This window comes from Toxorhynchites rutilus, chromosome 2, assembly GCF_029784135.1.
Source record: "Toxorhynchites rutilus septentrionalis strain SRP chromosome 2, ASM2978413v1, whole genome shotgun sequence".
Lineage (NCBI taxonomy): Eukaryota > Metazoa > Arthropoda > Insecta > Diptera > Culicidae > Toxorhynchites > Toxorhynchites rutilus.
In genome coordinates, this window is record NC_073745.1 from 190519328 (window position 1) to 190591416 (window position 72089).

Here is a 72089-nt window from a genome sequence, read left to right on the forward strand (position 1 = left end):
ACACGATTTTACTTGCGAACGGAGTAACGGATTTGAACAGTCAGTATCAGGTTTGATGCGGCTTAGTCTGCATCAGGTTTATAGACCAAAAATAAAATTATATAGCACGAATATAGATCACGTACAGAAAAATAATTTCTGTGGGGCCTAGAGTATTCGAAATTATTTAAATGAACATATCAATGGCAATTATGGGTGGGATGAAATTCGCCGGGTCAGCTAGTAATTAATAGTAACATTTTGTCATCATTTTGTATTTAAATCAGCGTAACAAAATAAGAGACAAAATTCTCAAGTTAGTTATTAGAATAAAAAAAGAATGAGCGGAGGCGATCTGGCGTAATGGTAACATCCATACCTCTCACGCAGAGATTACGAGTTCAATTCTCACTCCCGACATTCTTCCAAAAATTGAAGTAAAAGTGACGAACCAGCCAAATGAGTTGAAAATCACTAATAATACAGATAAAAATAAATACTAGGAAATGGTTAATCTAATTGATGTGACAAATGAATACAAATCTGCCTCTTCATTCAACCTGACTTCAATCCACCACTACTACTCTACCCTGACATGTACATCGTTGCCCGCGTATACAATCATATTTTAACGTCCATATAAAGTGAAACTGCTGGAGCTACTTTATCGTTCTCGAGAATAACGGAAATACTTCAAGAAACTAAACGCCGCGCACAAAGGCTTTGTGCCGCGGGCCGAAATGTGCAGAAACAAGAAAGGACGAATGAACACGAGGTGATCGAAAAGTGGAGGCAGCACTACGATGAACACCTGAACAGAGCGCAGACAGGAGACCACGACGGCGTTGAGGAGGACTACACCGGTACAGTGAACAACGACGGCGTACCACCCCCGACGATGGGTGAAGTTAAGGAGGCCATTAATCAGCTAAAGAACCACAAAGCAGCTGGTAAAGATGGCCTCCTTGTAGCGGAGCTTTTCAAGGGCGATCTTGTAGAGAAAACTTGTAGAGTGTATGCACCGTTTGATAGTCAGGATCTGGGACACAGAACAGCTACCGGAGGAGTGGAAGGACGGGGTAATCTGTCCCATATATAAAAAAGGTGACAAGCTGGATTGTGGGAATTATCGTGCCATTGCAATCCTGAATGGTGCCTACAAAATTCTGTTTCAGATCCTCTTCCGCCGTCTATCGCCAATAGTCCGGATTCATGCCGGATTCATGCCCGGTTGTTCGACGACGGACCAGATTTTTACACTGCGGCAGATCCTCTAAAAGTGCACCACATCTTCGTTGACTTCAAGGCCGCATAAGATACAATCGACCGACGACAGTTGTGGAGGATCATGGACGAACACGGCTTTCCCCGAAAGCTGACAAGACTGATTCAGGCAACGATGAACGGTGTGCAGTGCAGTGTGCGGATCTCAGATGAGCTGTCGAAATCATTTGGGAACTTCAACGAGGCAGGCGATGGACTCTCCTGTCTGCGTCTAAGACTAAATACATACTAGCAGGAGGGACTGATCGCAACAGAGTTCTTCTTGGTAGTAGTGTCGTGATCGACGACGACGAGCTCGTGGTGGTAGAGGAATTTGTCTACCTTGGCTCGTTGTTAACAACTATTTATTTATATTTATTTATTTACAACAATCAACCGGTTGAAAAAACCCTAATGATCCTCTAAAAACTATCTTATTTTAACTTGCTGGAGCTTACGGAGAAGGTGCCTTTTTATTACATCCCTCGTAACATTACAGTCGATGAGTTCGATATGTTGATTGAATACACGAGCCATGCTTGCAACAGGCTCATGGTAAGCATAGTTAGTACGCGCTGCAGGAAGGCGATGAAAATCGTAATTTCGTAAATTTCTTCTTCGGGTGCTGAAGTTGATCTGTCGAAGTAAATCCGGGCAATCGATGTTTCCTTGGATGAGATCAAAAACAAACAGAACTTTTACTGTATTACGTCGTTCGCTAAGTAGATTCAATTCTATGAGATTGCAACGATCCTCGTAGCTAGGGAGATTCTGAGAATCATTCCAGGATACTCGACGTAAAGCGAAACGTAGAAATTTGCGTTGAATGGACTCAACAGCCGTGAAATTCGAAGACGCATATTCAATGGAAGTCGCTATTGGCTCCGCAAATCCTTGAGGTCCAACAAACTCCGACCCCGTACGAAGTGTACCATGTACAAATCCCTAATTTGATCGGTTGTTCTCTGAGCACGAAGCATGGACGATGCTTGAAGAGCGGTTGGTGTTTTCGAACGCCGAGTGCTCAGAACAATATACGGGGGTGTACAGGGAAACGGAGTATGGAGAAGGAGAATGATCCACGAACTGGCACAACTCTACGGCGAACCCAGCATCCAGAAAGTCGCCAAGGCTGGACGAGTGCAATGGGCAGGGCATGTTGCAAGATTGCCGGACAGCAGGCCTGCAAAGATGGTGTTCGCATCGAATCCGGTAGAAACAAGAAGGAGAGGAGCTCAGCGAGCGAGGTGGTTGGACCAAGTGGAGCAGGACTTGGCAAGAATCGGGGCAGCCGGGAGTTGGAGAACTGCAGCCATGGATCGGGTTTATTGGCGAAATGTAGTGAATCAGATCTAATCTCATTGGGATGTAGAGCCATAGTAAATAAATAAATAAATACGTAGTGAAACGAAAACTTGATTTCTGATGCAAAAGAGTAGTCACACTGTTAATGGGTGGCTTCATTGTTTACCCACACACGTCTAACACGTTCAAAAATCAATTTTTCTGTATCTCGTAACGCAAAACTGATGTGCTATTGAGTATAAATTACATAGTTAAATAGCAAAAAGGTAACTCCAGGTAAAGGATAACATTTTTGTAAGTGCTATAGAAGGGAATTCAACTGCATTTTCAAGAATTTTTTTTTTTATCCAAAATATATATTTTATTAAGGCTCATATGGCGTCAGTCTAACGGGGCCGGGAGTTCAATATTTTGACAATGTTTGCTTAGACTATGTTAGTAATATGTAACCGATTACTCGCGGTTGACTCGAGGTTAGTATTACAAGTGTTCTCATAATTGGTATGTCGCAGTCTTCGATGCTCTGTACGTGTGCCCGACACGGGATACTTCCTATTGGGATGCAGCTGACCATTAATCAGCAACGCCCCCCTAGTCTGTACCCCATATCTAGCGTGGCGTCTTTCTCGACTCGAGGAATCCAGGATAGAATGGTCACTAGCCGGCGCAATCATCAGTTCGTGTAGAGTTGTCATGAGCGGTACAACCTTTGGCTCTTGTAGAATGATCAGTGGACTGCACAACCTTTGGCCCGTGTATCTGTAAAGAGTGTGTGTATGTATTGCCGCGACTAAGTAAAAGTTTATCGATCGGATAGGAGGGACATGAAACGGGTACACAACGAAGGAAACATCATTAAACGTTGACATCGGCGTTTCTGAGGAACAGGTATAGATGAAGCAGAAGATCAGGATCACGGCTACCTAAGATATCCCGGACGGGGATCTCCGATTGTCTGCTTGTGCTCTCAGTGCTCTAGAGAGCTGAGAGCGAGCAGCATGGAACCGGATACACGACCAGACCACATGCTCGATGTCGTGGTAGCCATCGCCACAATCACAAAGATTGTTTGCTGCGAGCCCAATGCGATAGAGATGCGCGTTTAGGTTGTAGTGATTGGACATAAGCCGAGATATCACGCGAATGAAATCACGACCTACATTCAATCCCTTAAACCAAGCACTCGTCAAGACCTTAGGGAAATCGTGTGTAACCAGCGACCGAACTCATCTTCACTCCACATGCGCTGCCAACTTACGAGCGTATACTGACGAGGAATGTGGAAAAATTCATTATGAGCAATTTGCCTTTCAAAAAGTATGCCTTCTAAAGCGCCCACCTTAGCTAGCGAGTCCGCTTGCTCATTCCCCGGAATCGAGCAATGAGAGGGAACCCATGCTAAGGTAATCTTGAATAATTTTTCGACCAAAACACTCAATAGTTGTCTTATTCTTGTTAGGAAATAAGATGAGCGTTTATCAACTCTCATTGAGCGGATTGCCTCTATTGAGCTGAGACTGTCTGAAAAAGTAAAATAGTGGTCGATGGGCAATGTTTCAATGATCCCTAATGCGTAATATATCGCACCCAGTTCAGCGACATACACGGAACAAGGATCTTTGAGTTTGAAAGAGGCACTGGAATTTTCATTGAAGATGCCGAAGCCAGTGGACCCGTTTATGAATGAACCGTCAGTAAAGAACATTTTATCAGATCTAACTTTCCCATATTCTGCCGAAAATATCGGCGGAATTGAATCGGAGCGTAGGTGATCTGGGATTCCATGGATTTTTTGTCGCATGGACAGATCAAAAATGACAGAGGAATTGCAGAAGTATGGGAAGCAAACTTGGTTGGAGATGCCTGGTGAAGGGTGCACGTCGTGTGTAGGTACTCACGGTATAAAGCCATAAAACTTGACTGAGGAGTCAGTTGGAGTAGATTTTCGAAGTTATCAATTACCAATGGATTCATGATCTTGCAACGGATGAGAAATCTGTAGGATAATTCTGTGAACCGAAGAGTAAGCGGGGGTACTCCTGCCAAAACTTCGAGACTCATCGTATGTGTCGAATGCAAACACCCCATGGCTATACGCAAGCAACGATATTGTATTCTCTCCAGCTTGAGAATATGAATCCTGGCAGCTGATCGGAAGCAAAAACTGCCATATTCTAACACTGATAATATCGTTGTTTTGTACAACTGAATGAGGTCTCCTGGATGGGCACCCCACCATGTTCCGGTAATTGTTTGGAGAAAATTGATTCTTTGCTGGCATTTCTGTTTCAAATACGCAATGTGTCTCCCCCAGATACACTTAGAATCAAAATATACACCCAGGTATTTGAAAAACATAGAGTGTTGGATCGTTTTGCCGGATAGGTGAAGATGGAATTGGGCGGGTTCGTGCTTCCTAATGTGCAATTTGTTCAGATATATTCAATACAATGTTTCTTCTATATATGGTCCCCTTTGTTCACTTTAAACTACTTCTCACTCCCTATAATGTTTGGTCTTCTTCAGGTTCCGCTTGGATTTTTGGATTGGTCGGAGGAATGAAGTGTTCTGGAGTAGAGTTCTTGTTCTTCTGCACTTTGCTGGTGGCATACCACTCCATGACCTTTGTTCAGTAATGGGTGAAGCAAACGTTTTCCAGAAGCTCGTTCTCATTAGATACCTGGTTGACTGTCCCAGTTGCAAAAAAATGTCGCTTTTCAAGTCTCAGGTGCAGATAGCCTGCCACAGCAGATATTTATTAGAGAACATCGACAGTTTCACCTGTTTTAAAATGTCTCCCGACTGTCCTAAAGCGAGTGAGTAGGAAAGAATTTCAATCTGTGTTTGAAAATCTTTTAGCTCCAATTTATAGAAAATGTTGAAAGGTTATGTCCGATACACGACTGCATAGTTGACGCATGATTACGTAGTGCAGTTGCTTTGCAAGCACACTGAATGCTCAAACTGAGCGATGCGAATGGTTGGCAGAACAAGGAAATAACAAAAAAGCCTATTCGACTATTCTCTTATCTAAGTTTTGATTGAAATACAGGCATTTTCGAGGGAGTGTATCGTTTACGTTGAATCTGAGACGAGACACCTTATTTCTGATGAATATAATGACTTTTGAGTCACCCTTTACTTCAGTAGAGCTGTCGCATGTCAAAATATAAATAAAAACAGAAATTTCTCTCTCGATAGCCATTCGGCCGTAGTTCTGTGCGCATGGTATCTAAGGAATTTCTCGTGAAATTTAGTTTATTCAATCTGATATGTTGGACAAATCATCAGTTTGAATGACTGTTCACATATTTTAGGAGAGATGAACAGATGTTTTGTTTAATCTTAGCAATTAATTAGCATTACGTTTTTGTGTGCATGAGAAAATTTAAATTGAGACTCTAGGTGAATAGGCCAAACTTATTTTATACATGTACCTACTATATCAAATATGATTTGAACAAATTTGGACGAAAAAAAGCATCAGTCTATCCCATTTAGCTTGATATCTGCGAGTGACCACTTTGCCGCCACTAGGTGATTACTTTACGTTCAAGCAAAAAAAAAAAAAGTTCAATTTTTCACCTTTTTTATAATGATGAAAAATGTACTATTTTGAATTTATATATTAAAAGCCGTTTGCTATCTTGAACAACAATGCGATGAACTATAATCTTCTTCAAAAAACGGGAATTGAAGTGGTATGTGGACGCTGGAAATGGGCATATCCCTTAGGGTGACCACTATGGCCCCACTTCCCCTACGGTGGATTGATCTGCCTTTTTATCGCATATTAGGGTTGAACTATTTTTGTCATTCTCTCTTTCTGCTTACCGTGTGCAATTTTCATTGCACTTGTATACTTTATAATTCGCTCCATCAATCAAATGATTGTCAATAAAAAGGGATGAAAAAGGGTTCGAAATGAAGGATAATGTATATTTCACACAACCGAAGCCTTAGATTAAATTGTGTTCCTCGAAAATCCCTGTGGAATTATGAGCTACGACCGTCGATATTATTGACCAGTTTAGGAAGAGAACTGCAGGATCCATGTAGCACATAAACACTATCTACTGCGGAAACTTTATATTTTTATTTCCACGAGGCAATTTCTCTCATCGAAGCGAATCCGGAAGCGATCCGTCTAGAAAAACAACACACTGTTTATCCAATGGGAAAGATTACAATTTTTCACACGATTTACACGAGTCGATTCGCGAACACACCGAGAGGGAGAGCAGCGTGTTGTTTTTCTCGCTTCGTTTATGCTATTGTATTTATCTTTTTTTTCCGCGTGATCCTTGCGCGCCTGGAATGAACCGAAGCTGAATCTCGGAGGCCGAAAGAGGGGTGGTGTGTTGTTGGCGACCGGATTAACGACGTAAAATATATCAAAAGCGAAATTAGAGCGCGCTCAGGACATCCCTCGCGGAGGAAAACAAGTCTGAGGGCACACGACCACTTGCCGCATGTCGCCAAGCGCCGATTGAGATCTTCAACACTTGATATCGTGCCCATTAATATCAAACAAAACTTTTTTTTTTGTTGATGTCACCGTGACAAAACGAAAGTCACTCGGATATAATAAATCGTTTTGCTTCCGGTTTGTTTGCTTTGGAGTGTGTCTGTGGGAATGGCTGTTGTGGCTAGGAATGGGAGTTGGATCATGCATTGATATAAGTACGTTATTGAATGTTTTGTTTAATAAAAATCATAACGCTATATAAATGATCAATGAAAAGAAGTTTGAAATGAATACTTTGAACATTTTTTTGTGATTGTCTTTTTGCTCATTTGATGTTATATGCTGTCCATTTTCTATCGAACAATAAATATGTATCATTCGATAGATTCACCGTTGTAATTTCTGAAACGAGAACGTTTCAAATCGCTCCAAGCAAATATATAGGAGGATTCATTTTTCTTGCGTGCTATTTTCTTGTCACTGTTAGCAACAATATTGCACATCTTCATCTGTACCCCACAATGCCATTAAGATTAATGTCTGCAGAAGCTAACGATGAAGCAGCAAGAAAAAAATTTCGTTATAAATAACTCGAACACGCGCCAATAAAATAAATGATAAAAATTATAGAAATAACCGACGTCATTCGTTATTATTGCCTGCCCAGCTTCGGCCTTCTTTTATTATCTGCGGCTGACTATAGGCAGAGCGGCCCATGACACAAGTCATCTCTCATCTGATGTTCTGATTTCCACGCCATTGCCCTGTCGAATCCCACGTTTCGCAACACCATAACGCATTCATTGGCATCATGCGTGAGTCCCCGGCGTAAATCGTGCACGCGACATCGTTTGGTGTCGACAGCGGCGTCGTCGACAATTCACGAAACAATTGCGAATGGGCGTCGCCTTGGGCTCTTTGTATAGACGGTGTGGAACAATTAATAGACCAGGTTTCGGCTGATGAACCTGCCGCTTTTTACGTTTCCATTGTGTTCTGATTGCGAGGATTTGACGCTTCACTGCAATGCACGGGTTCGAACTGTGGAAGGGTTGACGAAGAATCGAACTGTCAAAATATTGGCCCTAATTTTTCTTGAGATTGAATTATTTAAATGATGAAAACAAATAGAAAATCAATCGAAGCAATTTATTATTAGAACAACCAGAGTAGAGAACGACATATATTGGTGCAAATACATTACCATAATGGATCTTTTCGCCGGGCTATAGCGAAATTTCGTAATTTGCCTAATGGAATCCTTTAATTTCATATGCATTTTTTTTCGGTACCTGATAAAATCCACCTTCGTATGGTCTGGAGGAACTTCCGGCAGTATGTTTCTTTCCGCACGAGACAGATTTTCATTTGATTATTTAAATTTTTAATTTTTTTCAGTTACTGTTTTTGCGGTTGGCTTTCTCCATTTGGCAAACCTTACCTTTTCTGTCCGAGATTGAATGTTTGCTATTTTTTTCGTGCAGATGAATGAGGGAAACATTAGACAACAAATCATGATTATAAATGGGGGAATTATTTTTTTGCCATAAAGTTATTGCAACCGCCGGGAGAATAAATAGCCTTTCTGAAATGTGCACTTCCATCAGTTTCATACATGTCAAAGCTGAAATAAATCACTGTCATAAACTGAGATATCGTGAGCAGTGTGAGAATTATGTGGCACTTCAAGAAAAAAAAGAGTGCCGTGTGGATGTATTCTTAAGTTATTTTAAATATTAGATTTTTGAAATCTATTATTGCTCTTTGCGTCACTGTTTTCTAGGTGTCAAAGTATATCATAATGTATATCTGAAGGAGCGTTCAAATGTTGTCTCAGATGAAATGATTCCGTTTTTCCATTCATTTTTCTTTCATGGTCTACAAATCATTTTTGTTTCATGCCTCGAATGATAGATTGGTAGTGATATCGTCTGTAAGTACAGACACACACATCACGATATGATATGATGTCCATCGCGGTACGCATCGTATCATTTCAGAGTTACAAGAAAGATTTGTTATGCATTATGTATTAACAAGGATATCAAAATATCATTAGCTCAAAGTCGGTTTCATCTACGTTATTCTCTATTTGACGATGCGACTAATGACGAATCGAATTCAGGATGATAAATTGAGCATTTATTTCGTTTCGAGGTTAGATTTGATTGATGGATTGTGATTGTTTTAGTTCATGAATTGTGGATACTACATTGAAAAATTTAGCCTCGTGATTGGAAAATGTGTTCGAATTGCTTGATGTGATTGTTCTGTGATAGCACACATTTAAATAGCAACCAGGCCGGTGAATGATAGACGATTTGAAGTTAAGTTGTTAAAGTTAAGATCATTTAGAAATGGGTCGTTATCGAATACGAGGTTTTTTTCACCATTCTTTCAATCGAAACATTTTTTCAAGATGAAACATTGTATACTCTGTCCAACTTCTATAAGACCAGGTGATGATCTTGCTGCTTTGTGTCATTGTAAATGAACAATGCTTCAATTTATATTCTAGTGTGTAGGTATTCGTGACTACCATACACTGCATGATTTACATATGTGTGTGTGCAAGCACTGAGCGTAAACGAATGTTTTCGTATTTTCAACTGTTAAGTTTCTATAAGGCCAGTTACATTTTCCGTTGTTTCAGTTGTTTTGATCAATTAAATCTGAAAATGCCGAAGGGAAAAGTCCTCACGGAGAGAGAAGAAAGACAAATCGATGCATTTCACCAAGAAAATCTTGATATCAGAGAAATTTCTCGTCGGATTGGACGATTCCATCAAGTAGTGCTCAATTATTTGGCGAATCCTCAAGGATACGATAAGAAGGAGAGAGCTCCACGTAAATCAACCGGGACCGGGATAAGTGATAAGGGATAAGGATAATCGCATGTGTAAATAAAGCAATATTTCAACTACTCAACTGCTCGGGTGACAATTCGTCAAATTTTGGTAAAAACTCCTCACATAAAGAGGGCTTAAAAGGTTAAAACTCCTCATTTTACACCATCTCACATCGGAAGACGTCTGAGTTTTGCCAAAGCTCACATGAAACGACGGTGGGGCATGGTATGTTGTGACGAAGAATGTTTCCAAAAGAATACATTTTGCTATATACCATAACGAAAAGTTCTTCAATGTATAGGTTATTTTCACTGACGAAAAAAAGTTCAATTAGGATGTTCTTGATGGTTTCAACGGGTACTGGCGTGATTTACGGAAGAAGTATTTTTAGTTTTCAGTATTTTTCAACCAGGAATTTTGGTGGAGACTCGTGCATGGTTTGGGCGGGATTCTGTGCAACCGGAAAGTTCAAGATAACTTTCACATCATTCAAGGATTACATACATGTTCTGGAATCCTCTCTCCTAAGTGGATATCGTCACAAAAAAATCACATTTCAGCAAAACAATGCTACTTTGCATACCAGCAAGTAAACTAAGCAATGGATTAAGGACCAAAACATTAATTTTTTGGAGTGGCCGGCTCGTTCTCCAGACTTGAATCCTGTTGAAAATCTTAGGGGTTTACACTGAAGGAAAAGTTTACACCACGATTGAAGAGCTCAAGGTCGCAATTTCGGATAAATGGAAAAATATCGAGAAATCTGTTCAGCAGAATTTGGTAAATAGTATTCCAACACGAATTTTCAAGGTTATTAGTCGAAATGACAAGGTTACTAATTATTGACATGTAAATCAGCCGATCGTTTTGAATTTTTCTTTGATAATACTTATGAATCTTGAAGTGGTCTTGAACTGGACAGCTGAAATTATCATATTTAAGCACAATAAATGATCAAACAACTCTTTTGAACGAAATTGACGTTAAATATACTTTATTCTAAGTATTCAACAATGTATGAATGATCTTGTTGAAATTCTCACTGTTTGTGTTGCAACGAAATAGAATCAGGGTGGTCTTATAGAAGCTGGACAGAGTGTATTTCATAAAAATAACTGAAACAAATCGTTCATCGTTACTACGAAGGAAATCTCTCATATTATTGTTAATACACTTGATGCATTTTGTTTGCACTTTGCGGCAGCCGTGAGAATTTCCTCGAACTTTTCAATCCCTCGCGCCACAGTACTTTCAAAATAGTTTAGCATATTGGCCTGCTCCCAATTTAATGATGATTGATTTTTTACCCGGACCTTAGGCAATTATTTGGAAACGTCAATGAAATTTGTTCGTCTGTCGCTGTGAAAAAGATTACAGTACTTCGACGAGCAATGAAATTATTCAATGCCACATTACAAAAACTCATGCTGAATAAACTCAGGGTGTCGACTCAAAATCCGAAAAAAATGTCTGATATTCCCTGATTTTCCCGTAATGTTTCAGGAAATTTTCAGATAGAGACAAGTAAATTTTCTTCCAGTTTTATAGTTGTAGCTAACAAAACATTTAATTAGCTAGAACAATGAAATTTATGAACGTCTGTCGATATTTTCCAACAAATGGATTGTTTGTGATTTTTTTTGATGCCAAACGATTGAGAAGTGTTATAAAAGATAAGAAAATGGATTAATTAATACAGTTTAGAGTTATCTCGATCCTTAAACACTAGTACAGAACGAGGCATTTTAATTTTGGTTTATATCAATTTCATGTTGATGAAACTGTTACGATCTTAACGAAACATTTTTTTGTTGTAATCTTCGTGCAATCCTTCTGTGCGTTTCATCTCGAGAGATTTCGATTCTGTTCATCGTAGGCCTTTTCAGTTTGATTCATTTGACACAAAAGCTTCTTTCTTCCAGAAGGTATAGCAGGCAAGTCGCCGAGCTCATATTTGTAATACCAATGCCAAACATCATCATAAAGTTCACTTTATCACGTTGGACCTTCTCAGCTTACTGGCTGTCATGAAAAATTCTTCTTAATACAAACATATATTTTTCATTAGTACGAAGTGATTTGTAATACATGACTGTTTCTATACAATACAGGATCTCAGCTTTTGTAGTATAGTTTTAAAGCATGAATTTATCGATTATTTTCGATGAATGGCAAAAGGAAGGGACTTAGTTGAAGTTGAACTGCAGGTACTAATTGCATAAGGAAAAAAAATGTTGCAACACAACTTGGAGGTAGCTAGTTCGAGCTCTTGGTGTGAATACGGAACAGCACGCGTACGTACTATGACGAAAGCTCCGAAAGCAGCTAAATGCCCGCCGTACTTAGTAGGGTAGGGAGAGGCAAGTTGGTTATTTTTGAATTCATTTTTTTTATAATTTGTAGTACGAAGTTTTGCGTTAGAATGTTATGTACCACGAAGAAGCTTACCTTTTACCCTTTCAACGAAAAATAACCAGATAATCATTTATTTTACATTTTTCTTTTATTTAACGTCATTATATTTCAGAATGAATTGACCAACTAACCCCACACATGGGGTAAGTTGGTCAATGTATAGGGCATGCCTATAATATAATAGTCATGTTCTATTTTTTATCAAATAATAAGCGTTTTTCCATTAGAGGCTTTCTTTATTAATTAATTAAATCAAAACAAAAACAGTTAACAAATATCACGTTGTCAAGTAAAAAAACAAATTATTGAAAATTACAAATTCTCATCTTTTTTCTATCAGAAAACTACATAAAAGTCTTCAAAAGACTGGCTCGGTTAAAAATTGTAGCTTCCGGCTTTTTAATCGATAGCATGGAATTCCGTTATTGGAAAATAGTCAGGCAATCTTTTCCAGCCATTTCGGTTCTCTTCCATGTAGCTGGCATCAGATTTTGAGTTTTTAGGCGCCAACCGGTATCTTGTTTGCATTTGTTTTGGCAATTGTACCGTTCGCCCCAAAGTATAATGAAAAAACATCCAGGCATGCTACATTATTCGATGCATTATTGACGCTAACATTGAAGCGTTTATAATATAGGGTTGGGGAAAAAGAAATGTCGTATTTCTGATCGAAATTTGACGCTTTATTTAACATACTTAAAATTATTCAATTTAAGTCAAATATGCGCCGTTTTGTTCGCAAACTTGTTGCCATTTAGAAGGCAACTTTATTATCACCCCCTTATAGAATCCCCCTCCTTATTTGCAAAAAACTCAGACAGCCAGTTTTCGCAAGCCTCTATCGAGGCCAACTTAGTATTACCAAGAGCGTTTTGCACGAACCGGAAGAGATGATAATCACTTGGAGACAGGTCCGATCTAATGGCAAATGGTTCCAAACGGTTTTATGGTCTATACACAGTTCCAGGCCAATCGAGCGAGTGCTCACATGCCGGTCTACTTGGATGATTTCAACTATTTTATCGGTTTCCACGACGATTGGCCTACAAGTACGGTGTGTATCTTCGACAGCCATTACACCAGAACGAAATCGATCAAACCAACGCTGTGCTGTGCGGATCGTTACAGTATCGGGTCCATAAACTACACGATTTTTTTTCGGCCGCCTTCCTTGCAGTTTTACCTTGCAGGGAGTAAAAACGTAAAATATGGCGAATTTCTTGCTTGGTGGACTCCATCTTTGACGCACTATAACTTGAGACTGAAAAGGACAATCACAACACTGTCAAAACGACACTTGTAGCACAGATTGTCGTCTTTAAATAGCCGTATAGTATGACCCGATGCGATAAGTACAACACAAGATATTCTTAAGTGTTGCCATATATTGACAATATACGACATTTCTTTTTCCCCAACCCAATATTTAATGAAAATTTTACAGCAAAAAATACAAATATGACAAATGGTTGGTTTGGTTTGGTAAATGGTTTGTGCGGTGGTTGGTATCAGGTTGTCTCGTTTCAAATACACTGGGTTTAGCAGTAAAACATATGAGATTATCAAAAATGTGATTACATCTCAGGACTTCTGGCCTGTTGGAATATATCGATCACTCCTTTCGTAATTCGTAACCCGACTACACTTCAAAATGTGCAGCAAACCTCACTTAATCGTATTGCATCAACCTCAAACCATCAGCGTCGAACTTCCGCTCAACAGAATTCTGATAACGCTAATGGTTATTTTTTATGCAACCCCACAACCTCAACTGTTGCTCAAATGGTGAACAGGAATCCAGCGCAGTCCAGCCTCGTCTTCAAGTCCGAGTGTGGCTTGTATCATATTGTTTTAATTTATTATCAAAACGTGCGGAATTATTAGCTGCATCACTGATAATTACATTAACCCTTCAACGGGCCGTGGAAACAAGGCAACGAATCGACTCCAACTTCTAAGAGAATATAACCATTACATGAAGAATAACACATACCGTTCTGAATCATATTTCGGACGCTTAAGGCATATGATGCAGAAAACAGGTCTAAACTTTATGCACAGATATTATTTGGTTGACATTTTTAATAAATTAGTTCAATATGCTTTTAAGCTTTCTACTTTGGTACCTTTTTGATTGAAAACATAAAAAAATAATGGAATAAAATGCTTTTTAAATGTAGCGAATACAAATCAAACTTCGGACACTAAATCAAATTTCGGACAGATTGAATTCAAATTTCGGACACTTTATTTTGTAATTTTTTGGACGAAAATTACATTACACTTGACTATATTTTATAGCGACAACTGCGAAACACTTACCAAGCAATCACAGTAAACTGTTAACGATGATGAGAACTGATGAAACACGGGAGAAATTTGAATGTTTATGAACGGGCAAATTCTACGTGCTCACGCTAAGCAAACGTCATACACAAACGATAATGAGTAGTTTTTTCAGATTTTTGTCGATTATGTTATAATTCAAATGTAGTTCTAATGTGAAATGATAGTGAAACCAAGGGATTACTCTAAAGAAGCAATTGTGATAGTATTTTTATAGTTATATCATCAGTGCATTAAGCATTTCAAGATATTAGAACAAAGTGTCCGAAATATGATGTTGTTCGAAATATGATTCAGAACGGTATTTACATTTGAAAATTTTGTAACTATTGAAACAGTTGAAAAAATTGGTTGCAATATACAAGCCACGGCCCGTTAACCCCAAAAACACTTCACTTTATTGCGCCTTCAGTTATGCAAAAATCAAAACAATATTTCTAGTGCGATGATACCGATTATTTCAGCGATTTACAATATTTCTACTGCAGCGAAGAAACCTGTTTTTTTGTATAGAGTTTCACAGAAATAATAAAAAATTTAATTTTTCATCAAATACACCATTTATTTTATTGAAAAAACTACATGGTCTTACACAGTAGATTCTAAATAGTACGTATACAGTGAAAAACTTTTCAACTTGTTGCATTATCAACGAATTTAAACAGAATTTTCTACCGGCGCTTCAAATTCGGTGTTGATACATAAAAATGACTCCCAAATTAATATCGTACATTTTTAGCAGCCCAAAAAAATCGGAGCATTGCCAGATACCTTTAGAAGATCTGGGCTAAATAAAATATTGGAATAATATTCCAAGTGCAGCGAAAAAAATATTTTTTGTTGGTGGCAATATAGTTGCCAGTACCCGTTAAAGGGTTAAACATTAAAATTTGACGCGGGGTGTTTTGGACAGCCTGTGGTGTGATTCAGGATAACATTACAATCAGTAACAGTGTTCTGGGATCGACACCAGGTGTTCTGGCCAGAAGCAAGACCAGAAAAATTACATTAAGACCATTTCGAATTCCGCATGAATCTGTTCACCGTAGTTCGAGCATTTTCAAACATTTTCGATAAAATCAAGTTATAAATCCAAGTTGAGCCGTACTTTTCGAGATAAAGGAGTGGTGAAAATCACCCCGACTTATCCTAAGTGTCCACTACCAATGGGCTCTGCTGAGTCCATTGGTGTTGGGGTCAGCGGAGGGTAATAAAAAATTATCATAATAATATCGTTTGAAACATTGAATGTATAGTTGTAGAACATTTTCTTGGTTAGGTTTTGTTCGAATTGAATACCGCTTCAAATATAAACAGGGAATATGGTTTGCAACCGAATAAATTCGTTAGTTACCCACAAAAATTGCGTGATATAAATTTGAGATCATTGTCTTGTAGTTTTTGCAGTTGAAAGGTTGCACGTCTACTAACTAAGCAAAATTCAAATCTCAGGCCCCTCAATTTGATCTTCGATGTGTGACATTGAAAAACAACTACGCCTACGTTACAATACATAATGACATAATTATTTTTTGAGGTGAGTGGAATCTGTATAAATTTTAATATAACGTTTTTATCATTGAATCATTGAATCTTTTAACTTAAGCATAAACTAAACTCAAAACCAAAAATCGAATGGCGCATTGGCAACATTATCATGCCTAACCGCAAAGTAGTCAAGTGTTGAAAATGTGTCACCCAAAATGATTTCTACCTTTCCATCGTGTAGCAGCTGTACATGACGTCAGAATCCCTGCTCAAGAAACAATTACACAGTTTCCATCACTCTCAAACCGTATCTGTTCTGCTTGTACGAAAAAGTACCCTCGCAAAGGAGCAGGCAAAGCTTGTTCCTGCGGTGGAAAACCCCACTAGAATTATCTCCCTTGAAAGACAGAAGAAATCATTTGCCAATGCCTTAAATCGTTGGGGATGATATATTATTTGTCCTTTAATTTTTCTTTCGTGGTGTCTCAGAGTCAGAGCCCGGGCTCAAACCTCGGCAAAAGTGCTGAAAAGTTAAAGACCACAAAGTCGCCACCATAAGCTAAATACACGGAGACAAGTCGAGGGACTTTCCGCTTCGGGACGGTATTTGTTTTAAGAAATGGCGCAATGTTGTCGACGCCACACTGCGGATGGGAGGGAAATTTGCCATTTTTTCCGGTCTTGCACGAACGCTTCAGTGCGAAGATTTTTCCCAGATGTCCTCACGGCGGGCAGATCAGCGTGGCTGGAGCGAAACTGTGCGGTGAGAAAGGAGATGATTTAATGAATTTGGTGATGAATTTTTCTAATTTAAAATATGCTAATTTCGTCGCCAGAGTTCGAGATTTGTGGAGCGGATTTTTCGTTGAGGGATGTTTTTTTCTTCCCTTTTTTTGCTGTAAAACTCAGGCATAACTTTTCCTTGTGGCGCCAGAAATGGGTTTCACTTATATTTTGAAAGAAAGGCATGATAGAGGACTGAAATGAATAAGAAAACCTTAATATTTTTGATTATTACACAAATATTTATTATTGTTAAAAAAAAAGTGCGCTGTCAAAAAATGTAATCGAAACAATATCAAGTTGGATTATCCTTTATCTTTTGAAAAAAATGTTGATAGTTGAAATGCCCATTATTCGATGACATGGAATGGAGTTTATTAAGTTTCAGGCAGTACCAAATGACAATCGTTCGCTTACTACGACACAAAGTGTTTTAATGTGCTTGACAAATAGCCCATTACTCCACACTAACAAATTTATAACCTCTGCCCAGTATCGTATTCATTCTATAGGAGCAGAATTCCACCCTCTTTTAGGCGAGGCTCCGATCTACAACTAACCGCAGCAGGACCAGTGTGACTCCTAACAGAAACAAGATAAATGGGTCCCCTTTACTGTCTTTCCGCAAAAATTACAACCTTTTCGCAGTGACCCTCAACCACACGCACAGTAACTGTGAAATAGATAAGTTTCCATTCAGGAAACCACACTTTGAAATCTCGCTCTCAAAGCGAATCATCTCAGCCTAACTCAGAAGGGACAAATTTGGTCATCGCTCGTGTTGACGCACAAGAACAGATTGGTGAGGATTCTGGTAAATTGATTTTATTGAAATTGAATTGGCTTCTCTACCGGACTAGAAGTTATAACGTGGGCAGTCAGTTGGAAACTGCTATCATTTGGATGGTCGTTTTACACATGTTTCGATTTCGTTATCGCAATGTTACATCACAAACCGCTGGCAGGAATCGGAATGACCACGCGATGATTCCGAGTCGTAGCCCCCTAGCTAGCTGGGTTGCAATCTGTAATGACAGAAGAGAGGGAAGTTAGCTTAATGGAAAACTATTAATTTTCTATGTTTTACATTCTTATGGTTGCTGTTGATCGGAGGATGGGAGAATGCGGAACCACAAAAGCACTATTAAAATTATTGTCCATGTCATTGGGTGATAATTTGGAGAAGAGCACTCGAATTAGGATAAGTGAAGTCTAATGGAAAAGCTTTTACACTTGATTGGCGATTTTGTGGAAGAGAGTTGATTTAATGGAACGTAACAGTTGGACAAGATAAGACACGATCAAAATTAGAAGAGGTGCTGAAGCTATGTTGTGATTGCATTAATCTGTGACAAATTTGTTAATTGGTTTGATCTTTGTGGGTGAGAAAGATAACAGTAATTTCTGTTTAGATACTTTCCTTCTTCTTAACCTTCATTGACTAAACGGAAGGAATCATAGCTCATTTTATTATTATTTTTTCGAGATTTTGTTAAATAATAAGCTTCATATACACTGATTCTCCACATTTCACTCGGATTCGGGAAGACCATTTTCCCACGGTCCGATGCAATACACGGTCGAACCTTCGCGTTACTGCTCGAAATCCTCGTGGAATCTATCCTTCATCGTCCACAATCGATTAATTTCATTGATCGTTAAAACATTTGAACACACTTACAGAACATTAGTTATTTTTTTATTGAACAGACAAATTCACTAGAAATAATTTATATGGCAAAACAACGTTCACCGGGTCAGCTAATAGATCCTTTATAACACAGAGGTTTAAAAATTTTTAAAAATGAAGGAAAACCGATTAGTCAAGTCTCCATACTTCATCAATTTTGCAAAAATGTAAACGAGTATAAAAGTACCCGTAGTTTGCATCTATTTTGCAATGCCAATTTCCCCAGGCTCAATGATTTTGAAATCTGTGTTAGGGAAACATTCCAATTTGCAAAAACGCAAACGAGTACAAAAGTACCCGCTTGCATCCGATTTCCCCAGGCTTCATGATATTGAAGTCTGTGTTAAGAAAACATTTCGATTTCCAGAAACTCAAGCGAGTACAAAAGTACTCGCAGCTTGAATCTATTTTGCAATGTCGATTTCCCCAAGATCCATAGTTTTGAAGTCTGTGTTAGGGACACATCCATCCATTTCAGCGATCGTACCTCAATCGTTGCGCAATCTTAACTGAGTGGATTTCCGAGCGGCACTCGTTTATATACCGATTGGTGTGATATCACTAGCCTGTTTTGAAACCAATTTGAGGGCTATTGAAACAAGTTTTTGGATCAAAAAGTAACAAGTATATAACGCGTAGATATTTTATCTTTCGAATGAAGTGTATATCATACAATTTCGTTCAGTTGTTTTGGAGCTATTAACGCTCGAAATCTCGTTCTCCGGCGTAACGCTTTCGTTCTCGAAACTTTGAACTTACACCCCAGTATAGAAATGAAAGACGTAGTCCTACGTCAAAAAGTTAACAATTTGACGGTTTAAATGGGTACGTTTTCTTGCGATTGCACTAACCACTCGCTTTCCTCCCCGACGCAACGAGCAATATGTCTAGATTCCTGCGTTAGCTCACAATGTGAGTTTATGTGTATAATGAGTTATTCTCCATTTGCCGATATTCGGCATTTATCAGTTATTGTATTGTATGTTGCCCAATCGATTCGCGCTCAATTCACATTTTTATCGTGTAGGTCTTGCTACTAACAATTTATGCAATTGTGGTCCAGGATGTTATAATAGCGAGCATGTTGATTGGTTATGTAAAATGCAATTAATAAATTTAAATGGCTGCTGATTTAGAAGATCGAAAGGGTATACTCACGTATATCAGATTATAATAGCTTGAGCAGCCGCGATCTTACAGGGCTTTAAAGTTATTATAAACAATGTTCCGGACAACGTGGTAACGAAGGAGAAAATGCTATTTTTATCTATAATAGGGTAAATGATCTTGGTTTGTCCAATTTGGGGTGTTTTTACGCAACTAGTAAATGCAAATCGAGTTTTCTTCATGAAAATCACACATAATCGATACGAGTTTGGATTTGTTGGGAAGCACCAATTCTCTAGTTGCTAATACTTCCATAAAGTGTTGAAATTATTCAATTTTTTTATGTTTTTTAACGATTTTCCTCAAAGATGAATTATGATCATGGTTTGATCATCTCTGATCATGGTTTGCCCCAAAAATGATCATGGTTTGTCCAGTTTTAGAAATCTCCATTTTTGAATGAAAACATTCGAATTCTCAAGTAGATGTTGCATTTATCATTGCTTGAGTTTACTGACATCATATTGATCCATTAATAATTTAGGCTTTCTTCAGAATATTGCCTTTTCTGGGGAATTTTAAAAGTGTTCACCTCAACACACTGAACACAGAGAAACTTTATTTCTGCCATGTGCGAAGGACACAATAAACAAACTGCAACGCGCCAAGCGGTTGCCATAGAAATCATGAAATTGAATTGGACAACTCATGATCAGAATTGAGTTCATCAAAATGCGTTAATTTAATGGTACAAATGGTGTGCAAGCATGATGTTTACAATATTTGTAAATGTTATAATCCCGAAAAGGTCTGAATACGTACCAAATAATCATCTGGTGATCGATTAAAAGTTAGCTCGAATGAGGGGCGCTGTGACACCAATAGAAGGTTGATTTTATAATCCTTTAAAACATTGTGAATTCGTAAAATATCCTATAAAACTACTGTAAATCATGAAAGAGACCATTTTATTTATATGTTTTGAAACATTCGAATACCTTATTTGACACAGGAGCGCTGAATTAGAGCATTCAAAAAAGTGGGCAAACCATGATATTTTTTTTCGACTGGACAAACCAAAGTTATTTACCTTATATAGATGGAAACAACAAAAGCTGGTAAATATAACACTCTGTAATCGTGGCACTATTGGTTTATGCCACGAAAAAAGCTTACGCAACCATTAAAGCAATTTTAGTAGATAGCAATGCTGGCATCTTAAAGGGTGTGTCACATCAAATTGCATCACGGAAGAAACGCTGTAGAAATTTAATTTTCTGGAATTATACCTTCAGCTTTCGCTTATAATCAGATAAGAGTGTATAGATCACGTTGGCCATGCTTCACTGTCAATTTTTCGTAAATTTGGAAAAATGTCGTCGAACGAAAAAGAGCGTCGTGAATTAATCCTGTGCACTCATTTCGAGAATCCGGAGTTGTCACATCGGGACATCGGTAAGATGCTGGGAATCGTCCAATCCACGGTCAGCAGAGTACTACAACGATACTTCGAGAACCTAACCATCGACCGGAAGGTGAAGAACGGCAAAAATGGATGCTCCGTCAGTGAAAAAGATCACAAGCGCGTAGTTAAGCAGTTTAGACGTGATCCGAGAAGTTCGGTCCGGGATGTCGCCAATAAGCTGAATTTGTCAAGTTCATTCGTCCAGCGGACCAAGCAGCGGGAGGGCCTGCGTACATACAAGGTTCAGAAGGATCCTAACCGCGACGAAAGGCAAAACATGGTGGGGAAGACGCGAGCCCGGAAGCTGTACACCGAAATGCTGAAGAAGCCGCATTGCCTGGTAATGGACGACGAAACCTACGTCAAAGCGGACTTTCGTCAGCTGCCGGGCCTGTTGTTCTTCTCTGCAGAGGACAAATTCAGCGTTCCGGAGGAGATTCGCAAGCAGAAACTATCCAAGTTTGCCAAAAAGTACATGGTGTCGCAAGCGATCTGCTCTTGCGGAAAGCGGAGCGCCCCCTTCGTGATGACCGGCACGGTAAACGGGCAGGTTTACCTTAAGGAGTGCCTACAGAAGCGCTTACTACCACTATTGAAGCAGCACGAGGGCCCGACCATCTTCTGACCGGATCTCGCTTCATGCCACTATTCAAAGGACGTGTTGGAGTGGTACGAAGCCAACGGGGTCACCTTCGTGCCAAAGGAAATGAACCCGCCCAACGCGCCGGAGCTTCGCCCAATAGAGAAATATTATGAAGCAGGCCCTCCGGAAGAACCCAAAAGTTGTCAAATCGGAGGAGGACTTGGATTTCTGTTCAAAAAAAAAAAAATGGATTTCTGTTCAAAAAAAAACTACAACCTGACGTTGTACAGAACCTTATGGACGGGGTAAAGAGGAAGGTGCGAGCATACGGGCTTGGGCTCGAAGTATGAATAAAAAGAAAATGCCAAAAGTTGTTTAATAGTTTTTATTTTACTGTCTAAAATTTTCAAAAGGATCGGTCTACTGGGCGAATTTCTACACCGTTTTTTCCGTGATGCAATTTGATGTGACACACCCTTTATATGTGCCGTTCGAGTGCAATGGGTTAATACAGGATTTTGGCATTCACAGTGATGAAAATAAAAAGACGGATGGGTAATGTCGGGGACATAACCGGAGTGACGTAGGACTATACAAAGGGGACAGCTTTTGTTAAATGTATATATTTTAAATATATTGTTTTATTTTCTTCTCCTACGTGAATACCTACCTATCTACCTTAAAAATGGGTTAGTTTACTGTTTACTCTTTTTGAATATGTTGATGATTCTGAAAAGAAACTTTTGGTGTTGTATTTTTGTTGTCACTCGATATTCCCATCTTGTTCGGTTAAACCTTCCTGTTTAGCTATTGCGTTTGCCACTCGCCACAGCTTTCACAGTTGGAAAATTTCTTCCCATCCAGCTTGTGACATGTTGTTCAGTAAATTACATTTAATGCGACGTGCCGGAGAAACACTTTGCCACTCACTGAAACTAATTGTTGCCTTGATGAGCGCCGAACCGAAGCTGCTCTGTTCTTGATGCGGGTTTTCTGATTGTCGTGAGCAGCTTTGCAAGCCAACTCGAGCACTCCGACGGCCGAAGCTCTATAATCGCTGTTAGGTATACTGGTACTCCGGGACCAATCCGTTCGGCCTAGTTACTCTTGCGGAGCAATCAGTGAATGCGACCAACAGGGAACTGGAGTGAGACTTTGCCTTTCCCTTAACTTGTCCTCCTTTGTTACGTCCACGATGCCGATGCCGTACAACCACACGGGTTTACGGTTTGAAAGAAAATAAGACATTTTTGACGTAGGACTACGTCTAACCGGAAGATATAGGGGGTGAAATGGAAATCTAGGCACTGAACAAGTAGGAAAAAATGCAAGATTTGGAACGCTTATAACTCGAGCATTTCTCAATAGATCGCAAAGGTTTTGGAATCAATTGATAGGAAATATATCTACGCATCTATCATAACGAATAACATTTCATTTTTCTTGAGATAAATAATTGAATAATTGTGAAATAGCAAGCATTGTCCAAATACACTATGTGCCCATTTTTGATTGGTCCATTTTGTGCTCCTCAAATCGCACCGACCAAAACGGGCAACCAGAGCAGCAGCGAAATAGAATGAAGCACGATTGGAAAGGAAAAAGAAAAAAATGAGGGAAACATTGGTCGCAGTCTCACACATGCGTAATTCTCGAGCCAGCCAGTCAGCTTAAAAATCCCCGCTCCGCTGCCGTAACGATCATTCTCATCCAAACCGTACACCACATCGGTTCGCATCATAACACATCAACAAACCAACCCAAGCAGCCATGTCTGGACATGGTAAAGGAGGAAAAGTGAAGGGAAAGGCAAAATCCCGCTCGAACCGTGTTGATCTGGAGTTCCCCGCAAGGGTAGCTAGGCCGAGCGCGTTAGTACCAGTGTACCAGTCCACCTAGCCGGCGTTATATAGCTTCGGCCGCCGAAGTGATCGAGTTAGCTGGCAAAGCTGCTCGCGACGATAAGAAAACCTGCATTCGGAACAGAACACATTCGGTTCGGTGGACATCAAGACAACAGGCAGTTGCAGCGAGTGGCGAGTGGCAAACGCAATCGCAAAACGGCATCAGGTAGCAGAAGAAAAAAGTTTGTTCTTTATACAAACTGCTTTGGTGGCAAATCCAGAACAAGGCGGCATCGAGGGCGTTCGAAATGGTTTTGACGTGGGACTACGTCTAACCGGAATATATGGAGGGTAAAATGAAAACCTAAACACAGAACATGCAGGAAAAAATGAAAGATTTCGAATGCTTATAGCTCGAACATTTCGTACTGGATAGGAGAGATGTTTGCATCACTTGATAGGGAATATTTCTACGCATCTATCGCAACTAACAAAATGTTGTTTTTCATTAGATAAACAATTGAATAACTGTAAAATATTAGGCGTTATCTAAACGCCCTAACTGCATCGTTTTGATTGGCCCGATTTACGGTTTCCCTAACACAGCCATCAAAACCAAGCAGCCTTGGGGAAATCGGCATTGCAAATACATGAAAGTAGGGGGACTTTTGTTCTCATCGAAAAATGTTCCCTAACACAGACTTTAAAACCAAGCAGCGAAATCGGCATTGCAAGCACACGAAAGAGCCTAGAGGCGGGTGAACTGAAAAGTTTAAACCCTCTTAAAGCCAAAAAGAAGAAAAAGAACACACGAAAGTAGGGGGAGCTTTTGTTCCCACCGAAATGTGTTCCCTAATAGAGATTTCTAAACCAAGGTGCCTGGAGAAATCGGTATTTCAAATTCATGCATGTCGGGGGTATTTTTGTTCCGACTGGAATGTGTTTCCCTAACACAGACTTCAAATCCATGAAGCGTGGGGAAATCGGCATTGCGAATTCATACAAATCGAGGGTATTTTTGTTCCGATTGAAATGTGTTTCCCTAACACAGACTTCAAAACCGAGGTTTCTGGGGAAATCGGCTCTGCAAATAAATGCAAACTGCGAGTACTTTTGTCCTCGCTTGCCTTTGTGCAGAGTGGAATATGTCTGTCCTAACATGATCTTCTAAACTTAGGAACCTGGGAAAATCGTGCAGCCACTAGAAGCGAATGAACTTCCCAGTTTCAAGCAAATTCGAGATTCGAGAAGTATGTACACTTTTGGGATGTAAACTTCAGAGGGAAATGTAAAATAAAATAATCGTTTGATAATTTTTTTTTTGTCTTTATTGGAAAGATTTTCAGCCTCAGGCTGGTTCATCAAACGTTTGATAATTCTTCCGTACATATATTTTGTTCTAGTCATCATACCAAACGTAAAAGGTCCGTCATTAAATTTACTTGTAACGAAAAACAATCAATCACAATAAATGAATTGACTTTACACGGCATTTGTTCATTTTTTTCACTCACAGAGCAAATATATTGAACTCAATTGAATTTGGAAACTGTTTCATTGAATCAAGAATTTAATCAATACAAACGAATGATTGCTAAGCTAAGGTAGTTCCACGTGAACCTTGCGGTTATATCATAGATATAACCCACTATTTTTTTTTTAAACCACGAGTACTAAGTTTTCTAAATTGGAACCATTCCATAAAACACGGCGCTTATCAGGGCCATTAAACCTTTCAAAAAAGAGTTTACGGAATACAGTTCAATGCATTCTAAAATAATATCCAAAATAATAATAAAACACAAATTAATTTTTTATTAATTTGTTTGCCAGGATATGATCAGTATGTGAATTTGGCAGTTGTTCTGAGCTTATTGATGGTTGGGGACTTTCCCGATTATCCAATTTTCACCAATTCTTAATTTGCTTCTAGATTGAAAGTACAGTAATTTATATTTAGCTCGACATTGAGCTAATTGGATGGATCTGTAATGCGACATTTTTGTAAACATAGAGTTCGGGGTCCAAATTATGACCCCACATTGAAAGTCGACACTGTACCACTGTCATCGGAAATGTTCAATTACAGGTTAAAATTACCTCCAATCCGATACTGAGTGGTGGTAATGCGACGTGCCATTAAATTTAATTTACTGACCAACATGTCACAAGCTGGATGGGAAGAAATTTTCCAACTGTGAAAGCTGTGGCGAGCGGCAAACGCAAAAGCTAAACAGGAAGGTTTAACCGAACAAGATGGGGATATCGAGTGATTAAACAGTAAACTAATCCATTTTTCAGGTAGATAGGTAAGTATTCACGTAGGAGAAGAAAATAAAACAATATATTTGAAATATATATTTAACAAAAGCTGTCCCCTTTGTATAGTCCTACGTCACTCCGGTTATGTCCCCGACATTACCCACCCGTCTTTTTGGGGTTCGCGTGTTTTATACTCTAGCGGTACACACTCACAGGATAGAGACAAATCGGCAGACTCAGTCAGAGGGGCGAGTCCAACGAGACGAACGAATGAGCGTTAAAAGGGAGCGATGGCAAAAAAATACATTCATTACGATTTGTTCGCTCGTTGGATTCACATGCAGGCTAAAAAGGGTCCTTTTCAGGATCACAAAATTATCTTCAATCTAAAGAGTTTATTGTTTTGTTATCAATCGATATCCCCATCTTGTTCGGTTAAACCTTCCTGCTTAGCTATTGCGTTTGCCACTCGCCACAGCTTTCACAGTTGGAAAATTTCTTCCTATCCAGCTTGTGACATATTTTACAGTAAATTACATTCAATGGCACGTCGCATTACCACCACTCAGTATCGGATTGGAGGTAATTTTAACCTGTAATTGAACATTTGCGATGACAGTGGTACAGTGTCGACTTTCAATGTGGGGTCATAATTTGGACCCCGAACTCTATGTTTACAAAAATGTCCAACTAAATATGTCGCATTACAGGTCCGTCCAATTAGCTAAATGTCGAGATAAGTGTAAATTACTGTACTTTCAATCTAGAAGCAATTTAAGAATTGGTGAAAATCAATAAGCTCAGAACAACTGCCAAATTCACATACTCATCATATCCTGGCAAACAAATTATGAAAAAATCAATTTGTGTTTTATTATTATTTTGGATATCGTTTTAGAAAACATTAAACTGTTTTTCCTAAACTCTTTTTCGGAAGGTTTAATGGCCCTGAAAAGCGCCTTGTTTTATGGAATGGTTCCAATTTAGAAAACTTAGTACTCGTGGTTTTGAAAAAAAACCATTTCGAACGCCCTCGATGTCGCCTTGTTCAGGATTTGCCACCAAAGCAGTTTGTATAAAGAACAAACTTTTTTCTTCTGCTACCTGATGCCGTTTTGCGATTGCGTTTGCCACTCGCCATTCGCTGCAACTGCCTGTTGTTGTCTTGATGTGTTCTGTTCTGAATGCGGGTTTTCTTATCGTCGCGAGCAGCTTTACCAGCCAACTCGATCACTTCGGCGGCCGAAACTATATAACGCCGGCTAGGTGGACTGGTGCACTGGTACTAACGCGCTCGGCCTAGCTACCCTTGCGGGGAACTCCAGATCAACACGGTTCGAGCGGGATTTTGCCTTTCCCTTCACTTTTCCTTCTTTACCATGTCCAGACATGGCTGCTTGGGTTGGTTTGTTGATGTGTTGTGATGCGAACCGATGTGGTGTACGGTTTGAATGAGAATGATCGTTACGGAAGGAAGGAAGGAAGGTATTGTATTATAGAGACTTTAAACTTTTGCAGTTCATTCGTCTCTAGCCTTGAGAAAGGCCCTTTGAAAACTCTACTCTATTCTACTCCAGCGCTACCACCTCCGCCCTCTTGCCTTGAGAAAGGCACTCGATCCCTCGCCGTCCAGCTCGTCCAGCAACGATGTTGTCCAGTCGGTGTCCACACAAAGAATGATCGTTACGGCAGCGGAGCGGGGATTTTTAAGCTGACTGGCTGGCTCGAGAATTACGCATGTGTGAGACTGCGACCAATGTTTCGTTTATTTTTTTTCTTTTTCCTTTCCAATCGTGCTTCATTCTATTTCGCTGCTGCTCTGGTTACTCGTTTTGGTCGGTACGATTTGAGGAGCACAAAATGGACCAATCAAAAATGGGCACATAGTGCATTTTGACAATGCTTGATATTTCACAATTATTCAATTATTTATCTCAAGAAAAATGAAATGTTATTCGTTATGGTAGATGCGTAGATATATTTCCTATCAATTGATGCAAAAACCTTTGCGATCTGTTGAGAAATGCTCGAGTAATAAGCGTTCCAAATCTTGCATTTTTTCCTACTTGTTCAGTGCCTAGATTTCCATTTCACCCCCTATATCTTCCGGTTAGACGTAGTCCTACGTCAAAAATGAATTATGTGGAATGATGAATGAATCAAAGGCTAATGTTACTTTGGATAGGAGTATGCACGAAAATTTGATTGTACGAAAAGAAACAAACAATTTTGTTTGATAGAAGCTGACGAATTCGAACGAAGCAAGGGGGAAGCAATGTAACCACAACCATACAACTCCATGTGTGTGGTTGTTTACTTTCACTATTGCATACAATTCGTACGACCATTTTTCTGCATCCAGTGTCACCGCCGCCTTATGAGCATGATTTTGAAGGTTGTTACTATAATTAATTATCCATTAAATCCAGCAAGACGTTGAACAGAAACTTGCACGCAACAAAAACTTCCATCCGCTAACTTCACACATAGAGGCGAATGAACTGCTAAGTTTAAAGCCCTCTTAATAATTTGCTAGCAAAGCAAGCAACTTCACTCAAGTCAAAACGCGCGATCCCACCCAGTTTCAAATATATTCAAGCGGTTATAAGCACCACGTCGGTCGGGCGACGAAAAGTGCTACAAAAGTGTTGGAATCTAGCTCCTCTTTGCCCCCCGCTGGCACCATTTCCTATAGTTGCAGCTATAGATGAACTCGATACTTTCACTGACCGAAATGGCATCACTGCAGTGATTGTTTTTTCTCTTTCTCTCTGAACTGTCATTCAAAACAAAACAGAGAATGGATAGAGAATCAGATTTCGTAGGTATGAAAAGTTTTTTCCATTAAGTTACAATGTATTGTTTCATTACAACCTCCATGTATTTTGCTCTTTTTTCAGCTTGTTCAAATGGTTTTAGCAGAGTGGGCTGCCTACATTATGCTGCTACATATTCACATAGCAACGCCAAATAGTTGGTCGTCACATACATACCTCCTCCGATTTGGAGTCGATGGAGCTGATGGATGGACTGGCGAGGGTGGCGTTATTGTCGCGATCGGAGATGATTCGCTCGACTGTGATACAACATGAAGACCAAATCTGATGTCTAGGTGGACTGCGAACAAATCGGTCATTGATTATTTTCAGGGATCATTCGTTGCGCTCAAACTGTTAGCTGTTAATAGCAAATGTAATGTATGATGTATTTGTATATATTTATAATGAAATAAATAATATCCATCAACGGTTTGTTTTTTCTTCACTTTTTATATCTATTTCTTTGAGGATCGAGCAATTTTTCTGTCGGTCGACGTGGTGCCAGATTGGCACAGTGTTGTCTCATAATTGGTTGTCGAATACGAAGGATGGGTCGACAAAATCATTGCAAGATGGCACGATATCGGCACCGTTGTCGACACCATTTGTTGGGACCGATTTGGCACAACAGTGTAGAGTGGGCACCCAGATTCCTATATTTTCGAGCGGTTATAAGCACAGTGTCGACCGAGTGACGAAAAATGCTACAAAAGTGCCGGAATTTTACCCCGCCTTGCCACCCACAGACAGCACTGCCCTAAGCTTCTGCTATAATCACAATAAAACTACACGAATTGAGCGAATCGCTATCACAGCAGCCTTTTTTTTTCCTCATTGAACTGTCAAAACACAACACAACAGTTTTTGGAAAGAGAAACGATTTTTGTAAGTATTAAAAATTGCTTTTATTTTCAGTTTAAACTCAATTTAATTCGTTTCAGATTGGCTTGATCACGCTCCCGAACTGCAGAGTAGACAGATAGGACAGGTGAATAAGTTTATTTCACTGTTCTATCAGAAAAATCTGTTGTATTGGTCGGCAGAGACATAGAGACAGTTGAATTATTAAAATAATTGTGCCGGATAATTTTCCCGTATCCAGGGATGTGACCGGAATAAATATTTGTTATCTGATAACGAATATTTATTCCGGTAATATAATAAAAATAATATCGTTTCTATAAGCTATAATATTTTATATACATGTATACTATTTATTATTCTTATTTCAGGTTAATTTCACATTGCCTTTTATTGCTCCAGCTTCAACAGGCATCATAGTAAATACAGGTGAGTACAATGATTTATTTTTGTTGCATAGTTTTCATGTTTTTTGTTATGAACGGAATCGACCTAATAGTAAAAACGGTTCCTTGTTTCTGGTTTTTTCTAGACCAAGGAATCGTTTTTGTTATCGTTCCTATTATCTCTAACGTATAATGTACTTTCGTATTGATTATTTTATTTATTTTCAGGTTAATCCCGCATTGCCTTCCACCGCTCCACCGACAGCAGGCATTCACATCAATATTATTATATACTACACATACTTTTAACATGAATATATATTTAGATGTACATTATAAAATTAAGTGAATAACCAATAAGTTGATGATTGTATTTCAAGTTGCAATTGTATTTAAGTGTAAATTGCTTTTTCTAGAAATAAAATACATATTTTTTATCAACAGTATTTCTTTCATTACATTTTATTTTCATTTCCTTGAAAAGAAACAGAGCCATAATAAGGGTCGAGCAGTTTTGCGTGTGGTCGACGCGGTGCCAGATTGGCCCAATGTTGGCTCATAAGTGGTTGTCAAATACGAAGGGTAGGTCGACAGAATCATTGCAAAATGGCACGATATCGGTACCGTTGTCGACACCATTTGTTGGAACCAATTTTGCACAACAAAGTAGACTGGGATATTTCTTGCCGGTCCTTAAATGAATAAAACAGTAGTAGAGTTTCGAGCAAAGTTTGACATTACGTAACATTGTGTTCGAGCATTTTTTAATTTGTTTTTCGGCATTGATATTTCCAATAGCCGTAAAGTTTCCTTTGTTTACAAACCAAAAAAATTTAAATTTCTCTTCGAGACAAATTTTGCTCGAAGATAATTTTCTGATGAAAATCATGATTTGCCAGAGTCCAATTGGAGATTATATGGTGAAGTGGCTTTAGTTCTTAAATCAATTTGATCTTGTAAGGATGTAGCCCCAGATCTTTTTGCAAAATATGCCACTATTAGGTTTGGGAAATGCCCAATTCATCAGAACACCGTGCAGTTGACCGATTCGGGTCATTTTGGATGGATTCAATTACGGCTGCGATATTTTCGTTGCTTAGCCTTCGTTGGCACGGGAACATCCAACAGCGAATATGTAGATTCAAGTTTGGTCACTAAACCATGCACTGCCTGCCGGGTGGGACGATTATTAGCTCTTAAGGTTTTAACCACCGACTCCGAATTTCGGTAGTATTTTTAATAATTATTAAGCGTTGCTCGTTGTTTCACCATGATTAAAATGTTGATTTTGACTAACGTTTTGGCATTGATAGATCATTAAAATGTTTTTATGGTTCGTTCACACGAAGACACAAAACGGTCAAGTCGCTAATAGGTGACCTTTCATTATTGTAATTGCATTGGTATACAACCTTATTATGGAAGCCACCGTGTGGGTAGATAGAGCAAAGGGCTCATCCGTCTTGACAATTTGGACGGACCCGGTGTTATTATGAATACCACGTAACCGTCATGACACTGTAAAAAAAACAACACTTGCTGCATATTTTTCCACGTTTGTTCTGGATGGTGAAAAGTTGTCACGCGAAATGGAGTAAATTTGATTTTCTTTATTTATTTAGATATGTGATAACATTTTTAATCATTTCTAGGGATAAAAAGACGAATAAACAAAAGTAAATATTCCCGTCTTGTGGCATTTATGGAGCGAAATCCCAACCAAGCCAAGTGTTGCAAATTTGTTCCGCGTGAATCGATAACAGCGCTGGGGAGCACACTCACGGAATCGCTCAACAGTTTGAGTCCTCCTATACGCTCCGTTGCTACCTGGTAAAAGTGTAAGTAGCTTTCCTTCAATTAGTTCGAATTGAAAAGCAATTTTTGCTTTCTATTCAAGTTTGGACAGATAAAGAGCTGCTACTCAAATGGTAGTCGCAACACAACAAACACGAAATTACGGCCACTGGAGGTGACCCGAATACATTGCATTCTTTCAATGAAATGGTAGAAACTATCATTCGGATTGTATCATTGACCGTTCTAATAATAATGGTAAAATGCTGATATATTGTATCGTAATAGTTGTTTTTTTTTTTAAATGGCAGGGTTGGTTTTGGGAATCCAATTGTCAAGAATTGGCGGGTCTTGCACATCCGCAGTTGACGATGCGATTGAAATGGCCTCTTGTGAAGAGGATCAACTGCACGAAAATAGAACAGCAGAACCAGAGCTGAACCAAAACAATAGTGATGAAGAATAGGGGCATTGTTTTATATATATATATATATATATATATATATATATATAAATATATAAATATATATATATATATATATATATATATATATATATATATATATATATATATATTTATATATATATATATGTGCGTAATGTATGTAGCTCTAGTGAAAAACAATATCGAGAATAAGAAATGGTTATATCTATGATATAACCTCAAGGTTGACCTGGGACTACTGATGGCTTAGTTATCGTTTGTTTGTATTGATCAAATTATTGATTGAATGAAACAATTTTCAAATTCAACATATTTGCTGTGTAAGTAAAAAAAAATTAACAAACGCCATGTTATGTAAGGTTTTTGGTTTCTTGGTATCTTGGTTTTGATGGCTGTGTTGGGGTAATCGAAAATCGGGCCAATCAAAACGAGGCAGTTAGGGCGTTTAGATAGCGCTTGCCTTTTTGCAGTTGTTCAATTGTTTATCTCAGCAAAAATAACATTTTATGATTCGTGATAGATGTGTAGAAATATTTTCTATCAATTGATGCAGACATGTTTCTGATCTATTAAGAAATTTTCGAGCTATACGCATTCGAAATCTTTCATTTTTTCCGCATGTTCTGTGTTTCGGTTTTCATTTACTCCCACCATGTATTCCGGTTAGACGTAGTCCCACGTCAAAAAATATAATAGTGTACAAACTTTATTGAAGTTTTCAAAACTGATTTGTTATTAATTATTGAAATATTCACAATCGAACACCAAAAGGGTTATTTTTTATACGATCAGAAATCTAAAATGATGTAAAATGTTCTAATTGATAAGGGTAATTGTATTTGCTATTGAGTTGGTTAGTTCAAATATTGTATTTAAAGTTTCTGTAAACCGAAAGAAATTAATTTTCTTTTTACCGTTATTTTTGTCCAATAGACTTTTTATATTTTTATTTATTTAAGATAATTCATTTGATACTAGTCTTGATGAATGAAACTTGGCTGCATCAACGTTGTGTTTCGAAGCGATCTATTTGGCACACGATAGTTCAGCATTGACAGCAGATCGGCATCGTGTTTCTCCGTTTATCAATTTGGCCACTTGCGTCGATTGCTGCATTTCCTGCTCCAGTGTGTCTAAACCCCACAATCGGCATCTAACAAGATATGGAGGCAAATTGTTAAGATCTTTCCAAGGCAAGTTTCGTAAAACCAAGCGAATGAATCGTCGTTGTATTTGTTCGATTCGTACACTTTAAAATTAAGTATTAGTTTGTTTCAAAAGTTCTTACTTTGTGGGCTTTTCCCTCCAATAAAGAAAAAAAAAATGGTCAAATCGCCTGGCATCAGAGACCTTTCAGACATTAATCGACTTTGTTGAAAGAAACAATGTTTCTGAAGTTGTTTTTATTTTTGATCATTTTATTAGAATTCTTCAACGTGAAAGGGGAGAAATTTTTTCGACTAGCGAGGTTCAAACTGTTCTAAAATCTCTAGTTAGTTCAGGTGAAACATTTATTGAAACTGTGAATATTTTATCGATACTGTGTTGGAATACATTGATTAATGGAAGGCTGGTCTAGGAGGAACACAATAGAATGTTCGGATTGTATTAAAGTTCATTCCTAAAAGGTCAGATGTTCAAAGTAGCATTAGTAAAAAAATCGGTACGAATCAACATATTTTGTTAGATAAGTGGACAATGGACAATGACTGAAGAAGTTATAATTCATGAGATAAAAATGTGTAACAAAGAATTCGTGCCAGTTGCAAAACGGAAGGTGCAGATTGTGACAGGTCACCTGTTCGTTTATGTTGTTCGGGGTTCTATTTCAACCCACGGCATTAAAATATAAAAAAAGGCAAAACACACATCTATGGGAAAAATAAATAAGCTACTTAGGGATTTACACAAAAATAAAACTATGCACCCAATTGATAAAAATAAAACCTATATGAAACGAAATAAAAATTTAATTAATAAAAGACGAGCTAACTAGAATTAAAAGGACGGCGCACAGGCAACAAACACTACACGAAACCAGGGTTTATGTACAGCAGCCACAACACTACACACCACAAAATAAAATGCTTTACGATTGGTACGAGTGGATTCCTGGCGGGATAAATCGATCCCAATTATTACTCGGCTGGTTGGAGGAAATTCCGGCCTGAGAAGATCGGAGACTTGCTTGAGAGACGAGATAGAGAAAAGACGTGTTGGATTCATGACCTATTAGCACCTGTCTGAAGAGTTGTGTTCAGACCCACTGGATAAAACGTCCAAGTCCATTAGTGCGCGAGTTCTAAAGTACGCGCTAACAGTGATTGTACCGATAAACGTGAATTCCAGAACATCCCGGTTCCTGTGCACCAGTCAAGGAACGGAAGTTTGAGGAGATATCGAACCGAAAGACGGAGCATTATCATACCCATCCGGTACAACATCGCCGTCAGCAACTGGTCCAGAAGCGGCGAAGAATACTGTACGATACCGTGCATTCCAAACCAGCGCAACGTTCCGGTCCGAAACTGGTCCAGTGGAAGCAGAGGCAGCGGCGGGTCCTGACACAATACCCAATACACCTGTGAGTACTGTAGTGCACAATAGGAGCTAGGGAAGTAGGTCAGAACCGAGCTAATAAACGCCTTCTCGTTAGGTAACCTATAAGAGTGTGTTTTCCTTTACTAGCTAATATAGAAAGGCTGAAATTGAGCCATCCTTGGGAGAGAGTATAAAGAGTCCATGCGAGCAGCTGGACGTGACAGAAGGCTTAGTTTCAAGATGTGTACAGAGATGGAAAACGAATTTTTAGAGTGTAAGAATTCGTGGAGTTAACGGATTGTAGAGCAATTCCACGCCAAATCGGCCGGTCGTTGCCCGATTACTCTCCATTTTTTTTAGAGTTTGTACGTTTGGTGACAGGTACCATAATCATTATTTTCATTATCAGACGGCCAATTTCATTTACGACTGATTTTTATAAGGGCATATCTACAATCATTGATCTTTCTTTGCTAAAATAATAACTCGGAATCAGGATATCTGCTTAAAATAGGATGTACCGTAACGTTGTTGGAAAATCAATGGATTACTTTGGAAAAATAAAATGGGGACATGTTTTGAGTTATCAAAGTTTTTAATATTGAACTTCATTTTTCAGTAAAATTTTTAACGTGGCATTAAAAATGTTTATTTTCCTAAATCATTAATTGATTTCCCAACCATTTCGAGTGATGATTTGTTCAAAAAAAGGTCAATTATATTGGATACGTCTTTAAAGAAATCAGTCCTAATTAAAATTGGTCACTCATAAATGAAAATTGCGATTTTGAACTGTTGCAACAAGATTTATAAAAAATAGAATATCCAAGACTCGGCCGTTTTGTAAACATAGGGCTACAAAATTATAGCCAGCGAGGACAAGAGTTGCGGAGCAAACTTTCATTTTAAATTTTCGTTAAAGAACACAGCATCTCACCCCAGGAAAATACCTTAATTACATCCGGCTTGAAATACGCTGCACTTCGAAGCTATATTTAACCCGGAAACAATGCACAGCATTCTTTGCGTTTTTCATTTTTCAATGAACTGGCAATAATTTGTTCTGTCTGAAGCTTTGAAAATTCCTTCCAGCTTCGAAAAGTTAAAAATGTTGCCTACCGTAGTTTGAGCCTCTCCTTCTGCATCCCTCTCGTTTAGCACGAAATACATTTGGAGTGCGAAGCACCAACGAAAGCACTTAGACCCCTCACGACGGAATTCCTGAGAAAGCGAACGCGAGAGCCAGTAGCCAAAAGTAACACCGCACTTTGACATCACTTTTAACCCGGGAAAAATGCACGGAATTTTAATGATTGATCGGAAAGAGGCATCAATAAATCTCCTGAATTTACAAAAAAAAACTCTTTTTTGGTTATAGTTATAAAAATTAATTCACTTTTTACTGTGTCGGATATTACTTTAGAATGCACCGAAAATTTTCAAATAGTTCAATCAAGCTTTCGCAGATAATTTTATAGAAACAGGTGAAGCTTATTCGTTTCCTTATAGTAATGCAGCAATGTACTATTAATCGCGAACACTATCGCCATTTAAATTATTTCTAGAGAATATTTTGGGTGTTAAATAAAACATAACTAATGTACTTTAAGCGTTTTGAATGTTTTAACGATCTACAAAATTATTTGAATGTAATCGATAAAAAGAACGAATGAAACGTTTTCAACGGAAGTTGGTATGATGTTTCATGATGCAATGTATTTCATCAATGTAACAGATAAGTTTGATCTCTCAAAAAGTTAAATGTAAAGAAAAAAAAGTAATAGATTTTTGTCGTAAAGTTGAAAAATGAAATACAGAAAATCAATATTCATGTCGTTCAAATGTTGTCTTGTTGGAGTATTGAAATTTATAACTGAGACCCATCAGTTCATGAATTGGGAAACCAACGATACGCCAGACAACAATGGAGCTGATTTCTTATTTGGAACCGCATTACTTCGTTCTTGTGATTCAATCGAGGAGTATTCACAGCGGTATTCTAATTTAGAACCACAGCCATATTGCCACTTCCATTATCCACAGACTTGCAAATGAATTAATTGCTCTTTGCTCAGCTGAGGCGAATATGGGTACTACTCAACGATTTTCAATTTCAATGATTGCGTTGTTGATATTTCTGAATGAAATTATCAGTATTTATTCGTTGATATATTAGATATTCGCCTACCCTTGCGATCGTACTGTTGGTGAAATCTCTAGGAAAACGCTTTGTACATATTCCATCTACATGCAAGGCGATAAAGGTCTCGAATCACTCCATGGACCATACACCATTATTGTGGTAACAGTATCGAACAGTTATTCATATTCCGGAATCCGATTGTTTTGAAACTCGATCGAATTTCACGGCCACTCGATGTCGTTTAAATACATAGAAGACATAGTCCTTACCCTTGCATTTCCACCAAAACTTTATACATAACATAAAATCATCGTCAGACACAATTTTCGTTCAAGATTTATCCCCCAATTTCAGAGAATGTGTTGCATTCCATATCGAACACAGTTTCGATGTGTAGAATTAACTTCCATTATAAAAATGTTGAAAATGTTGCGTGTTTATTCCTCCCGAATATCCATTTTGCATTTTTGCTTCACAGAAATGGAACACGGAGCTCAATGTTGTCTATGTCGAATTGCGTCGCAATAACGGCGTTGCTCATGATAGCGTTTTCCAAGTGAATGTATTCTTCCTCAAGCCACTTATGTTGATTAGATCGTAGGATTCACAGTCGGTTGCTCTCTACCTTCGCGTACATGTCGACCATGAATTATTGGTACAGCTCACGACATTATATAATGACATCATACGATACACATAAAAGCCATGAAGCGCACTACTTTATTTTATTCGTCTGATATAGCAATTCATAGATATTATTTCAAAATGAGTAATGATGTTCATAATGAATGGAGTACCGGTGGCAGGATCACATTGTCTAATATTTGTGTGTTTTTTCTTCGAATCACAATTTCTCGCGTCATTGTGCAGGCACCTTCTATGATTTTAGTAACGCTTGCGCACTGAATCTAGACACGTGTTCTCCAGCAGATGTTTTATCAGAATTGACAATAACGTGGTTGTCATTTTGTAAACCGAGCAAGTGTAATTATTTCAATAATTCGTTGTGCTCATTCAAAAATACTTCCAGCTCGCCGGTGATACACCTGGCTTTAGACTAAGTGAGCTCACTTGCGATTGCGTGAACGAAAGTTCGACCTAGCGCCATCTGTCATTTAACAACATAAATAAATTCGTTCTGTTTGAAAAACGACCGACGGGGAAATTATTTGTATATTGTTTGTAAAAACTAATAAAATCGCGATCGAAAATAGACTATGGGGGTTTAAATTTGTGGTTATATGCATTGTTTGAAGCAAAATTTAAGAAAAAAATTGTATCTAGGATACGACCGCATATTTTCGACGTAGAACTACGCAATTATAATATGCAATCCACTTGTTATAGATTATGTTCTTCGTTACAAATAAATTTCATGAACGTTCGTTTACGTTTGATATGCCTAGGGCAACCAAAATTTGTGAACGGAAGAATTGTGAAATGATCGTTGAAATTCACATTTCCCTCTGAAATTATTGCACATCTCATGTTTCCGTAGTTCTCGAAGTTTATTCACCTTTAGTATTTGAAATGACGATTTTCCCTGGCTTCTCAGTTTAAAAGAACGTTTTAGGGAAACATATTCCGGACTGCGCAACGACAAGCGAGTACAAAAGTACTCAACACCAAAAAATACTCCCGACTTGCACGTAATTTGACAAGCGGATTCCCCCAGGCACATTAATTTTGAAGTCCGTGTTAAGGAAACACAGCTCGATGGGAACAAAATACCCCCGACTTGCATGTATATTTACAGCGTGGATTTCCCCAGGTACATCGATTTTGAAGTTTGTGTTGAAGAAACCGTAAATCGAGCCAATCAAAACTTGCCAGTTAGGGAGTTTAAATAACACTTGACATTTTACAGTTATTAAATTTTTCTTCTCATGAAAAAAAATGGATGGGATATATCTATGATATAACCGCAAAGTTGGCGTGGGACTACCGTACTCTTAGTGAGCATTTGTATTGTATTCATTAAACTATCGATAGCATGAAACAATTTTGCTTTGTAAGTAAAAAGTTCGAAAAGTTGCCATGTAAGATCAATTCATGTATTGTAATAGATTATGTTCTTCGTCACAAGTAAATTTGACGAACTTCCTTTTACGTTTGATATGATGCCTAGAACTACCTATATATGTGAACGGAAGAATTGTCAAACAATCATTGTATTTTACATTTCTCGAACCGCGAAAGTTCATTCACCTCTAGTACGATTTACGATTTTCCTTGCATATATTTGTAATGTGGTTTCCCCCAGGCATCTTTGTCTTGAAACACATTTTTGTGGGACAAAAATACCCCCGACTTATATGTATTGGCAAAGCGGATTCTCCCAAGTACATTTATTTTGAAGTCCTTGTTAGGGAAACACATTTTGATGTGAACAAAAATACCCCCTACTTGCATGTATTTGCAAAGCGGGTTCCCCCAAGTACATTGATTTTAAAGTCCGTGTTAGGGAAACACAGCTCGGTGGGAACAGAAATATCCCCTACATGCATATATATTTGCAAAGCGTATTCCCACAGACACATTGATTTTGAAGTCCGTGTTGGGGAATCCGTAAATCGGGCCAATCAAAACGAGGCAGTTACAGCTTCTTTCACTTTTTCCTGCATGTTCTGTGTTTAGCTTTTCATTTTACCCGCCATATCTTCCGGTTAGACGTAGTCCCACGTCAATAATATTTTATTAGTTGTGATAGACGTGTAGAATTATTACTATCAATTGATGCAATCATCTTTTCGAGCTGTTAAAAAATGTTCGAGTTATAAGCATTCGAAACACGGGTAGGGTTAGCACACAAATCGGCAGAACAAATGTATGGAAAAAAGGAAGTTCTTCCAGTTTTCATGAATTGAAATCGTTTAGAGATTAGCGAATTGTAATGTATAGCATATCAAACAAATCTTAGAGAATTTCTGATTCGATTGGTATTCAAATCATGAGAATTCGTTTACAGTGAAAATAGTTAATAACGTTAACTTTATTTCACAAAAACGTGACCTGTTGTCTGATTTGGCACTCTTCCTGAAAGACGTAGTTCTACGTCAAAAAAATATAAAAATATATAAACATTCTATCTTTGTATTGTGCATTCTGAAATAACTGATTATAGTCTCATATCTGAAACCATAACCCATAATAAGGACTATATGACATTTGCATTGTTCGATTCCCGTTCTGGTCGGGGGAATTTTTCGTCAAAGAAATTTCCTCCGACTTGCACAGTGATCACGCGTATTCTAGAGCTTGCCACTCAGAATGCATTGCAAGGGGTGTTATTTGGCATAGAAATCTCAACTAAGTACTAATAAAAATGACGCAAGTAATACTACGTTGAGACGGCGAAGTTCCTCTAGGAACGTTAGTGCCATTGAAGAAGAAAGAAGAAGAAGAAGAAGAAGAAGAAGACATTTGCATTTTTACATTACATGCTCTGTAATATTGTACGATTGTGCTGGAGATTGAAGTTGCAAGCGTCATTTTATCAATTTACCCTTGAGGTTTAATTCAGTTAGAATCGGGAATCCCAATTCATTTTATACAAGCGGCCATAGTAGGCATATCTCAAATATTTTGACAGCAAATGGTTTGGAAACCCTGTATCTCTCGACGGTGAAAATTCCACGTTGATCTGTTTTGTCAGGTACTCAAACCATCAAATCGATAAATGTGATTAAAACTACAGTATATGATGTACTAAAACGTTTTCGTGAACGTGAAAGTGTTGTTCTGATGGATTAGAGGACGGATCTAAGTGGAACATACGATCGGAAGCTAAGGTTGAAGGTATTGAGTTAATTAACGCAAACTCTCAGTGGTCACCCGTGACAATGGGATCGATTACATTGAAAAAGACATCAATCCTCCCAATTGCCGCCAATTCCGCTAAATCGAAAAATATTGGGCAATTGTGCGCCGGACTTGCGAAAGTGACTCGGGATGCTGCAGACATGAAGAGATCGAAAAAATAATGCCCGCTTTGATGGAGAGTATCCGAAAAAAAAGTAAGAAAATTCATCAAAACTGTAATGGAATAATTATTACAATACAATTTTACAATACAAAATTTTACAATACAATTTACAATTTTTTCTGATAGAACAGAAAAAATATATATATTTTGATATGAAAACTTGTACCTTTTAACCAATCCCGAGATACAATTGGTTTTATGATTCCGGATTCTAAATGAACCAAGTTTTAATCAACTGTATGATCATGAGAAAGGTTGGTTTCATCTTCTAGTTGAACTTTTTCATCATTATTTACTGATCTTGCCCAAACAGCAACACGAAAAAGTAATATACGCTATGTTACTGAGTTCTTTCTTATGCTTCGAAATAACGTACCGTTCTGAATCATATTTTGGACAACATCATATTTCGAACACTTTGTTCTAATATCTTGAAATGCTTCATACACTGATGATATAACTATGAAATTAATATCATAATTGCTTCTTTAAAGTAATTCCTTGGTTTGCCTATCACTTCATTTGAGAATTACATTTGAATGATTACATAGTAGGAAAAAATCCAACAGCACTACTCATTATTGTTTGTGTTTGACGTTTGTTTAGCGTGAATTTACCCGTTCATAAATATCTAAATTTCTCCCGTGTTTCATCAGTTCTCATCATCGTTAACAGTTTACTGTGATTGCTTGGTAAGTGTTTCGCAGTTGACTATAAAATATAATCGAGTGTAATGTAATTTTCGTCCAAAAAATTACAAAATAAAGTGTCTGAAATTTGAATTCAATCTGTCGGAAATTTGATTTAGTGTCCGAAGTTTGATTCTTATTCGCTTTATTTGAAAAACATTTTATATGATGATTTTTTATGTTTTCAATCAAATAGGTACCAAAGTAGAAAGCTTAAATGTATATTGAACTAATTCTTGAACATATCTACCAAATAATACCTGTGCATAAAGTTTAGATCTGTTTTCTGCATCATATGCCTTAAGCGTCCGAAATACGATTCGGAACGGTACAATTCAATACAACGTACAACTTTGAAATTAAAATGTACGTTATATCATTATATCGAATATATATATTTATCAAGGCTCATATGGCGTTAGCTTGACCGGGCCGGGAGTTCAATATTTTGACAATTTTTTTATCATGTTAGTAATATGTAACCGATTGCAGCTGACCATTAATCAACAACACCCCCCTAGTCTGTACCCCATATCTAGCGTGGTGCGTCTTCCTCAACTCGAGGAATCCATCATAGAATGGTCGGTAGCCAACACAATCATCAGCCTGTGCGGAGTTAGAAGAACATCGTGGAGTAAACCAACCATGAAAGTTATGATCATTGTCAAACAGAATATCGACCTGGAATGTGACAAATTCAATGATGAAACTTCCAAAAATCATAATATCCTTCATTGTCATTCGTTGTAGAGAAAAAAAACAGGTACATCTAAGAATGTTTGTTTGTTTTGTTTTATACATTATATGTTTATATGTTTTTATTATTTTATGTTTTTTTGTTTATTCAAGAAAAAATTTCGAAAAATATCACAAGTTTTTTTTGCTTACGTGTTCTGTTAAAAAAAAAAGATTTTTTCCAAATTCACAAAGAAAAATGACACAGTTATCAAAAACTGTTCGAATAGAACGTACACTACAATTATAAGCAATAAGTCTCGAGTCGCCGCGCAGAGTGAAGTTGATGATGTAAAATAAATTTACATCATCAACTTCACTCTGCGCGGCGACAATAATCAACGCTATGTAATAGATCTATCAGTGGTGCAAACCAAACCAGAAAGCAAAATAAACAGGCTAATTAATATGCAAATTAACCAAACATCGTGTAAAACAAGGAGAACGCAGCCACCCTCACGTACAGAACACTCATTAGAATCATTCCAGATGCGAATTATTTCTCACCTCATCATTAACGCCTTCCACTCTCTTCATCTTCCATTTCAACTGATCTGATAGACTAAATGGAAGCAGCAAGAACAACGGCAAGCAAAAATTTGGGAAGTTTTGAAAATTTACCTCAGCGCACAACTTTTTTTGACGTAGGACTACGTCTAACCGGAAGATATAGGGGGTGAAATGAAAATCTAGGCACTGAACAAGTAGGTAAAAATGCAAGATTTGGAACGCTTATAACTCGAGCATTTCTCAATAGATCGCAAAGGTTTTTGCATCAATTGATAGGAAATATATCTACGCATCTATCATAACGAATAACATTTCATTTTTCTTGAGATAAATAATTGAATAATTGTGAAATATCAAGCATTGTCCAAATGCACTATGTGCCCATTTTTGATTGGTGCATTTTGTGCTCCTTATATCGTACCGACCAAAACGGGCAACCAGAGCAGCAGCGAAATACAATGAACCCGATTGGAAAGGAAAAAGAAAAAATATGAACGAAACATTGGTCGCAGTCTCACACATGCGTAATTCTCGAGCCAGCCAGTCAGCTTAAAAATCCCCGCTCCGCTGCCGTAACGATCATTCTCATCCAAATCATACACCACATTGTTTCGCATCACAACATATCAACAAACCAACACAAGCAGCCATGTCTGGACATGACAAAGGAGGAAAAGTGAAGGGAAAGGCAAAATCCCTATGCCGAGCGCGTTAGTACCAGTGCTCCAGTCCACCTAGTCGGCGTTATATAGTTTCAGCCGCCGAAGTGATCGAGTTGGCTGGCAAAGCTGTTCGCGACGATAAGAAAATCCGCATTCAGAACAGACCACATTCGGTTCGGTGGACATCTAGACAAGAATAGGCAGTTTCAGCGAGTGACGAGCAGAAGATAAAAGTTTGTTCTTCATACAAACTGCTTTGGTGGCAAATCCAGAACAAGGCAGCATCGATGGCGTTCGAAATGGTTTTTTTTTCAAAACCACGAGTACAAAGTTTTCTAAATTGGAACCATTCCATAAAACACGGCGCTTATCAGGGCCATTAAACCTTTCAAAAAAGAGTTTACGAAATACAGTTCAAGGCATTCTAAAATATTATCCAAAATAATAATAAAACACAAATTGATTTTTCATAATTTGTTTGCCAGGATATTAAGAGTATGAGAATTTTGCAGTTGTGCTGAACTTATTGATGGTTGGGGACTTTCTCGATTATTCAATTTTCACCAATTCTTAAATTGCTTCCAGATTGAAAGTACAGTAATTTTAGTTCGATAATTAGCTAATTGGATTTTTGTAAACTCTATGGGGGTCCAAATTATGACCCAACATGTCCCAAGCTGGATGGGAAGAAATTTTCCAACTGTGAAAGCTGTACCACTGTCATCGCAAATGTTCAATTACAGGTTAAAATCATCTCCAATGCGACACTGAGTGGTGCTTCGGCAAGTCGCATTAAATGTAATTTACAGTACAACATGTCCCAAGCTGGATGAGAAGAAATTTTCCAACTGTGGCGAGTGGCAAACGCACTCGCTAAACAGGAAGGTTTAACCGAACAAGATGGAGATATCGAGTGATAACAAAACAATAAACTCTTTAGATTAAAGATGATTTTGTGGACCTGAAAAGGACCCTTTTTAGCGTTTGCTTCCTTCTCCTTCTTCTTGTCGGTTTCCGAGATATTCTTCTGCGCCGTGCCGAACTTTTTGGCGGCTTTTCCACTATTCCACTAGTCTTCGGTGCCTTCGTGTTTGTTAGAAACACCTGCATGTGAATCCAACGAGCGAACAAATCGTAATGAATATATTTTTCTTCTTTCTTCTTCTTTCTTTGTTTTTAAGAGGCTTTAAACTTTGCAGTTCATTCGCCTCTAGCCCAGTGAAGAGCCACAATAAAACCAGCCCAGAGGGGACTGGCGAAAGGGAAACCAACAAAATCACTCATCAGACCTGTCCGCTCGACTCTCGGTTAAAGAAGAAGGTAGGAAGGGATCCTATGCTTCCTAAGATATTTAATATATGCTGTAAAGAAAAGTAAAAATTTACTGATCCGAGGACCAAAGCAGTAACGAAGCACAAGTGACCCAGCGAAAGGCGTGTTCCAAAGCCAAAAAACAAAAAGGCCCTTCTCAGGAGGATAGGAAGGAAAGGAGTGGAAAGGATTTGGGTGGGATTAGTGGATTGGGAGGGGGTGGGAGTGGTATGGGAAGGAAAGAGGTGAGGAGTGGGTGTGGGGTGGGGTGAAATGAAATGAAATACAGTTTGGATAGATAATAAAATATAGTGGTTTTGAATTTAATGGCATATAGTATAGCTGAAAAATGGAGAGGTTTATTTAATGAATTTATCCTCCTTGGTGAGTGTGGCTGTAGGAATAGGAAGTTGATTAAAGTATAATGTAATGGATAGAAGATAGATGTGGGTATGAAAGTATATATTATATTATTTGTTATTTATGATTATTGAATGCGTGTATATACATGTATGAATACCTTCCTTCCGACCCGTACATACATGTGTATACACACATAAACACGCATACATGACTGTGAAGTGGCGAACTTTAATAAGCAATTTCCAAGGTATTTAGTATTTCGGTTTAGATTTTACCAAAGAAGTCGGTTTCTTTCAGAAACGCAATTAAATTGGTTTCTTGGGTCTCGTCTCTACTGAGGATATCTCGGAGACTCTGACCTATGTTGTGTCGGACTCGAGCATCTTTGGTATGTTGACATTCAAGTAAAAGATGGCTAACGGAAACCGGAGCTTCGTTGCAAGCACATTGGGGTTTTTCGGCTCTGCAGAACAAGTGTGAGTGGGTGAAGTTAGTGTGCCCAATTCGAAGACGGGTAAGGACTTGCCTTTCCCTACTATTGAGACGGTCCTCCCAAGGGAGAGTGGAATTTTTGATTTTATGAAGATGAGTGGGACGGCTGTTTATCCAACCTATGTCCCAACTTTCACGGACTTGCTGTTTTACCCAGCGGACAATGTCAGATGGAGGACAGGGCATGTCTGGGGGTTCTATTTTGCTGCCCTTGCCGGCCAGTATGTCGGCGGCTGTGTTTCCGCGGATTCCTGAGTGACCAGGAACCCAGCAGAAGGAGATGTTTTTATTTGAAGCAGCCTCTTCTGTTTGCTTAATCCATGGGTGTTTGCTGTTTCCACTTAGAAGATCGTGGAGACAGCTAGCTGAGTCTGAGAATATTGTGGTAGGAAGAAACTCATGGGTGCATTCTTGGGTAGCTATTAAAAGGACGAAAGCTTCCGCACTGAAGATGGAGCATTGCGGTGGAAGAGAAAAGCTACCAGTGTATCTACTCTCAAAGATTCCACATCCAACTCCATCGGCACTGACTGAACCATCTGTGTATACCTGGTGGTTGATTTGAAAATTGGATGCAACGAGGTTATTGAAGCAGGCTTTGACTTTTGGAGAAGGGTCTCCCGCTCGAACTGCCTTGAGAAGTTCAAGGTTAATGTTCGGCGGTTTGATGTTCCAATTTCTTCCCGTCGCAGATGAACGTTCACATATATCGGGAAGATCTTTGTTCGTGAGATTTTTGAACCATGTTTTAGCCCTATTTATTAATGGGACATTGTGGTCGCTTTCGGGGAGAGACAAGTGACGGATGGCTTTATTCGTGATGGCTTTTGTTACCAGGTGGGCGAAGGGAAGTTGCCCACTTTCTGCCATTACAGCAAGAGTAGGACTGGTGGGAAAAGCGCCAATTGCGAGCCGAATTGCTTTATTGTAAATTGGTTGAATGGTGTTTAACACCCTGTCCCCTCCACGGCTGAAGGTGCCTATTCCGTAAAGGATTTGTGGGACCAACCAAACATTTACAACATTTAGCAGCGTCTTTCTATGGCCAGAGGCTAGGTTGCCTGCGATAGCCTTGATGATGTTCAATTTCTTTCTGGTGGCTATTTTGGTCTTTTGGGAATGTGATAGGAAGTTGAGTTTCTTGTCGAAAGTAACCCCTAGTATTTTCAATGTCCTCATTGTAGGGATCGGGATTTTGTTGAGCTGAAGATAGGTTCTCCTTCTGAGAGCTTTTCCGATATGTATGTGTTTGGATTTCTCCGGGGAAAGTTTGAAACCTGTTTTTAGAGCCCAGTTTTGGATGGAGTCTAAGGTGTTTTGCAGCCTCTTTCTCTGGATTAAGCCGAAGCAGCTCGTAGAGATAAGAGTGATGTCATCTGCATAGACTATGACCTTTATATGGTCCGGGATAATCTCGAATAGAGATTGCATGGCAATGTTGAAGAGGGTTGGTGAAAGTGCTGAGCCTTGTGGGAAGCCGTTTTCTGGGATTTTTAGAGAAGATTGGTGGTTGTTAATAACGGTTTTGAAAGACCGGTTTTCTAGAAAACTTTTAATGAAGAGACCTAATCTCCCACGAATCCCCCAGTCGAAAAGGCTTTTCAGCACTGGGTACCTCCATGCCCGATCGAAGGCCTTGGATAAATCCAGGGAAACAATATCAATGTGGTGTATTTTTTCAGTTGCGTCGTCTAGGATTTTTTCGATTGCTACAAGGCAATCTTCTGTACCTTTTCCCGCACGGAAGGCGAATTGTCTGGGATCAATCAGCTTATTTGACTCTAGAAAAGTCGTTAAGCGTCGATTGATCATTTTTTCCAAGACTTTCCCAACACAACTTAGAAGAGTGATGGGGCGGAAATTGTCAAGAAGATGGTTGTTCATGTCTGGTTTCGGGATACAGATCATTAAACCCTCTTTCCAGCAACTGGGGAGGGTTCCACTGTCCCAGACTTTGTTGAGGAGCTTCAGAAGTGCTTTTTTCCCGAGATGGGGTAGATTCTTAAGCATAGGGTAGCTGATGTCATCAGGTCCTGTGGATCCTTGTTTGACTTTGTTCAGTACCCAATCGAGCTCTTTGAGGGAGAGGTTTTTGTTGAAGTTAAATTCCACATCGGTATGAAAATCGATGGGAATTCTTTCGCATTCCGTTTTGTGGGTTAGAAAGGTTTGGTCGTAGTTTTGATTGGAGGAGGCGGAAGCAAAGAAATCTCCAAACGCCTCGGCGATGATTTTCCGGTCATTGGTGTTTTGACCGTTAATTAGAAGATTATATTCTTTGCTTCTTTTCTTTCCATGAAGCCTGCCAATCTTACTCCATAACTCCTTTGTTGACGAGTTGGGATTAATTTCGCTGACGAATTTAACCCAACTGTTGTGCTTGGCTGTGTTGATAGCAGTCTTAGCTTCTTTGCGAGCCCTTTGGAACTCTGCAAGCAGAGTGGGTCTCAGTGGGCTGTCCGGATGGGCCTTTCTTAATTTGCGTAGGGCCTTACGTCGACCTTTGATCGCTGCCTTCAGCTCAGGTGACCACCATGGGACACATTTCCTGCCAGGGATGCCACTGGTTCTGGGGATGTGCACCATTGCAACTTCTAGGACAACTTTGGAGAATTCCTCGGCTGTCCAATCTCGTTTAGCGGAGAGGCGGTTTTCAATGTCAAACTGATAGCCAGCCCAGTCAGCGTATTCAAATTTCCATCTTGGCCTTGTTGAAAACTCTGGAGAAGTTTGGCCGAAGGAGGTGAAGATTGGAAAATGATCGCTTCCGCAAGTATCATCGTGGATGTTCCAAGAAAGTTTTGAAGATAGTTTGTCTGATACTATAGTGAGATCGATGGCTGAAGTAGTACCAGAATAATGGATTCTGGTGTGTTGGCCGTTGTAAAGAAGGAGAAGAGAATGGTCGGATATGAAATCCTCAATGATGGATCCTTTTCGATCGAGGTATGCACCTCCCCAGGCGTATGAGTGGGCGTTGAAATCACCCATAAGCATGATTGGGGCGGGAAGTTGGGCGAACAGATGGTCCAGTTGTCCGCGTAGAGTGTTCGGATCGGAATCATTAGTGATGTAGATGCTAACGACGGTGATTGGAAAGGGGTGTTTAATGCGCACTACCACTGCCTGAAGATCAGTGGTAATGGGAAGAAGATCATGTGGAGTGCCATCTTTGATTGCGATTGCAACTCCGTTTTTTGAGGGGTTGGGACCCTCTTTGAAATATGTGATATATTTTGAGATGAAGTGTTTATCGAAGTTGTTTGGAGTCATAGTTTCTTGAAGGGCTATGACTGTGGGATTAGAGTTTGAAATAAGCATTTTCAGTTCTAGAATATTTCGTCGGATACTTCTGATGTTCCATTGTATCCCGAATTTCTGTGTTGGAGTGAATGTGTTGGTGTTTTTAACTCTAATTCCTAAGTCTTAATTGTGTGTATGTTTGAACTATTCAAAGAGAATTAGTTCGATGGTCCTTTACCCTTGGAAAGAGAAGCTTTCTTTGAGGTATTGGTGTTGTTTTTGTTTGGTGTAGAAGTCTTTGGAGTGTTTGTTGTGTTTGTGTTGTTTTTTGTTGAATGTGCGTTGCTGTTGTTGTTATTGTTGTTTTTTGTTTGATGTGTGTTGTTGTTGTTGTTGTTTTCTGTTGGGGTTGTATTGTTATTTGTTGTTGGTGTCTGTCTTTGTTCATTCTTAGTTCTTCTCTTGTCCTTGTTTGTTTGGGTCTCATCTTCAGATTTTTGATCTGACTCTGAGGATGATCCTTTAGTTATTTTTCTTTTGTTTTTGTTTTTGTTTGGAACATCAGACGTATCCATAGAAATGACTGATTCGCTTTCGGATTCAGTTGATGAACTACCAGTTGTTGAATCTGTCATGGTTGTATCGAATGTAGTGTCAATTGGGGGGGTGCTTTCGCGACTAGAAGTGGCCGAAGCGGCCGAGGCGCAGTTATATTTGCAGTTACATGTGGGTGCTGGCTTTTGCAAGTTGGTGAGTCTGTTTTGCAGAACACTTGCGAATGAAGAGCCATTGTTTTGAAGTTGAAACTGTTCCTTTGCCTCTTTGTGTGAAATTCCATTATCGATTCTGATTCTGGTAATTTTATTTTCATTTTGCCATACGGGACAATTCCTACTGGAAGAGGAGTGGTTTCCTTGGCAGTTGACACAAAAAGCTGAAGCATTGCAAACTATGTTTGCTTCTGTTTTTTGTTCCGGATGTTCTTGGCCGCAGTTTCTGCAAAGCGGATTTTCGCGCTTGCATCGCTTGGTCGTATGCCCAAATTTATAGCATTTGTAGCATTGCATGGGATTAGGGTAGAAGTTTCTAGTCCCGACTCGAATGAACCCGAAATAAATGAAATCGGGAACAACCGTTCCACGAATGGTCAAAATTAAGGTTGCCGTTGGGACAACAATGTTGTTATCCTTCCTGGTAATACGCTTGACATCGATCACACCTTGATCGGAAAGCTCAGTAACCAGTACGGATTCTTTGATGTCAATGACATCACGGCAAGTGACAACGCATTTGCGTTGATTTAATGTTGGGTGAAAGATAACTTCAACAGGGGTTTCATCTATCAATTTAGTTATTGAAAGGAGCTTACCAATAATATCCTTGTCCTTGGTTGTAAGAATATACTGCGTCCTCTTTTTTTCGTCTCGTTGTGGTCTCGCGCTGTTAAATTTATCCCCCGCAACGTTGGAGATAGTTTTACTAACTATGAACGGATTGGAAGGGATCACGTTCTATCCTGTTGCACGAAGGAGCAGAATCTGCAAATTGCCGTTGAGTGGGTCGGCCCACTTTGGAGAGGTACGTTGGGTAGGTTTCCCTTCGTACAGGTTTGTAGCCCGGCCTTGAGGAGGCCCGGAGCTACTGGAAGCCATTTTGTTGTCTGGCTACACCCTAGGTATAGCCGACAAGTGGGTTTCACTTTGCACTAAAGCACTGAGTTATTCTTGTGAGGGCTTGACACTTGGGGATATGTTCCCAGAAAATACTACTTTTTATACAAGAGCACTTGAAAAACCACCAATATCGCGGGTAAACTTTTGGAATTATTCCCTCCTGTCACTTCACAGTCCGTACGCGTGCGTATTCTTTTTAAATTTTATTTTATGTTGTAAACACTAAGCACTACTATTAAAATTGGCAACACTGCCAGAAAAGAAAAAGGGGGCGTGGCGTCAGTGACGCCGCGTAAGCGCGCGCTTTTCCGGTTCACCGGTAGGCGCCCGCTCCTCACGGTCGAAACGAACTGTTGTTTCCTGCTTCTTTTTCTGCTGCCACACTAAAACCGTTGAAATCACTCCTTTCGAAAACGCCGGGGGGGGGACGTCCTAGTCCGCTTGTCCAAAACGTCCAACTGCTGAGCTGAAAATAAAAGCGACCTTCTCGGTCGGAGGTTAAAATCAGTATATGATATATTTTTTTGCCATCGCTCCCTTTTAACGCTCATTCGTTCGTCTCGTTGGACTCTCCCCTTTGGCTGAGTCTGCTGATTTGTCTCTATCCTGTGAGCGTGTACCGCTAAAGTACAAAACGCGCGGATCCGCTGAAAAATATATCATTCTCTTTCAAACCGTAAATCAGTGTGGTTGTATGGCATCGTTTCACATCACATCGCATCAACAGATTGGTGCCGGAGCACCAGCATACCTAATAGCGGTTATAGAATTTCGGCCGCCGGAGTGCTCGAGTTGGCTTGCAAAGCTGCTCACGACAATAAGAAAACCCGCCTACAGAACAGAGCACATTCGGTTCAGTGGCAACAATCAGTTTCAGCGAGTGGCAAACGCAATCTCAAAACGGCAGCAGGTAGAAGAAGGAAAATGTTTGTTTATACAGACTGCTTTGGTGGCAAAACCAGCCACCGTAAAACACGGCGCCTTTCATGGCCATTAAGCCATTCAAAGAAAAGTTATTAAAAGTTATTCACAATACCAATGCATTCTAAAGTGACATAATATGACATATAATATGAACTGAATTATTTTGTTTATGCTTGTTTTTGAACTTATTGGTGGTTGAGGTCTTTTAAATTGATCATTCAGTTTTCACAAACCCATACATGGTCTCCGAATTAAAAGTGGCTCCAAATTACAACACATTGTATGCAGGATGGCATTAACGAATTTTCTCGGTAGCAAGAACTGCTTTCTTTAGTTGATAACTGATGTTGAAAATTGACTGACGTTACATCTGCATTGTATAGAAACATAACTGACGACCACCTATGCATTCCTTATCACAGCCATCATTTTGATTCTACGATATGTGCATACGCCGAAAAATGCCCGGCGTTGAACATTTAATGAGTACTAAGCCTTCGGAAAAAAAATCAAGAATCAAATATAAGACAGTGAGAAAAAAATGAGAAATTTTTTACAAAAAAAACGCAAAAACACAACCAAAAGGTTCATTTCAGAACTCCCAACATGTTCATAAAGAGTAAACAGTAAGCTAATCCATATTTCAGGTAGAGAGGTAGGTATTCACGTAGGAGAAGACAATAAAACAACATATTTAAAATATATATTTAGAATAAGCTGTCTGCGTTGTATAGTCCTACGTCACTCCGGTTATGTCCCCGACATTACCCACCCGTCTTTTTTCCTCTAACCACACTCGGGTGTGACTGACATTTTCACTCAACTAGAAATTTTATGCAGATCCGTTCTTTCATTCCGCTAAGCCCACGATTTTTCATTTTCCCACGAGGAGTGGTTTCACTCTTTCCTTATCCTCTTCCCTCCTACCCGGTATAAAGTATTAGCTTTTTTTTCATCCCACAGATTTCACAATTTCCCGCTACTCCGATTTTCAAGAACTTCTGAAATTTTAATTAAACTTTTAGAAATTGTGACATCAAATATAATTAAAACCAGTCAACATTCATCTGCAAGCGGATGCACGAAACTGGAAGTAGAGATTTTCGGTTCAGCGCCGTCATCGTCGTGGAGGTCTGAAATTTAGATTGCTGCTCGCTGCTCGGACTGCGTGCCCTCTCCGGGACACGTGAAATTTTAGTTTGTATTCATCGATGGGTACAAATGTACACTCTCTCTATCGCAAGCAAATGCGCCGCAGGACTAAGTTTTAGTTCCCACGGTTGGCCAGCACCACAGCAGACAGCTCATAAGTTCGAAAATGGGATAGTCTCCAGGACGACAACATAAATAAGCGATAGGATGAGACTTCATCAGACCGGACGCCATTTGTAATTAGACTTAAATAAATTTAATTAAAAACTTCCATTTGCATAAAGAGCGATAAGCCGTGGATGGATTTCAGAGCTTGTACTCAACCCACCCGTCAACTCCGGGGTTGAGATTTCTCATAGAAAAATATTAACTCAATTGAGTGGGCAGTAATTAAGATTTAACTTAGAAAAGGGGGTTCACATACCAACACTAGATGGCTAGTTTGATTGTCGAAATGACAGCGTTGCTATTGCTACGTATTCATGTCTTTTAAAATGAGATTTATGACCCATAAGATGTAGTTCTACGACATTTGGATCACGACACCGTTAAAGGATCAAAATGAACATCCCTAGAATCATGAGAAAATCGCAAGATGTACGAGTTAAAGTATAAATTCTAACCGCGCCGAGCCGCAATCAAACCTCTCGGCAACATCAGTAACTTTCTTTTCCCGGAGTTTCGCTTTCCCGCCGGCCGAGGATTATGATCAAAAGAAGAAACTTATCCTTGCCAACTTTCCACCTTCGTTATGTTCGTTAACAGGATTAATTAAGTTACACCTTGGCGGTGGTGAAGTTTATCGCTGGGAGTGGACTTTACACCCAACCAAACGATTTAAAGGTATTCCACAATAACAACTCTGGAGCCAGGAAAAAAAGTGATTTGAGGCTACTCAAGTGCTTATCGGAAAAGGGTTTGACCGTACCAGGCACTCGAATCGCTCAATTCCGCATCCTGTTAAAATGTAAATATGAACCCCTCTCTCTACGGGAAAAAGCAATTTCTCGGATAGTCAATTGCAAACGGTTGGAACCGCTATTGGAAGAGATAGGACGATGTGTGAACAGCTATTCCATATATATGAATTCCGTATAAATTTGTTTGATGATTGGTTCTTGTGTGCCGGGAGAAAAAAAAGGTTCACCATCGAAGCTACAAAAATCAATATAATCGTCTTTCATTCATCGACCGGCTTGGCTGTAAACGGTATCTGAGCAAATTTCCATACAAGAGAAGCACTTTTCCATTTTCTATTAGCATGTAAGTAAATATTTATTGTTATTAGTTGTTTCACGGTTCCTCTTCGACCTGCGAAGGGACTCTAGTGAGAAAAAAAAACGATTCGTACTAAAAGGTGTGCAGATAAGTGTTGAACGTGTTTCAGACCAATTTTTACACGGAGACACTTCCCCGTTCTTTTCCAGCTTATTGATTCGAATACTTAACTGCGTAAGGTGGATCAAATCTGGGTTGCCCTTCATTTCCGCGAGGAAAATCATATCACCGGATAAATCTTCTTCTGTCCGATTTTCCCGTGTATTCATCGTTATTGTAACATTTCTCAAAAAAATCAGGATTTATTTCTAAAACAATATCAATGATAGGCATGAAAACGCTCACCTTGGAAGTTTGACGTTTCTCAATTTCTGCACTATTTTACCAAAAACTACTGCCGTAATTTTAAAGAATTGTTTGTTAACTATTATTCCTTCAAGTGATTAACAAGGTTTGCCAATTTTGTAAGATTTTGACGTAGGACTACGTCTAACCGGAAGATATAGGGGGTGAAATGGAAATATAGGCACTGAACAAGTAGGAAAAAATGCAAGATTTGGAACGCTTATAACTCGAGCATTTCTCAATAGATCGCAAAGGTTTTTGCATCTATTGATAGGAAATATATCTACGCATCTATCATAACGAATAACATTTCATTTTTCTTGAGATAAATAAATGAACAATTGTGAAATATCAAGCATTGTCAAAATGCACTATGTGCCCATTTTTTATTGGTCCATTTTGTGCTCCTCAAATCGTACCGACCAAAACGGGCAACCAGAGCAGCAGCGAAATAGAATGAAGCACGATTGGAAAGGAAAAAGAAAAAAATGAACGAAACATTGGTCGCAGTCTCACACATGCGTAATTCTCGAGCCAGCCAGTCAGCTTAAAAATCCCCGCTCCGCTGCCGTAACGATCATCTTTCTTTGTGTGGACACCGACTGGACAACATCGTTGCTGGACGGGCTGGACGGCGAGGGATCGAGTGCCTTTCTCAAGGCAAGAGGGCGGAGGTGGTAGCGCTGGAGTAGAATAGAGTAGAGTTTTCAAAGGGCCTTTCTCAAGGCTAGAGACGAATGAACTGCAAAAGTTTAAAGTCTCTATAATACAATACCTTCCTTCCTTCCTTCCGTAACGATCATTCTCATTCAAACCGTACACCACATCGGTTCGCATCACAACACATCACTAAACCAACCCAAGCAGCCATGTCTGGACATGGTAAAGGAGGAAAAGTGAAGGGAAAGGCAAAATCCCGCTCGAACCGTGTTGATCTGAAGTTCCCCGCAAGGGTAGCTAGGCCAAGCGCGTTAGTACCAGTGCACCAGTCCACCTAGCCGGCGTTATATAGTTTCGGCCGCCGAAGTGATCGAGTTAGCTGGCAAAGCTGCTCGCGACGATAAGAAAACCCGCATTCGGAACAGAACACATTCGGTTCGGTGGACATCAAGACAACAGGCAGTTGCAGCGAGTGGCGAGTAGCAAACGCAATCGCAAAACGGCAGCTGGTAGCAGAAGAAAAAAGTTTGTTCTTTATATAAACTGCTTTGGTGGCAAATCCGGAACAAGGTGGCATCGAGGGCGTTCGAAATGGTTTTTTTTCAAAACCACGAGTACTAAGTTTTCTAAATTGGAACCATCCCATAAAACAAGGCGCTTTTCAGGGCCATTAAACCTTCCAAAAAAGAGTTTAGGAAATACAGTTCAATGCTTTCTAAAACATTTTCCAAAATAATAATAAAACACAAATTAATTTTTTCATAGTTTGTTTGCCATGATCTGATGAGTATGTGAATTTGGCAGTTGTTCTGAGCTTATTGATAGTTGGGGATAGACTTTCCTGATTATACAATTTCCACCAATTCCTAAATTGTTTCCAGATTGAAAGTACAATAATTTACAATTAGTTCGACATTTAGCTAACTGGACGGACCTGTAATGCGACATATTTAGTTGGACATTTTTGTAAACATAGAGTTCGGGGTCCAAATTGTGACCCCACATTGAAAGTCGATACTATAACACTGTCATCGCAAATGTTCAATTACAGGTTAAAATTACCTCCAATCCGACACTGAGTGGTGGTAATGCGACGTGCAATTGAATGTAATTTACTGTACAACATGTCACAAAGCTGGATGGGAAGAAATTTTCCAACTGTGAAAGCTGTGGCGAGTGGCAAATGAAATCGCTAAACAGAAAGGTTTAGCCGAACAAGATGGGGATATCGAGTGATAACAAAACAATAAACTCTTTAGATTGAAGATAATTTTGTGATCCTGAAAAGGATCCTTTTTAGCCTGCATGTGAATCCAACGAGCGAACAAATCGTAATGAATGTATTTTTTTGCCATCGCTACCTTTTAACGCTCATTCGTTCGTCTCGTTGGACTCGCCCCTCTGGCTGAGTCTGCCGATTTGTCTCTATCCTGTGAGTGTGTATCGCTAGAGTATAAAACACGCGGACCCCAAAAATATCTTATTTTCTTTCAAACCGTAAACCCGTGTGGTTGTACGGCATCGGCATCGTGGACGTAACAAAGGAGGACAAGTTAAGGGAAAGGCAAAGTCTCACTCCAGTTCCCTGTTGGTCGCATTCACTGATTGCTCCGCAAGGGTAACTAGGCCGAACGGATTGGTGCCGGAGCACCAGTATATCTAACAGCGATTATAGAGTTTCGGCCGTCGGAGTGCTCGAGTTGGCTTGCAAAGCTGCTCACGACAATCAGAAAACCCGCATCAAGAACAGAGCAGCTTCGGTTCGGCGCTCATCAAGGCAACAATTAGTTTCAGTGAATGACAAAGTGTTTCTCCGGCACGTCGCATTAAATGTAATTTACTGAACAACATGTCACAAGCTGGATAGGAAGAAATTTTCCAACTGTGAAAGCAGTGGCGAGTGGCAAACGCAATAGCTAAACAGGAAGGTTTAACCGAACAAGATGAGAATATCGAGTGATAACAAAAACACAACACCAAAGGTTCTTTTCAGAACCATCAACATATTCATAAAGAGTAAACAGTAAACTAATCCATTTTTCAGGTAGATAGGTAGGTATTCACGTGGAAGAAGAAAATAAAACAATATATTTAAAATATATATTTAACAAAAGCTGTCCCCTTTGTATAGTCCTACGTCACTCCGGTTATGTCCCCGACATTACCCACCCGTCTTTTTTTTTACTCCCTTACATGACTTCCTTAATGTCTGCAATTATGCGTTGACAGAAATAAGAGCTCACCCCAAAAAATAATATTAAAATCACAGTTAGAGCTGTGCGGTATTGTTAGTAATCGATATTGAAGCGATATAAACAAAAAAGCTGTTAATATTGTGTTAAAAACAGCAACGATTTTCTAAATTCGATTGGTGAAATAAGCGTCCTTATTAGTCTTTCCTCACATTGTTGTCGAGAATGGCCCACAGGTTCTCAATCGAGTTGAGATCAGGAGTTTGGGATGGCCATTCAAGGGGTTTTATTTAGCACTAGCTGAACCAGCAAACTTCGTCCCGCCCAAAATTTATTTTTTGCTATCAATACCTCCAAACATTCACGTTTTCTTACTTACGATCATGGGTTCAATAGCAGAACTGTTCATTGATTCATCTTTGATTCACCCTTTACAATTTACATCGAATATAAATTTCCTAGAACTTCTACCAAAACTCGTCATTATAATAACAGATTATTTTCAGACACAATTCTCGTTCAAGACTTTTCATTCACTTGCAAATAACATGTTTCTCCGTTACATCGAATAAATGTTTGATACAGAAAATATGATAGAACGAAAATAGCCCTGGATCGGATCATTCCTTCTTCGAGTTTTGCTCTCATCAACACATTCGGCGATCCATTTTTATTTATATAGATAGAAGAAGATATAGGAGTGTGTTTTATTACATTAAAATCCATTTCCACTTTCGAACAAAAATCAATTTCGTTCATAACCATCATAGAAACATTTCTCGTAACCAAAAACCCTCAAATTCCAAATTTGGTTCCATTTGCTTGATTAGTTCTAGAGTTATGCAGAAGTTTGTGTTTCTTAGAGAGGGGAGTGAGTGTCGAACCACCATAGAAACATTTCGTGCCATCTAAAACCTCCACATGCCAAATTTGGTTTCGTTTGCTTGATTGATTTTCAAGTTATGCGAGTGTCAAACCGCTATAGAAACAATTATTGTCCCTTACATTATTATTATTCATTGATTCTCGAGTTCTGCAGCATTCCCCCTGAAGAAGGTGGGAGGAGTGTCTATCCAACATAGAAACATTTATTGCGCCCTAAAACATCCACATGCCCAATTTGGGCTCGTTTGCTTGAGTTATGAAGAAATTTGTGTTTCATTTGTATGGCAGCCCCCCCTTAGAGAGGTGGAGGTGTGTCTATTCAACATAGAAACATTTATTGCATCCTAAAACGTCCACACGCCGAATTTTGGTTCATTTGCTTGATTAATTCTTGAATTATAAAGAAATTTGTGTTTCATTTGTAAGGAAGACATCAATCAGACCAAGAATTGAGAAAGGTTTCTAAATATGCAAGGTGGGCTTTTTTATGCCTATCACTGTATAAAGAGGATCTCAATGACGGCCTTGAACTATCGTTCCTTGATTTATATCTTGCTCATCACCGTTTTATTCTTTCAAATACGAAATATACATATTTGATTCAAACACATTTTTTACATTTTGATATATTTCCTTTAATTTCACATCTGATGTCCCACAGGACCGTTGCACGAAGCTTTCTTATGACTATATCTTATTGTCTCTTCATGTACATAAAAATACTAGTATGCAACATTTCTACAACTACAGATACCATTTTTTTAGTGGACTAGTGCCAGTGTGCTTGAGCAATTGGGATTTATGGTTAAAACATATTTCCATCGACCTAATCTCATATATCAGCTCATCTAATCTATTTAGACACCCTGTAGTTCGTTTTTAATAGAAACCAATTGAAAGAAATCACAAATAAACAGTATTAAAAAGTTAGAAGAGTGAAGCCCTGAATACGATCGCATTGTTAACGTAGGACTACGATATTATGGCCAACAAAAACAAATATAGAAATATTTGGTAACACTGACAAGCGCCGATGAATGACTGCTTGTATTGAGGGGTGCGAACAATTTGCAAAGCAAGGAAACGCCAATTTTAATTTTTCCAAACTAAATCTCAGCATTAACATGTGCCGATTGCAGATCCAAATAGTTTTTCGATGTTTTTTAGCATAAAATTACACCTCTATCGCTTCCAAAACTACCAGGTATATCCATAATAATAATATCCATAATTTATAATATGAAGCATCTTTCGCTGAACGGTAACAGAAAATCGGAACCGAATTAGGTGCTGCCGCTGTCGAGAACAGGTTACTAGCTGGATGACTGCTGAATAGTAATTGCTGCTGAAAATTGAAACCACAGAGCAAAACAATTTAAATGATCGCGAGATGCTACGTGACATGTTGAGAGAAGCAGTAAACTCATTTCATAGCACAGTCACTTATTTTTTCCAACAAACAAATATTTCATTGGCCAACAAACTCCCACTGTGCGGCTCGAGTAATCGGTACAAATCGGTACAAATCCATCCAATAATTGAAGAGATCTTAACTTTAAAATTCTATACACTTTCCCACCCGAAACTATGAAATGGAATCCTGTATTGAAAGGTTATACGTAGTTGTATAACCTCGCATTCTACTCGGGAACGGCTTGAAAATCGACGCGCTGCTTCCACCAAACAAAATTGCTTCCCTGTTTGGGATATTTTCCATCCTTCCTTTGAATGTAAAACCGTTGTGTGTGATATCAGCATCAGGAAATAGTGTTGTTTACGTGCTAGGTGGAATGAGATTGGGATTTGAAATCACGAATGGCTTATTTATACCGAATTAATTTTTCTACGTTGTCCGTAGAACGAGCATTGCATCTACATTCGAGTGAAAAATTCACGTGCGCATTATTCGCAGTGGTATATGAATATTGTACCTCGCCGATGTAATTTTGACGTGTGACTACGTCTTTCATTTCTATACCGGGGTGTAAAATCAAAGTTTCGAAAACGAAAGCGTTACGCCGGAGACCGAGATTTTGAGCGTTAATAGCTCCTAAACAACTGAACGAAATGATATGATAAACACTTCATTCGAAAGATAAAATGTCTACGCGTTATATACTTGTTACTTTTTCATCCAAAAACTTGTTTCAATAGCCTTAAAATTGCTTTCAAAACAGGCTATTGAAATCACCAATTGGTATATAAGCGAGCGCCGATTGAACAGCGATTGGAGCATGTTGTCGCTGTTGAGATGAAGCTAACTTCGTTTATCATGAAAGCGCTGATGAACGGTGTTACCAAGAGCCTGTTTGTACACCTTAGGCCAGAAGGGAATCCATCAGGAGGAGAGTGATGCCACGATTCCGCTTGAAACATCGGAGCAGCCACCACACACACACACATACACGCGCGGAACTTTCGTTGCTATCATCGTTGCTGAAAACTAATCTACCAGTTCCCCTGGGAATTGAAAAACACATTCATGCGAAAGAGTTTATTTTAATGTTTTCTATCCATACAACACTGCAACCAAATACATTTGGTTTTGTGATTTTTCAATCAATCGCAATTGACAGGAAAGCTTCTATTATTTTTCCCCATCAGTAGATAATTTTCGTATCCAATATTGGATGCATAACATGAAAAACGGAAAAATTTTCACATCGCCAAAATCATGTAATTTTCGAGTAATTATTTGCTTGCTACTCATATAATGTTGCGACCAAATACATTTCGTTTTGGATTTTTCAATCAAGTGCAATCAAAGTAAGACCACGTCTTTCGGCAATTTATTAGAGGTGCAATGAATCTTGAGGAATTCCCGCTCTACGCGCACTGGCAAACGATGTTTACTCAACAATTTCTTAAATGAGAAATGTGTGTTGTGAGAAAGGATTAGCGAACGCAAAAACGACGAACGGGAGAAAGAGATTTTTGGAGGTTGAAGAAAATTGGCAGAAAACATCTTCATTTTATCTTTCGAATAATGTGATTCATACCACTTCGTTTTGCCAGAATAAGATTATTATTGCTCAAAGGAGGAGTCGAGTCCTCCGAGGAAATTACTCAGCGCAAATTAGAGTCGACTATCGATTGCGGCATTCGTACACAAATAATTTTATAATGCAGTTTCATCAAAGTGATTTCTTCGATATGGGGAAATATTCACTACATAATGTCATGTATTTCATATTCTTCATTATCAAATCCATATCCATGGCTCCTATCGGTATTGAATTATCATTGACACCACGATTTTCGCTAAATGCTCATTTCAGTTCGGCCTGCAAAAAACTTTTCTGAACTCTTATCCATCAAATTTGGAGCCCTGAAAAGAGCCGTTATTTATATGCTAAGCTAATATAGCACGCTCTCCACGGATACGATGGGCCAGCTGGATGTCCTTGGGCATGATGTGACGCGTTTTGCATTGTAACCCGACACGCCTTCTAGGCGTGTGAGTCCTTCCTAACCGGGACTCTGCGCAGTCAAGCAGTTGGCTTAAGCGCCACTCCCGTAAGGGAGGCCAACCGCCGTGTTTTTGGTTGCCCGGCCAATGACAATCGAACTCCCAGGGCGGGTTTTTCTTTCTTCCCCCAAAACCCGGTTTGTTTCTCAATTTGATCTGCGCTGTAAAGTGAACCCGAACACCGCTTGTCCAGAGGACAATATTAAAGCCCGAGAGTGCGTGGGCCGATCCCCAGACCACAAATTTCGGCAAATTTTCCTCACTGGACCAATTAGCGAAAATATTGTCCACAACGAAGCTCGCTTCGGAGCGTAGGAGTGGATGTTCAACTAACTGCAACAAAAAGGAGTCTCTTTGCAGACTCAAAACCTTTACAACAACAAAAAATCAGTTGCCGGTACTTAGGCCACACCGCTAGCCAGTAAATAACTCAGACTATAAAATATTCAACTCAACATTTATTCCAGGAAAACAGCGTGACGACAAAAAAACTAATTCAACTCATTTATAACATAACAGAAAATGTTTATCTAACTCCAGACTCGAACATCAAATCATTGGATTTGCAGACATAGCAATTAGCTCACTACACTAAAGGAACATTTAAAATGATTTGGTAATGGCGGTTGACTTTCTAGTCATACTGCTATGGCTTCTCCATTCACTCACATTCAATGGCTATTGTGTGTGTACTTTTGTGTGGTGTTGCTTCTGTTCTTGCGCTCTATAGCGCACCTCTCATTTATTAGCGTGTTGTGTATTATTTCCCTACATGCGCATGTTAAAAGGAAAATAAAAATGGGTACTCACTACCATGGATTTACGTGGTACGGCGGCGAAGAGCGATGAACTTCCGCTGATGACGAGTCGCCTGGAGCGCGAGAATTTTGCTGGGGCCCTCGTGTTGACGGAGAGGGCCAATTCCAACGTAGCCGTGGGGTCAGAAGTGGTGCCTCCTAGAAACAACACATAAAAAAGCGCACACACAAGCCATTTACCATAAAGCCACATTTTGCAAAAAAAAGCCAATGCTTACCTCCAATTGAATTTGAACTTTTACGCACTGGAGGAGTAAATTTTAAATTTAAAATTGAGCTAACTGCGCTCACTAAAAAACAAAAGAAAAAGAACAAAGAAAAAAAAAACACAAATGAGCTACACTAACTATGGCGTGAAAAGTACCAACTACCTTTTGAACTACTCGCGATTTCACAAACGGAACTACACACTGCTGCCTCTTCCACGGGCCAAGTGGAAATGGAAGAATATTTTCTAGTCCTCAGATCAGCGCAATGATCAAAAGGACCGGAACTACGCAATTATTAACGATATTAATAATACGTAGTCTTACCCTCAACCCCCTTGCCTACATCTGTCCACTTTTCAAACCTTTTCGGGCGATTATCTTTAATCTCCCGAGCGCAGCTTAAATCGAGTCGCTCGCCGGATTCCGAATTCAAATACCAAGAAAACCCGCCAAAAACTCTCCCGGTTAAGGAAACGTGAATTTCTTAGAAAAAACTCACACGAGTGTCTAAGACATTTTCTGAGACGTGTCTTGGCTAAATTGAGCCGTCGAGTTACATCTGGCACTCAATTATAGCTAGCAGTGAAATCGGAAAGGGGAAAAGCATTCGCTTTGCAGTTCATCCGAAACATACACATATGAAAAGACACTCAGATTCTACACACGGGAGTTGTGTTGAAACTGACGTTCATACTCATAGAAACGAGGGGATCAACAATACTAAAATCAGTGCAGCGCTACATCATTCCCTGCTAAATTTTCGGCGAAACTGAAGTCTTCCTTCTACTAAATTGTTCACGAACATTATCGGGGTCATATGTTGTCATCGTCAGAATCAGACTCTTCCTCTATTTCCAATATCAGATCTGTGGATCTGTCTGTAACTGACCATCAACGCTTCACCGCTCCGGTCTCCAGCGAAATGTTGTGTGAATATTCAGCAAAAGTAGACTCCTAACGCCCACCGAAAAAAAGTGGTATTATGGAGATTTACTGAACTGAACAACTGAAGAATACAATTTGTTAATTCTTTCAAGAACTACTATTAGTTGGCACACTTATTCACATCTGAATGAAGAAAAACATACTTAGATTTAACCAAACTATAACTAAACTATACATCTTCCACTTCTCATTGGTAGAAGTTACACTGAAGATGTACAAATAACTTGACTATCGACCTCCGTCGAAAAAGTAACCTGGTGAGTATCGTCATTCCGACCCCAGAACTATATCCAAGAAATTAAGGAATGAAACAATAATCACCTTAAATTAAACTGATTTTTCTTCGCACACGGACGCTACCTCGGACATAACCAACGATTGCAAGCATCCGGTCGAAGAAAAATCTTAAATTCTTTTCCCTGTCATTTTCTACCGATGGCTCATGCCAACGCTAAAATGACACAAAAATAAACAAATAAAAATTCCAAAAAAATCACCAAATATTTCAATCAATCAATTAAACATTCACTCACCCCTTGCATAAAAGCGACAAAAATTCATTCGTTCATTCAATACACTCACACAATTCACTCACTCCATTGCCAACTAATCAGTATTTGAAATGTAAACAAACCAGTGCGTTGATTTTGCAGTGTCGTGAGTATTTATTTTATAATTTCCCCACGGATGATTCCGTAAAACGGATATTTGGAATGCGGCGAGGACTGGACGCATCACCGAAAACAAGGAAAGTATAAATTACATATCGTTCCAATTATTGGATGTGAAGTTTTTCTCTTTGTTTCTTCCCCAGGTTTGGTTCGACAACAAGCAGCATCACCGACCGAACGCGATAAACAATCCCATTAACAAGCAGACTCAGACGAAAGGATAAAACCCATTCGAATCTGACAAAGATGGAGCAGGATCGGGAGGACAACCACTAGACGAACACGAATACTAGAATCAGGAATGAACGACAACCGATGGAACAGTAATCGCAGCAAAAACAAGGAAACTACAAATAAATCGGACATGATGATTGCTGATGACACACTGGAAAAACATACAGGAAAGAAAAAAAATACAGGAAGCGGATACAATATTTGACTAAATACGAGGATTGTGCGGATTGGACAGGATGGCTGGAAGGACATAAGTATGAACACGGGATAATCACAAGGGAAGGAACTGGATAGGATACGAGCTGGAGGACTACTGACAAAACCGGACGGAGGAATCACAACGATAACTATGAAACATTAAGTATAAAATTTATAACTAAATACTAATTTCTACCATTATTTTAGGAACTAGAGATGACTACCAAAATAGTTGAACACTTAATAACTACGAATTTCTTCGAAAACAACAACACTACAAAAACAACAACTACAAAGAACGGAATCGAGTATAAATTAAAAGATGAACAAAGGAAAAATCGTGAGTGATTAAAATTATTTAATTAACAAACTAACCTAACTATATTTAAGACTAATACTAGAAACTAAGTGATAGGGAACTAGGATTTTCTAAACTACTAATTTAATACTAATATTTACAATTTTATCTACAATCCGAGTTGATTTTTCCCATTCTCGGTTCCGAAGGTCAAACTCGACTCGTTCTTTTCTCGTTTCTCGTTGGGATTTCTTCGTCACTTCGGTTTCATAGCTTGTTTCGTGGAATCAACCAACCGAACGGGACTCTAGTCGCTTCTCCTTCAGACTGCTCTAAGTGCTAAGGCGCTCCCTTCCTCTTTTCTTCACGGTGCTCACTACTGATGTTCAAGAAGTCATCATCGGGGCTCGCTTTAGGCTTTGCGGTGACATGACCACTACTTTGTACAGGTCATAGCTCCGATTCATTCATTTTCTTCATGAGCACCGCTACTTAATTTGAAGTCATCGCGAGCTCTCAACCTAGCATTTCAGGCAATCGTCTAAAAAATTTACGATTCCTCAATCGTTGGGATTCAATGTTAATTTCCCCGTAGGTATTTTTTGTTATTATTTTGTCTCTTTAAAAAAGATACATAGCTTGAAAACCTATTGCAGAACTCAGGTTTTTGACCAATCTGAAGTAACGTTCAATTTCTTAAGCTGGTTTGCAAAAAATACACCAATGCGTTTCCCAGCGTGATCCTCTAGCTCGTAGGAGTGGGAACCAAGGACTTTCCTCACAACGCAAGGTTCATACTTAGGAGCAAGTTTCTTACAGAATCCTTTGCCTTTGTCAGATAAATCGAACGTTTTCTTCAAAATCTTTTCTCCGACAACATATCGTGGACAGTTTATGTTTGAGCGAAGATTGTAGCATTTTTCGTGCCTGGTGTATGCTTTTGCCAAGTTATCCTTCACCTCTTTGAACAGTTCTTTACGTTTTTCTGACAAATCTTGATTGTCGTCTTTCGTTTGGTGGTTATCTCGAATAATTGAATATTCTCGCCCATCTGAGATTTGGTTTCGTCCAAACACGATGAAGTAGGGACTATATTTCGTAGAATCATGTACTGCATTTCTTATTGCACTGGCAATTTCCTGTAAATTATCAGTCCAATGTTTATGATCTTTTTTCAGCGTGGCTCGTATCGCTGTGGTCACCACTCGGTTGACTCTTTCGGTGTTATTGACTTGGGGGTGGTAGGCCGGTGTTAACGGTGTGAAGGCGATAGCACACAAATTGGTATCTTCGAATAGGCCTCCTGCAGTGTCACAACCGCGGAACTTTGGAAGCGCAAGTCGGTTTTGATGTCCTGAGCAATTCCACGAATCAAATGCTGCAAAGGTAGATTGCGGATCAGCAATTCGGTCGACTTTTGATAGCGACGAATTTCACGCAAAGTTCCCGGTCGATAGCGATGTGGTCACACTTCCCGCAGCTGCTGCATTTATCCGAGCTGCTCACGGTGCGAGAGTAGAGTAAGGGTGGGTTTAGACTAGTGATATATTCATGTGAAGAAATATGATGAGATTTATAGAAATCGCATCAACCGTTTACACTAGCGAGAACTTCTATAATGAATATATTCATATTTTCGATGAATTTATTCACCTGAAGTAGAACTGCATCCAACTTTAGTGATTTCTCACCAGTGAGAAATTCACAAGCGTTTACATATGCTGAATTTATTCAAGTTATATATACCTCGAATAAGTGTATCATATTTATTCTCACCCGTTTACACCTATTTTCACGTGAATAAATCCATCTATAGCTATAGATCTCCCTAATGTAAACCCGCCATAAGAAATGAACGAAAGCAAAGGAAGCATCATATTATAAACCATAAAAGTACAAAATGTAAACCCCACCCTCTTTATTATATTCGTAGCTTAGCCTGAGAGAGAAACGAATAACATTGAAGTAAGTATACAGTAATGTATTTGAATCCGGACACTTTGCGTTACATTTAATATCATACCACAGCCACAACATTTTGTGCATGTTGAATTAATACGATTGATAAGTAACTATAAAGTAACTATCAGTAACTATATTAGTAACTATTAATCGCATAAATTCAACATGAAAAAAATGCTATGGCTGTGATATGATATTGAATGTAATGCAAAGTGTCCGGATTAAAAAGCGTCCGGATTCAAAAACATTACTGTAAAAGAGAGTTAACTCGACTGAAAATTTTTCAGTTCGGTCTGCAAAAACGAAATTAATTGGAAGAGTACAGCATAATGCATAGACGTGAGTATGAGCTTCCCCATCTCACATTCCAATAAGATTAATGGGTTTCCAAGAGGGCGCGCTACATACGGATACGAATGATTTCAATAACCTGTTTTCGAAGCTATTATTAAGCTATTGAAACAATTTTTCAAGTCAATAGAAAGCAATTATATAAATTATGGACACTTTATCTTTTGTATGAAATTTGTATGAAATGATCCGAAGCAGAATGAATGGATGGGTAGAAGGGATGGATTTTTTTTGGAATTTACACAGCAAAAATAATCCCCTCGTCCCAACAATTAAAAACGACAAACGGCAAACAGTTTCATCAAAGTGATTTCTTCGATATGGGGATATATTCACTACATCATGTCATATATTTCATATTCTTCATTATCAAATCCATATCCATGGCACTTATCGGTATCGAATTATCATCGACACAACGATTTTCGTTAAATGCTTCTTCAGTTCGGCCTGCAAAAAACTTTTCTGAACTCTTATCCACCAAATTTGGAGCCCTGAAAAGGGCCGTTGATTTTATGCTAAGCTAATAGCACGCTCTCCTCGGATACGATGGCCAGCTGGATGGCCTTGGGCATGATGTGATGCGTTTTGCATGGATAGCACACAAATTGGTATCTTCGAATAGGCCTCCTGCAGTGTCATAACCGCGGAACTTTGGAAGCGCAAGTCGGTTTTGAAGTCCTGAGCAATTCCACGAACCAAATGCTGCAAAGGTAGATTGCGGATCAGCAATTCGGTCGACTTCATTTCTTACTCTACTCTCGCACCGTGAGGACTCGTTTGTGTGGGACCAAGCACACAGCTCGTTAGGTTTTCGGTGGTAAGGCACCACGAAAGCAGCTCGGATAAGTGCACCAGCCGCGGGGAGTGTGACCACATCGCTATCGACCGGGAACTTTGCGTGAAATTCGTCGCTATCAGAAGTCGATCGAATTGCTGATCCGCAATCTACCTTTACAGCATTTGATTCGTGGAATTGCTCAGGACTTCAAAACCGATTTGCGCTTCCAAAGTTCCTCGGTTATGATGCTGCAGGAGGCCTATTCGAAAATAACAATTTGTGTGCTATCCACGCAAAGCGCGTCACATTATGCCCAAGGACATCCAGCTGGCCCATCGTATCCGAGGAGAGCGTGTTATTAGCATAGCATAAAATCAACTGCCCTTTTCAGGGCTCCAAATTTGATGGAAGTTCAGAAAAGTTTTTTACAGACCAAACTGAAAGGAATATTTTCGTTTGGACGCCATTCAGCATCGAGAAAATTTCGGAAAGATCTAATCTTTGCTGAAAAATAATCTGCCAGTTCCCTGGGAATTGAAAAATACATTCATGCGAAAGAGTTTATTTTAATGTTTTCTAACCATATAACACAGCGACCAAATATTTTTCAATCAAGTGCTATTAACAGGTGGTTTTCGAGTTAGCAATAACCACTGGAGGGCTGGAAAGAACTAATCATTGCTGAAAAATAATCTGCCAGTTCCCCTGGGAATTGAAAAATACATTGATGCGAAATAGTTTATTCTAATGTTTTATATCCATATAACACTGCAATCAAATACATTTGGTTTTGTGATTTTTCAATCAATCGCAATTAACAGGAAAGTTTCTGAAAATTATTCTTCCCCATCAGTAGGATATTTCCGTATCCAATATTGAATGCACAAAACCTTGTGCCTCCAACGTAACGCTCTCGTTTTCGAAGTCCCCCAAATATTCATTCATTCAGAATGAATTCAGATTCAACTTCAAACAACTGATCTCACCCTTGCGGTTATACCATATATATAACCCACTTCCTGTTTTTCCAATTAAAAACACTAAAATGCGATGATTTACACATTAAAATGTAACAATCATAAACCTTCATTTTCCAAAGAAAAAAGTTTAAGGGTCTGAGCCTAGGGGCATGGGCGTAAGTTTGACGCAGGACTGTGGTTATTGAATGTAATTATTTCCATTGTTTGGAAATCTGTTACTTCAGCTCTTTTGAAACACCAAATGGTGGTCCTGAAAAGGGCCGTTTGTTATATGTACTCATAACCGTCAAACGGGATGTAACGAACGAAAAACTGAATTAGCTTCTGGTAGGAGGTTCAACTGTCTAACTGAAAAAGATTAATGAATAGCTGTGTAACACATAACAGAGTGGAATGGTAGACGAAGTAAATGTGGATCGGTAAACATGAAAAAATATGTCGTCCTCGATTGAATCGATATGAAGCTTATGGGGAAGAAACAAAGAAATGTTGAAAATACTTACGATTTCGTGATATTTTGAGACAAAATACGCATGAAATCATAAAGCTACTTTATGTGTTTATTGGATAGTTATGGTATTGTGATTTCTTTCCGTTGTCTTATTCTTATTATTGGTCTTGTTCTAAGTCATAAGTGGTAGTATTTCCGGAGAAATAATGTTCGTTTGAAGACTCTATTTCACGTCACACACTGACACTGTGGGCCATGACAATATCACCTTGGTAACGCTGAAATAATGATTTTCTATGGAATTGCAGCCATCTTACTAAACCACTCCACCATCTACATCACTCTTGTTTCAACACATTGACTGGATGTCTAATTTGTTTGATAAAACGAATTATTGCACACAATTTTGTGTTGGAACGAAGATAAAAGAAAAGAATACACTACACATGATTTACCTTTACATTCGCTCGCAAAACATACCTCTTATATTTGTTCAATTGCTCACTTGTTATACTATTTCCACTGTAGATGTCTGCAGGATAGATTTACCGTCTAATGGTTTACATTATAACATTGGTAGAGATGAACCAGCCTTTGGCTGAAAATCTCTTTAATAAAGAAAGAAAAGAAAAACAATATTATAACATATATCGCAAGAACGATTCTGCGTAATATGTATTTGAAATCTCTTAATTTTCGCTACATTTTCCGTAGAGTGACCTCCTATATAGGAATCTAAGACGTAGTCCTACGTCAACACGAAAAAGTTGTTGGAAAAAAATAAAAATATTACAGATATTTTAACCAAACATATTCCAACCAAACATGACAATTGAAAATTTTCGGAAAACTCTGAATAATAATGGGAAAATTCGGAATGTGTTGATAAGAGCAAAACTCGAGGAAGGAAATGTCCGATTTAGAGCTGTCTTTATTCTATCATATTTTCTGTACCAAACATTTATTCCATGTAACAGAGAAACATGCTATTTGCAAGTGGTTGAAAAATCTTGAACGAGAATTGTGTCTGAAAATAATCTTCTATTATGATGACGAGTTTTGGTAAAAGTACTAAGAATTTTATAGTAAAAGGTAATTTTAAAGGGTCAATCAATGAACACTCATAAGACGCGACGCGATACAAGACATAACACTTATGGTTCGTACTTATTGAACGAATGAAAAATTCATTAGAGGTAAATATACGACATTAGAGATAAATTTTTAGTCCGTCTGTATGTTTCTTAAAAAAATAAATTAATAATATAGGAAAAACATAGAAAGGATAGTAGAATTGAGTTTATTGTTGGAGTGAATGAATGTGAATTGATGTGATTCCAATGAACTTACAAACTAGCCTAGGATTTACCCACGTACTTGGAGATATTATCTAGCAATAGCTGATGTATAAAAAATAATACTAGAATGCTTATTCAATGTAAAAATGAGGCTTATGCATGAGTTTAAAAAAAAATCAAACATTTTCTTTTTGAAACCCTAGGGTAGTTGGTTTTTTTTGACACAAAATATTTTCTTTCTGTTGTAGCGTATAGGAATAAACATTCCTATTTGCCGTTTGTTTTATTTCGATTCAATATTTAGAAACGTTTGGGATGTAGATAAATATATCAATCCATTCGATCGAAGGAATTACTCTCTAGCTATCTTGCAATCTTGCCTAATAGGAGAGGATACCACTAGTGAAAAATGCTTTCATCCATAATCACAGTAATTTAATTCAAATACAGCAATGAAAAACTTTAATTTACTGCAACATGAGTTGCGATCTGACTTTTGCACCTCGGACAATTATCATTCCAGATTGCGACTATACGATGCAGAGAAAACGATGCTTCGCTCCATTTGGGCAAATAAAGATAAGACGGCGGCAGCTAAATTGTTCGGAAAATCAAGCTTTGCTATAAACTCGATCCTTTTCATAAAAACAAACCCTTCTTCTCTTCTAATTACAGGACACCGGAGCAAAAAAGAAGCTGTCGCATTCGCACTGCATTGAATAAATCCTTCAAGATCTATAACAGTCGCTTTTTGTTCCCCTTCCGTCTGTCCGCTCTCGCGTTTTGAATGCGGACAGAAAGATTATTATACTTCAAGGAAATCATTATCATTTTAATTACGACCCGCTAAGATTGTAATAAATTACGAAATTAAGACAGGACACTCGGAGAAACGCTCTCTAAATGCATCATATCTCATTCGATGGCGTTGGGGCTGGTGAAAAAAAACCCGTGTGAAATGGAAGTTGAATTATTTTGGCATGATTCTCCGGGGATCATGCATTTTCCACAACGGCATCCAAGCATCATAATGCATGCGACATCGAGAAAAACTGATGCAGGATAGTACATCATGTTCCACCTACATGTGAACGCGCGAAAAATAAGACGGAAAAACCAAAAACCGATGCCTTTCGGAACGAAGATTCAACCACGCCTTTTTCGATTTCCGTCTCTTTCGGCTACACTATCTCTCGCACTTTGTTTCACTCGCGCGCGATCGCAAAAGTATACGCCTACAACCTATGAGAGTGTAACCATTCGGAGCGCTGGCCATAGTGCCGACTATTGGTCAGTCAATCAAAATACTTGGCAAACAGTAGAAAGTGGGAAAAATAAACCACCACGAAACACTCTAGCCTAGCCGATGATAGTGAGAGACGGGGAGAACAGAGTGAATCGGTCAAAAAAAAAGGAACACTATTCCTTGCAACAGTGCCCAGCGAGATTGCCAGCATCACGCAAAGAAATAGTATAGCACAATTATTGG

The 72089-nt window shown here is 38.9% G+C and overlaps 1 long non-coding RNA gene across 1 annotated transcript; it reads left to right on the plus strand.

Annotated features, from left to right (window-relative positions):
- The first annotated feature begins 29357 nt into the window (after positions 1-29357).
- Positions 29358-30268, plus strand: LOC129768513 (uncharacterized). Its single transcript, XR_008741684.1, has 4 exons — positions 29358-29551; positions 29608-29654; positions 29899-29956; positions 30142-30268. It is a non-coding gene; the product is annotated as an uncharacterized LOC129768513 (long non-coding RNA).
- The last annotated feature ends 41821 nt before the right edge of the window (positions 30269-72089 follow it).